The following is a 66,614-nucleotide window of genomic DNA, read 5'->3' as shown; positions in this document are numbered from 1 at the left end:
GGGACACCAAGGGCGAGGTGACACCGCGGTGACACCCAAGGGGACCCTGTGGTGCCACTGAGCTGACACCACGGTGACACCCAAGGGGACACCATGGGGACACCGAGGTGACACCGTGGTGACACCAAAGGGGACACCATGGGGACACCACAGTGACACCCAAGGGGACACCATGGTGACACTGAGCTGACACCGCGGTGACACCCAAGGGGACACCATGGGGACACCAAGGTGACACCACAGTGACACCCAAGGGGACACCATGGGGACACCGAGGTGACACCGCAGTGACACCCAAGGGGACCCTGTGGTGACATTGAGCTGACACTGTGGTGACACCACGGGGGAGATGACACTGAGGAGACACCATGGGGACACCACGGGGACACAGGGGGTGAGGTGACACCGCGGTGACACCCAAGGGGACGCTGTGGTGACACCAAGGGGACGCTGCGGTGCCGCCGCGGGGTGGGTGACCCCGGGGGGCGGTGTGGGTGCCAGGGGGGGTCAGCACGCACCCATGGCCCGCACGGTGTGGTCCTTGGTGTACTTGACGCGCTGGTGCGCCTCCACGCAGGTCTCGCACAGCGGCTCCGAGCACTCCACGCAGTAGCTGCTGGCGGCAGCGTTGTCCTCGCAGCTCGTGCAGCACTGCGGGAGGGACCCCTAATGAGCTAATGAGCCGCTAATGAACCCCTAATGAACCCTAATACACCGCTAATGAACCGCTAATGAACCCCTAATAAACCGCTAATGAATGGCTAATAAACCGCTAATGAACCCCTAATACACCGCTAATGAACCCCTAATGAACCCCTAATGAACTGCTAATGAACCGCTAATGAATCCCTAATGAACTGCTAATGAACCGCTAATGAACCGCTAATGAACACCTAATGAACCGCTAATGAACCCCTAATGAACCGCTAATGAACCCCTAATGAAGCCCTAATGAACCGCTAATACACCTCTAATGAAAACCTAATAAACCGCTAATAAACCCCTAATAAAACCGCTAATGAATGGCTAATACACCCCTAATGAACCCCTAATGAACCGCTAATGAACCCCTAATAAACCGCTAATAAACCGCTAATGAACCCCTAATGAACCGCTAATGAACCGCTAATGAACCCCTAATAAACCGCTAATAAAGTTAATGAAGCACTAACTGAGCTAATAAAGCACTAATGAAGAGCTAACAAAGCACTAATGGAGCTAATAAAGCACTAACAGAACCAATAAAGCACAAATGAAGCACTAATGGAGCTAATAAAGCACTAATGAAGAACTAATGAAGCACTAACGGAGCTAATAAAGCACTAACAGAACCAATGAAGCACAAATGAAGCACTAATGCAACTAATATAATACCAATGAACCACTAATGAAGAACTAATAAAGCTAATAAAGCACTAATGAACCATTAATGCAACTAACAATGCACTAATTAGGTACTAACAGAACAAATAAACCAGTAAAGAAACACTAAGAACTAATAAAGCACTAATGAAGCACTAATGCAGCTAATACTACACTAATTAAGCACTAAGAGAACAAATAAACCACTAATGAAGCACTAATAAGCTAATAATGCACTAATGAAGCACTAATAGAGCTAATAAAGCACTAATAGAACTAATAAAGCACTAATAAAGCAGCAATGGAGCTAATAGAGCACTAATGAAGAACTAAGGGAACCAACAAAGCACTAATGAAAGCACTAATAGAAGTAATAAAGCACTAATGAAGCACGGAGCTAACAAAGCTCTAATAAAGCCCTAATGAAGCTAATAAACCACTAATTAAGCACTAATAGAGCTAATAAACCACTAATGAAGCACTAATGAAACTGATGAAGCAGTGATTGGGCTAATGACACAGCGACAGAGCTACTGAACCATTAATAGAGTTAATGAAGCAGACATAGAGCTAATGAAGCACTAATGAAACACTAATGGAGCTAATGACGTAGCGATGGAGCCAACGATGCAGTGATGGAGCTAATGAAGCCCTGATGGAGCTAATGAAGCCCTGATGGAGCTAATGACATAGCGATGGAGCTAATTAAACACTAATGGAGATAATGACGCAATGATGGAGCTAATGAAGCCGCGATGGAGCTAATGACGCACTGATGAACCACTAACGGAGCTAATAAAGCACTAATGAAGCACTAATGGAGCTAATAAAGCACTAATGGAGCTAATGACACAGCGATGGAGCTAAAGACACAGCAATGGAGCTAATGAAACACTGATAGAACTAATAAAACACTAATGGAGCTAATGACATGGGGATGGAGCTAATGACATGACAACGGACATAATAAACCGGTAGCGGAGCTAATGAAGCAGTAATGAAGCTAATAAAGTCCTAATAAAGCACTAATAAAGCAGTGATGGAGCTAAGGAAGTGGCGATGCAGCTAATGAAGCTCTAATGGTGCTAATGAAACACTAATGGAGCTAATGAAGCACCAATGGCGCTAATGAAACACTAATGCAAATAGTGAACCACTAATGGAGATAATGACACAGCAACGGAGCTAATGAAGCGCTAATAAAGTCCTAATAAAGCACTAATAAAGCAGCGATGGAGCTAAGTAAGTGGCGATACAGCTAATGAAGCACTAATGGTAGTAATGAAACACCAATGCTGATAGTGAAACACTAATGGAGATAACGACGCGCTAATACAGTCCTAATAAAGCACTAATACCGCAGCGATGGAGCTAACGAAGCGGCGATGCAGCTAATGAAGCACTAATGGTGCTAATAAAACACTAACGGAGCTAATGAAACACTAATGGAGATAATGACGCAGCAACGGAGCTAACAAAGCCCTAATGAAGCCCTAATAAAGCCCTAATAGAGCCCTAATAGAGCCCTAATAGAGCCCCAATAGAGCCCTAATAGAGCCCTAATAAAGGTCTAATTAAGCCCTAACGAAACCCTAATGAAATCCTAATGAAGCCCAAATAAAGCCCTAATAAAGCCCTAATGAAGCCCAAATGAAGCCCAAATGAAGCCCAAATGAAGCCCAAATGAAGCCCTAATAAAGCTCTAATAAAGCCGTAATGAATCCCAAATAAAGCCCTGATAAAGCCCTAATAAAGCCCTAATAAAGCTCTAATAAAACCCTAATAAAGCCCTAAAAAAGCCCTAATAAAGCCCTAATAAAGCCCTAATAAAGCTCTAATAAAACCTTAATAAAGCCCTAATGAAGCCCTAATAAAGTCCCCCCAAAGCCGTGCTGGCGCTCGGGAAGCGGCGGCGGAGCAGCCGGCAGGTACCTGGCTGGAGGCCTGGCCGCCGGGCGCCGCCTCGGCCCCGCTGTCCCTCCAGAAGTAGTTCTCCACCACGTCCTGCAGGGGGCACTGGCTCTGGCAGATGGGGCACTCCACCGCTGCGGGGACAGGCGCCCGTCAGCGCCGCGCGGGGGGCTCCAGCCGGGACATGGGGGGACACCCCCCCACCCAGAAGCACCCATAGAGGTGGGGGGGTGAGGAGGGGGCCACTGGGTGGGAGTGGGAGTGCTGGGGGGGGGACTGGGAATGCTGTGGGGGGACTGGGAATGCTGTGGGGCAGAACTGGGAGCACTGGGAGGGCCTGGGAATGCCGTGGGGCAGAACTGGGAGCACTAAGGAGGGGCTGAGAGCACTAAGGGGGCACTGGGAGCACTAAGGGGGCACTGGGAGCACCAAAGGGGGGACTGGGAATGCTGTGGGGCAGAACTGGGAGCACTGGGAGGGACTGGGAATGCCATGGGGCAGAACTGGGAGCACTAAGGAGGGGCTGAGAGCACTAAGGGGGCACTGGGAGCACTAAGGGGGCACTGGGAGCACCAAAGGGGGGACTGGGAGCACCAAAGGGGGGACTGGGAATGCTGTGGGGCAGAACTGGGAGCACTGGGAGGGGCTGGGAATGCTGTGGGGCAGAACTGGGAGCAGTGGGGAGACGCTGGAAGCACTAAAGGGGGAACTGGAAGTACTAAGGGGGGGATTGGGAGCACTGGGGAGGGACTGGGAATGCCGTGGGGCAGAACTGGGGGCACTGGGGGGGATTAGAAATGCTGTGGGGCAGAATGGGGAGCACTGGGGAGGGGCTGGAAGTACTAAGGGGGGAACTGGGAGCTTTGGGAATAGGGGCTGGGAAGCGCCCTTGGAACAGGAGCTGGGGTGAGGAGCGATGGAGCTGCCTCAAGGAGAGCCGGGAAACCTGGAGAGGGGCTTGGGACAAGGGATGAGGGGATGGGATGAGGAGAAACAGCTCCCACTGGGAAGAGCTGGATGGGACCTGAGCAAGAGCTTCGAGCGGTGGGACCCGATGCCCGTTCCCGCCCTGGCTCCATGGCCCCATTCCCAAACCCATGGCCCCATTCCCTGCTCCATGTCTCCATGGCCCCATTCCCAACTCCATGGCCCCATTCCCAGCTCCATAACTCTATGACCCCATTCCCAACTCCAAGGCCCCATAGCCCCATTCCCGGCTCCATAATCCCATTCCCAGCTCCATGACACCATTTCCAGCTCCACGACCCTATGGCCCATTCCCAGCTCCATGGCCCCATTCCCAATCCATAACCCCATTCCCAGCCCCGTAACTCTATGACTCCATTCCCGACTCCAAGGCCCCATGACCCCATTTAGAGCTCCATAACTCCACGGCCCCATTCCCAGCTCCATGGCCCCATTCCCAGCCCCATTCCCAGCTCCATGACCCCATTCCCGGCCCCATTCCCACCTCCACGGCCCCATTCCCAGCTCCATGGCCCCATTCCCAGCCCCATTCCCAGCTCCATGACCCCATTCCCGGCCCCATTCCCACCTCCACGGCCCCATTCCCAGCTCCATGGCCCCATTCCCAGCCCCATTCCCAGCCCCATGGCCCCATTCCCGACCCCATGACCCCATTCCCAGCCCCATTCCCGGCTCCATGACCCCATTCCCAGCCCCATTCCCAGCTCCATGACCCCATTCCCGGCCCCATTCCCACCTCCATGGCCCCATTCCCGACCCCATGACCCCATTCCCAGCCCCATTCTCGGCTCCATGGCCCCATTCCAGGCCCCATTCCCGGCTCCATAGCCCCATTCCCCGCTCCATGACCCCATTCCCGGCCCCATTCCCAGCTCCACGACCCCATTCCCAGCCCCATTCCTACCTCCATGGCCCCATTCCCAGCTCCATGACCCCATTCCCGGCCCCATTCCCAGCTCCACGACCCCATTCCCAGCCCCATTCCTACCTCCATGGCCCCTTTCCCAGCTCCATGACCCCATTCCCAGCCCCATTCCCAGCTCCATGCCCCCATTCCCAGCCCCATTCCTACCTCCATGTCTCCATTCCCGGCCCCATTCCCGGCTCCACGGCCCCATTCCCAGCCCCATGCCCCCATTCCCGTCCCCCCGGGCCCCGCTCCCGCCCTCACCGGTGCCTCCGGGCGCGGCGCGCAGGCAGCCCCGGCACAGCGAGTGCAGGCAGGGCAGCAGCCGCGGCTCCCGCTCCGCCCGCAGCCGCTCCCGGCAGCCGCCGCAGCGCTCCAGCAGGTCCGAGGCGTCCGGCCGGGCCCCGCCGCCGCTCTCCACGGCCGCAGCCGACATGGCGGCCGCTGCCCCCCGCCACACAGACCCCGGGAGGCGCGGGGGACACGCCCCTCCGCAGCGCTCAGCCAATCAGCGCGCGGTGTGAGGGGAGGAGGGCGGGCATTAGGGGTGGTTGACAGGATGCGCAGCCAATGGGAGGTGAAGGGCTCTGTCTTCGCCTTCCCACCACCTCAGCCCTCTAAAGGAGAACGGACCAATCAGCTCGCTCAGTGGGCGGAGCTATGTTTACTGAGCCAATAGACATCGGGAGCGCGCAGAGTGACAGCACAGCGATCCAATCCGCTTCTTCCTCCTCCGCCCAGGCTGAGGACGCTGAACGACGCCTTGAACCCCAAAGGGCGGGCAGGCGCTGGACCAATCAACGTAAGGGGGAGGTGGTGCCACCCAATCAGCATCGGGGAGGCGGTGCTGAGGCTCTGATTGACACCTCCGCCAGCCAATCACCCCGCGCCCAGCCCGGCACCGTGGGACCAAAACGGGTCCATTCATGGGGGTTCCTCCCATCGAAGCCTGAGGAGCTCCAGGGATGAGACCCTCCGGCATTCCCGGCTCCCCCCATCCCAACACCGCACATGGGGCCCATGAGGGGTCCTTGCTCCAACCCAGCCTCATCCTGGACCCCCATGTTCCTCCTGGTCACCTCCAAATGGGTCCGAGAGGGCTCAGGAAGCACCTTGGGCCACCCAATGGGGACATCAATTGGGAATTCCAGCGTTCCATTTGGGATCCTGGGGCCAATGAAGAGGACAACAAGGGTGATGCCCACCCCCATGTCCCCCCAGGCACCATGAAGGCCCCACACATGGATGTCCCCAAGAGCAAAGTGATGCCACCACCATGAGGTTGGACCTCTTGGTGTCCACCAGGACTCATGGAGGGTCCATGACATGGGCACAGGCTGCTCCAACCCTTCTGGGGTGGCCTCTGGGTGGTCGTTTGGTCCCATTGGCACCACAAAGACCTGGGGCTCCCATGGGCTGCCTGTGGTGGCCGCAGGTCCATGGTTGGTCCCCACTGCTCAGCAGATGGGTCATTTTTAGGGCCCAAAATGACAAGAACAGCACAAAAAGAGATCTTCAAGCCCACGTGTTGGTTGTCCTCACCCCTTGTGCCACCATCTCTCTTTAACCACCCCAAACCCACATCCCTGGGAGGGGACACGAGGGTTGAACCCCTTCACCCCCCATCCATCCATCCATCCAGAACATCAACTCCACAGCCGGGGGAGGGCAAAGTCCTCTTGGATGCCCCCGATCCCACCCCATCCCCATGGATCATCCTCACGCTGTGTGAGCAGGGCCGGCACCCGCAGCCTCGGCACCCGCTGGTGGCCCTGGGGCTGCTGGTGGCCCTGCTGGTGGCCCCAGTGGTGGTGGCCCCAATGGTGTTGGTTGCCCCAATGGTGCTAGTGGTGGCCCCAATGGTGCTGGTGGCCCTTGGGGTGGCCCCAGTGGTGGTGGTGGCCCCAATGCTGTTGGTGGCCCCAATGGTGTTGGTGGCCCCAATGGTGCTGGTGGCCCCAGTGCTGTTGGTGGCCCCAATGGAGCTGGTGGCCCCAATGCTGTTGGTGGCCCCAATGGTGTCGGTGGCCCCAAAGCTGTTGGCGGCCCCAATGGAGCTGGTGGCCCCAATGGTGCTGGTGGCCCCAATGGAGCTGGTGGCCCCAACGGTGCTGGTGGCCCCAATGGAGCTGGTGGCCCCAGTGGTGGTGCTGGTGGCCCCGGCGGTGGCCCCGGCGGTGGCCCGGGGTGGGTGGCAGCAGCGTGGCGCTCCAGGAGGGTGCGGTGGGAGAAGCCCTTGGTGCAGAGGTGGCACTGGAAGCGCTCGGGGCGGTGGGTGCGCATGTGGACGTTGAGGGAGCTCTTCTGGGTGAAGCGCTTGCAGCAGACGCCACACTGGAAGGCGCGGACGCCCGTGTGGGTCACCATGTGCTTCAGCAGGTAGTCCCGCAGCGAGAAGGAGCGCCAGCAGATGGAGCACTGGTGGGGCTTCTCGCCTGTGGGGGGACACCACAGTCAGACTGGTCCATATGGGGCAACGGGGACCAGTATGGGGCAACATGGAGCAGTGTGGGTCAATATGGAGCAGTATGGGTCAACATGCAGCAATATGGGTCAACAGAGACCAATATGGGTCAACATGGACCAGTACAGGTCAATGTGGACCCGTATGGGTCAATATGAACCACTAGGGGTCAACAGGGACCAATATGGGTCAACAGGGACCAGTACAGGTCAATGTGGACCAGTATGGGTCAACATGGAGCAGTATGGGTCAACATGGAGCAATATGGGTCAACATGGACCAGTATAGGGTAACATGGACCAGTATAGGGCAACATGGACCAGTATGGGTCAACATGGAGCAGTATGGGTCAACATGCAGCAATATGGGTCAACAGGGACCAATATGGGTCAACATGGACCAGTACAGGCCAATGTGGACCCGTATGGGTCTATATGAACCAGTATGGGTCAACATGGACCAGTAAAGGGTAACATGGACCAGTATAGGGCAACATGGACCAGTATGGGTCAACATGGAGCAGTATGAGTCAACAGGGACCAGTACAGGTCAATGTGGACGAGTATGGGTCTACATGGACCAGTAGAGGTCTCCATGGACCAGAGGTGGAGGAACATGGTTTGAGCTGAACAACATGGGTTGAGATGAGCAACAAGGGTCAACGCAGGACCACAACCACCTGTACCACCACCCCCCTGCCCCATGTCCCCCCGTGTCCCCCCGTGTCCCCTCACCCGAGTGGATGAACATGTGCTTGGTGTAGTTCTTGCGGGAGCTGAAGGTCTTCTGGCAGTGCCCGCACTGGTAGGAGGCCTCGGGGCAGCGCGAGGGGCCGGGCTGGGGGGGCTCGGGGGCCGCGCTCCCTCCTCGCGGCCCCTCCGTGCCCCCTTCCTGGGTTGGTGGCACCAGCGGCGCCGGGAAGCCAAAGCCGGCTCCTGTGGGGGCCTCCAGGCCACCATCGTCCCCCGGCCACGGCGGCAGGAAGGTGTCGGTGAAGACTTCACCGGTGCTGAAGAACGGCGGCTCCTCGGCGGGGAAGGGCGCTGGGGCGAAGCCTTCTTCATGGGTGCCCCCCGTGTCCTCCTCCTCTTCCTCCTCCACGTTCTCCTCCTCCTCCTCCTCCTTGACGGGCAGCTGGAGCCGCAGCGGTTGCCGCTGTTTGCGGCTGTGGCAACTCGGTGCCGGCTCCAGCGGCCCCACCGGCGGCTCCGGCCCCGGCGGCGCCTTGTGCCCGGCGGGCAGCACCTTGGGCGCGCGGCTCTGGGAGATGATTTGGGTGCACTCGTCGATGACGGTCTTGATCTGCAGGATGGAGGCGGCCGTGAGGATCTGCAGCGCCTCCGACTGCGCCACCACCAGGCACCCGCTGTACATGAACTCCACCAGCTGCCGCACGGCGCCGCTGGGCACCACGGGCGGCACCTCGATGGCCGAGTGGCCCAGGAGCAGCTTGTCGTGGAAGAAGGGGCTGCCGGCGGCCAGGACGCAGCGGTGGGCGCGCAGCGTGGCCTCGCGGATCCGCACCGTCACGTCGCAGAAGGCGCCGCCCAAGCGCTGCCCGTTGAGGGTCTCCAGCAGCGAGCGGCTGAAGTTCTGCAGGTGGATGTAGTGCACGGCCTCGGCCATGGCGGGGCGGGGGGCGGCGGCGGCGGCAACGGCAGCGGAGGCGTCAACGGGGGGGTCGACGCAACGTCAATGGTGTCAATGGCGAGGTCAATGCAATATCAATGGTGTCAACGGCAACGTCAATGGTGTCAATGGCAACAGATCGATGCAACGTCAATGGTGTCAATGTCAACGTCAATAGCGAGGTCAATGCAATATCAATGGTGTCAACGGCAACGTCAATGGTGTCAATGGCAACGTCAACAGTGTCAATGTCAATGGTGGGGTCGATGCAACGTCAATGGCGTCAATGGCAACAGGTCAATGCAATATCAATGGTGTCAACAGCAACGTCAACGGTGTCAATGTCAACAGGTCACTGCAACGTCAATGGTGCTAATGTCAATGTCAATGTTGAGGTCAATGCAATATCAATGGTGTCAACGTCAACAGGTCAATGCAACATCAACAGTGTCAACAGCAACATCAACGTCAACGGCGAGGTCAATGCAATGTCAATGATGTCAACAGTGATGTCAATGGTGTCAACAGTGATGTCAATGATGTCAACAGTGATGTCAATGGCATCGATATCAACAGCGGGGTCAATGCAATGTCAATGGCAACGGCAATGATGTCAACAGCGATGTCAACATCAATAGTGAGGTCAATGCAACCTCAATGATGTCAACAGCAAGGCCAATGATGTCAACACCGACGTCAATGTCCACAGTGGGGTCAATGCAACATCAATGGCAACGTCAATGGCATCAACAGTGATGTCAATGGCGTCAAGGTCAATGGCAGGGTCAATCCAACGTCAATGATGTCAATAGCAACGTCAACGTCAATGGTGAGGTCAATGCAACGTCAAGGTCGTCAAGAGCAACATCAATGTCCACAGTGAGGTCAATGCAACCTCAATGACATCAACAGTGATGTCAATGGCATCAATGTCAACGGCAGGATCGATGCAACATCAACGGTGTCAACAGCAACGTCAACGTCAACAAGTCAATGCAACGTCAATGATGTCAACAGCTACGCCAGTGATGTCAGCAGCGACGTCAATGTCAATGGCAAGATCAATGCAACTTCAACGATGTCAACAGCGACGTCAGTGTCCGCAGTGGGGTCGATGCAACGTCAACGGTGTCAACGTAAACAGGTCAACGCAACGTCAATGACACCAACAGCAACGCCAACGGTGTCAACGTCAACTGCGAGGTCAATGCGACATCAACGGCAACGCCAATGATGGCAACGGCGACGTCAGTGTCCGCAGTGGGGTCAATGCAACGTCGATGACATCAACAGTGATGTCAATGGCATCAATGGCAACGGCGAGGTCAATGCAACGCCGATGACATCAACAGTGATGTCAACAGCATCAATGGCAATGGCGTGGTCAATGCAACGGCGATGACATCAACAGCAACGTCAATGACGTCACGGTGGCGTCAACGCGAGGTCAATGATGTCAGCGGCAGCGGCAATGACGTCGGTGTCGACAGCGCGGTCAAGGCAACCTCGATGATGTCAACGGCGACAGCAGTGATGTCAGCGGTGACGTCACCGGCGACGTCAACGCGAGGCCCGCGCTAAGCTCAACGGCCGGTAACGTCACCGACGGCGGCAATGACGTCAGCAGCGTCGCCAACGGCGGCACCACCGAGCCCTGACCTCCGACCGACGGGGACCTGCGGGAGGAGCGGCGGCGTTGGGTGACGTCACGGCGAGGTGACGTCACGGCGGTGACGTGGCCTCCCTCCCCAGCCCCCCCCCCCCGCGTTTCCCGCGCTCACCTCCGCGCGCGCGGGACGGCTGCGGGCGCTGACACGCGGGAGAACCGGCGCCGCTTCCGGTAGGCGCCGCACGACGTCACTTCCGGGAGTCACTTCCCCGGTCCGGAGCGGAAGTGGGCGGTGACCATAGAGAGAAAGGGACGGTCCTCCCGAACCATAGAGACGGGCCAGAGCGGCCCCACCCCTTCCGGGTGACGTCAGGAGCTGGGGGGGGGCCTATAGAGCCCCTATAGAGCCCATAGGGAGCCCCACAGGGCAGGGCTTCCCCATAGGGACCCCACTATGGCTGCAGACCCCTATAGAACCCCTATAGAGAGCCCCATATGGTTGCAGACCCCTATAGGTTCTCACCTATGGCTACAGACCCCTATACAACCCCTATAGAAATCCCCCTATGGCTGCAGACCCCTATAAAACCCCTATAGAGACCTCCATATGGTTGCATACCCCTATAGGGACCCCGCTATGGCTACAGACCCCTATAAAACCTCCCATAGGGACCCCCATACGGCTGCAGACCCCTATAGAACCCCCATAGGGACCCCCCTATGGCTGCATTCCCCTATAGAACCCCCATAGGGACCCCCCTATGGCTGCAGACCCCTATGGAACCCCCATAGGGACCCCCCTATAGATGCCATAGGGTTGGGGTCCCCCATAGACCCCCATCAGTCCATGTTGAACTGCATTGTGCCCTCCCAGTGCCCCCCCAGTACCCCCATACTGGTTTTGGGGGGGTCTATACTGGTTGGGGGGGCTCACACAATTTCAGGGGGGTCTATAGGGCACCAACACCTTTATTGCAGCACAAAGGGGGGGTCCCCACTTTCGGGGCCCCCCCTCCAGCAGCAACGGGGGGGGGGACACGACCCCACATCAAGGTGCTGGGGGGGGGGTCGCCGGTGGTGTCCGGGGGGGGCTCGGGGGGGGCCCCCCCAATCCCAGCAGCTCCCGCAGCGCCGGGGGCAGGTCCTGGGGGGAGATTGGGGGGGTCAGAGGGGGGGGCCCCGGTTTTGGGGGGGCCCAGGGGAGGGCACTGGGGGGGGGGTCTGATTTGGGGGGGTCAAGGAGGGGGGTCGATGGGGGGGTCTCTCGGGGTGTCAATGGGGTTCAATGGGGGTGTCAATGGGGGGGTCCCCATCTCAGGGTATCAATGGGGTTCAATGGGGGGGTCAATGGGGGGGTCCCCGTTTTGGGGTGTCGATACGGGGTCAATGGGGTGGCCAATGGGGGTGTCAATAGGGGGGTCCCCATTTTGGGGTGTCAATGGTGGGTTCCCCGTTTCGGGGTGTCAATGGGGGTGTCAGTGGGGGGGTCCCCATTTTGGGGTATCAATGTGGTTCAATGGGGGGTGTCAATGGGGGGTGTCAATGGCGGGGTCCCCGTTTTGGGGTATCAATGTGGTTCAATGGGGGGTGTCAATGGGGGGGGTCCCCATTTCAGGGTGTCAATGGGGGGTGTCAATGGGGAGGTCCCCGTTTTGGGGTGTCAATGGGGGTGTCAGTGGGGGGGTCCCCATTTCAGGGTGTCAATGCAGGGGGTCAATGGGGAGGTCCCTGTTTCGGGGTGTCAATGGGGGAGGTCAATGGGGAGGTCCCCATTTCAGGGTGTCAATGGGAGTGTCAATGGTGAGGTCCCTATTTCAGGGTGTCAATGGGGGGTGTCAATGGCGGGGTCCCCATTTCGGAGTGTCAATGGGGGTGTCAGTGGGGGGGTCCCCATTTCAGGGTGTCAATACAGGGGGTCAATGGGGGGGTCAATGGGGAGGTCCCCGTTTCGGGGTGTCAATAGGGGTGTCAATGGGGGTGTCAATGGTGGGGTCCCCATTCAGGGTGCTCACAGGCGCTGCCTTCAGCTGCAGCAGGAACCCCTCGGCCCGGCTCAGCACCAGCTCCGGGTCCAGCCGCGGGCCCTGGGGGGGGGGGGACACAGGGACAGAGTCACCATGGGGGGGGGGCCCCACATCCCCACATCCCCGTGTCCCCATCCCCACCTCCTCCCTCTCGCCGTCCCCATCCCTGTCCCTGCCGGTGTCCCCGGGGTGGGGGGGGACGTCCGCATCCTCATCCTCCTCATCCTCCTCATCCTCCTCGCTGTCCCCGCTGTCCCCGGTGCTGTTCCCGGTGTTCCCGGTGCTGTTCCCGGTGTTCCCGGTGCCGTGCCCCGTGTCCACGCTCAGCTCCAGGAGGGCACAGACCAGCAGCAGCAGGAAGTTGGGGCCGGGCAGCCCCGTCCACAGCACCTGGGGAAGGGACACGGGGACAACGGTGGGACCCCCCCATGTCCCATGTCCCCATATCCTGTATTCCCATACCCCCATATCCCTATATTCCATATCCCCATATCCCCTATTCCCATACCCCCATGTCCCATATCCCCATATCCCTATATCCCTATATCACATATCCCTATGTTCCATATCCCCATATCCCCTATTCCCATATGCCTATATCCCATATCCCCATATCTCATATCCTCATATCCCTATATTCCATATCCCCATAACCGCTATTCCCATATCGCATATCCCCATATCCCTATATTCCATATCCCCATAACCCCTATTCCCATACCCCCATGTCCCATATCCCATATCCCATATCCCCGTATCCCATATTCCCATACCCCCATATCCTCATATCCCATATGCCCATATCGCATATTCCCATACTTCCAAATGCCCACACCCCATATGCTCATATTTCATATCCCCACATCCCCACATCCCCATGTCCCATATCCCGACATCCCCATGTCCTATATCCCCATATCCCCATATCCCACATCCCCACATCCCATATCTCACATCCCCATATCCCATATCTCTGTACCTCCTATTCCCATATCCCATATCTCTGTATCCCATATCCCCTATTCCCATATCTCCATATCCCCATACCCCATATCCTCATATCTCATATGCCCACATCCCCATGTCCCATATCCCCATATCCCAACATCCCCATGTCCTATATCCCCACATCCCCATATCCCACACCCCACAACTCACATCCCCGTACCCCATGTCCCATACCCCATATCCCAACATTCCCATATCCCACATCCCCATATCCCACATCCCCACATCCCATATCTCACATCCCCATATCCCCATGTCCCATATCCCATATCCCAACATCCCCATGTCCTATATCCCCACATCCCCATATCTCACATCCCCACATCCCATAACTCACATCTCCATATCCCCATGTCCCATATCCCCTATCCCACATCCCCATATCTCATATCTCGACATCCCCATGTCCTGTATGCCCACATCCCCATATCCCACATCCCCGTACCCCATGTCCCATACCCCATATCCCGACATTCCCATATCCCACATCCCCATATCCCACATCATCCCACATCCCCACATCCCCGTATCCCACACCCCACATCCCGTATCTCACATCCCCGTACCCCATGTCCCATATCCCCATATCCCGACATTCCCATATCCCACATCCCCACATCCCACATCCCCACATCCCATAACCCACATCCCCACATCCCCACATCCCATATCCCACATCCCCGTACCCCATGTCCCATACCCCATATCCCGACATTCCCATATCCCACATCCCCATATCCCACATCCCCACATCCCATATCTCACATCCCATATCCCACATCCCCACATCCCATATCCCACATCCCCGTACCCCATGTCCCATATCCCCATATCCCGACATTCCCATATCCCACATCCCCATATCCCACACCCCACATCCCATATCCCACATCCCTGTACCCCATGTCCCATACCCCATATCCCGACATTCCCATATCCCACATCCCCATATCCCACATCCCCACATCCCATATCTCACATCCCACATCCCACATCCCCACATCCCATAACCCACATCCCCACATCCCACATCCCCACATCCCATATCCCACATCGCCGTACCCCATGTCCCATATCCCCATATCCCACATCCCCATATCCCACATCCCCACATCCCATATCTCACATCCCATATCCCACATCCCCACATCCCATAACCCCCATCCCCGTACCCCATGTCCCATATCCCATATCCCGACATTCCCGTACCCCACCTCCCCGCACCCCCCGGTACCTCCCACAGCCTGAGGGTCCCCTCGAGCCCCAGCAGGGGCTGGAAGCGGAGCTGGAGCCACCGGGAGCAGCACCTCAGGGTGCCCCCGGCCTCTGCGCTCCCCGCGGCAACGGCGAGGGGGAAGCTCGTGTTAGGGGTGCACCCCACTTTGGGGTGTACCCCCATTTTGGGGTGTCCCCTCATTTTGGGGTCCCATTTTGGGGTGTCCCCTCATTTTGGGGTCCCATTTTGGGGTCCCATTTTGGGGTCCCATTTTGGGGGGTCCCCCTCATTTTGGGGTCCCATTTTGGGGTCCCATTTTGGGGTGTCCCCTCATTTTGGGGTCCCATTTTGGGGTCCCATTTTGGGGGGTCCCCCTCATTTTGGGGTCCCATTTTGGGGTCCCATTTTGGGGTGCCCCCCATTTTGGGGTGCCCCCATTTTGGGGTGTCCCCCTCATTTTGGGGTCCCATTTTGGGGTCCCATTTTGGGGTGTCCCCTCATTTTGGGGTCTCATTTTAGGGGTGCCCCCCCATTTTGGGGTCCCATTTTAGCAGTGTCCCCCCCATTTTGGGGTCCTGCTTTTGGGGTGCCCCCCCCATTTTGAGGTCCCATTGTTGGGGTGTGCCCCCATTTTGGAGTCCCATTTAGAAATGCCCCCCCATTTTGGGGTCCCATTTTAGGGGTGTCCCCCCATTTTGGGGTCCCATTTTAGGGTGTCCCCCCATTTTGGGGTCCCGTCTTAGGGGTGTCCCCCCCATTTTGGGGTCCAGTTTTAGGGGTGTCCCTCATTTTGGGATCCCACTTTAGGGTGCACCGTCATTTTGGGGGTCCCATTTTAGGGTACCCCCCCATTTTGAGGTCCCATTGTTGGGGTGTGCCCCCATTTTGGAGTCCCACTTTATGGATATCCCCCCCATTTTGGGGTCCCATTTTAGGGGTCTCCCCCCATTTTGGGGTCCCGTTTTAAAGTTCCCCCCCATTTCGGGGTCCCGTTTTAGGGGTGTCCCCCCCATTTTGGGGTCCAGTTTTAGGGGTGTCCCCCCATTTTGGGGTCCCATTTTAGCAGTGTCCCCCCCATTTTGGGGTCCCGTTTTAGGGGTGCCCCCCCCATTTTGAGGTCCCACTTTAGGGGTGCCCCTCCCATTTTGGGGTCCCATTTTGGGGTGCCCCGATCTCGGGGTACGCACCCATGCGCTCGCCCAGCCGCGGCTCCAGCACTCCCAGTAACTGCCCCACTTCTCCCAGTTGCTGCTTCAGCCTCTCCTGGGTCGGCCCAAAACTACTCCCCTGGGGGGGGGGGGACCCCCAAAAAGGGGGCGGGGTTAAAACCAGGGCCCCCCCAAACCCCCCCAAATCCACCCTATGGGGACCCCAAACCCTCTTTATGACAATTTTGGGGTCCCCCCATTCCTCCCTTCCCTACTTTGGGGTCCCCCCATTTTGGACCCCCACCACATTTGGGGTGTCCCCCTCCCACTTGGGGTCCCGCCTCACTTTTTGTGTGTGTCCCCCCATTTTTAGGGTCCCCCCCTTTGCCCCCCTCTTTGTGCCCCCCCCCTTTTGAGGTCCCCCTCCCATTTGGGGCCCCCCTCCCATTTGGAGTTCCCCCCACTTTTGGGGTGTCCCCCCACTTTTGCCCCCCCCCCACTGCTGGGGCCCCCCAGCTTTTAGGGTCCCCGCTATCTGGGGTCTCCCTTTGCACTTTTAGGGTCCCCTCCCCATTTTTGTTTCTCCCTTTTAGGGTCCCCCCAATATTTGGGGTCCCCCCCCACTTTCGGGGCCCCCCCCTCACCACCAGCTCCATGATGCTGCTGAACCCCCAAAAGGCTTCAACCTCGTCGGGGGTCACACACAGGAGGGGGGGCAGCAGCTCGCTCATGCCCCGCACGTACCCTGGGGGGGGGGGGGAGCCCCGACATGGGGGGGGGGGGGCTCAGCAGAGACCCCCCAAAACACCGCCCCAGGACCCTCCCAGACCCCCTCAGGGACCCCAAGACCCATGAGGGACCCCTCAAATCCCCCCTATGGGCCCCCACGACCTCCTCAAGGATCCCCAAATCCCCCTTAGGACCCCCAAAAACCTCTTCAAGGACCCCAAGACCCATCAGGGATCCCCCCTAAGACCCCCCAAGATCCCCTCAGGGACCCCAGGACTCCTCACGACCCCTAAATCCCCCCTGGGACCCCCCAAGAACCCCCAAATCCCCCCCCAGGACCCCCAAAGACCCCTTCAATGACCCCAAGACCCATCAGGGACCCCCTAAATCCCCCCTATGACTCCCCCAGGGACCCCAAACCCCTGCCTAGACCCCCCCCCAGTACCCTCCAAGACCCTCTCAGGCATCTTAGGACCCCCCAAGACCCATCAGGGACCCCAGGACCCCCTAAACCCCCCCCGAGACCCCCGTTAAGGACCCCCCCATACCCAGGTCGAAGTGGTACATGCAGTACGTCATGAGCACGTCATGCAACAGCGCCCTCTGCTGGCTGGAGGCGTCCCTATGGCACCGGGCAAGGTCCCGCTCTTGGGGGGGGGGGGCACATGTGGGGCAATAAAGTAGCTATGGGGCAGGTTTGGGGGCAATAAACTACTTATCAGGCAGGTTAGAGAATAATAGAGTGGTTGTGGGGCAGGTTGGGAGACAATAGAGTGGTTGTGGGTCACATTGGGGGACAATAAAATACTTATGGGGCAGGTTTGGGGGCAATAGAATGGTTGTAGGGCAAGTGGGGGGGCAATGGAGTGGTTGTGGGGCAGCTTTGCGGGCAACAGAATGGTTGTGGGGCAGGTTAGAGAGGAACACAGTGGTTGTGAGGCAGGTTGGGGGGCAATAGAGTGGTTGTGGGGCAGGTTTGGGGGTAACAGAGTGGTTGTGGGGCAGCTTTGCGGGCAACAGAATGGTTGTGGGGCAGGTTAGAGAGGAACACAGTGGTTGTGAGGCAGGTTGGGGGGCAATAGAGTGGTTGTGGGGCAGGTTTGGGGGTAACAGAGTGGTTGGGGGGCAGCTTTGCTGGCAACACAATGGTTGTGGGGCAGGTTAGAGGGTAATAGAGTAGTTGTGGGGCAGGTTGGGGATCAATAGAGTGGTTGTGGGGCAGGTTGGGGGGCAATAGAGTAGTTATGGGGTAGGTTTGGGGGTAATAGAGTGGTTCTGTGGTACGTTTGGCGGCAATAGACTAGTTATGGGGTACGTTAAAGAACAATAAAGTGGTTGTGGGGCAGGGTGGCAGCCTATGGTGCAGGTTGGGGGGCTGCATAAGGCACCTTTAGCAGCAATACAATGGTTGTGGGGGAGAGTGGGGCGTAACGGAATGACTGTAGGGCAGGTTTTGGGGGCTGCGGGGCAGGTTTGGGGTCTCTATGGGGCGCTATGGGTCAGTGTGCGGCTCCATGGGGCTCACCCAGGCGATGCCGGTAGCGCCGCAGCAGCCGGTTCCGCTGCAGTTGCCCCGGGCTCAGGGAGCGCCACTGGAGCTTCATGCGGAAATAGGAGTCCCTGGGGCCCCCCCGTTACCATGGGGAGCCCCCCCAAAACCCCCCAGCACCCCCCAAACCCCCTCCAGACCCCCCAGAAACCCCCCCAACCCGTTGTGCCCCCCCCTCACCTCCGCTCCCGGGGGTCCTCGTTGTCCCCCCCCAGCAGCAGCCGCCAGCCCTGGGGGCGAACCTCGGGGCTGAGCCCCTGGGGAAGGAGGGGGGGGTGACAAGAAAGGGGGCGTGGCCACATTACTCCCCGCCCACTTGGTCCAGCAAGCACCGCCCTTCTGCAGGCCACACCCCTTCGTGGCCACGCCCACCGCTGCTTCCAACCCCATAGCTCCGCCCCACACCATACTGCAGCCCCTATAGCATCTCCCACTCCCCATAGCTCCTCCCACAAGCCCCACCCCTTAGCTCTGCTCCCTCCCCATAGCTCCGCCCCACACCATAACCCCTCCCATAAGCCCCGCCCCTCCCACAAGCTCCGCCCCCCGTAGCTCCACCCCCTATGAGTGCAGCCCCATAGCCCCGCCCATTCCACCTTGGCTCCACCCCACCCACAAGCCCCTCCCACTCCAAAAGGCATCCCCACTCCCCAAGGCCCTGCCCCGCCCACAAGCCCCACCCACTCCCCATGACCCCGCATTCCCCTTGGCCCCACCCACTCCCTTTGGCCCCGCCCCTCCCACAAGCCACTACCACGCCCTTTGGCCCCGCCCCTCCCACAAGACCCACCCACCCTCAAGGCCCCACCCCTCCCAGAAGCCCCCACCGATGACCCCGCCCCCCACAAGCCACTCCCACTCCCCATGGCCCCGCCCCTTCCACAAGCCCTGCCCACTCCCCCTTGGCCCCGCCCCTCACCCCGCGGAAGATCCGCCCCCGCAGCTGTTCAGGATCCAGGCTCCGCCCCCACTCCTCCTGCGTGAGGGGGGGGCCCCGCGCAGGGCAGGGGCGGGGCCCCAGCCTCACCTGGTGGGGAGAGGGGGCGGAGCCACTCAGGCCACGCCCCCTCGGCCTCGGCCACGCCCCCACGGCCTCAGGCCACGCCCTCTCCCTTCCAGCCCCGCCCACTCACACAGGCGATGACCTCGAAGGGCGGCTCAGGCTCCGCCTCCTCCTCGCCTCGGGGGGGGGGGGCCCCCCCCCCGCAGCCGGCTCAGCCCCCCCATGGTGGCGGCATAGGGACCCTGCAGCAGGCGCTGGGGGGGGGAAATGGGGGGTCAGGGACTGGGAACCCAATAGGGACCCCCCCACCCCATGACTCCCCGAAAAGGTCCCCCCCCCAACTATGAGCCCCCTCCCAATTCAAGGTCCCCCCCTTAACCGCCTAGCCTCGACCCCGACATGGACCCCCCCCATATGACCACCCCACATTGGACCCCCCCCATAGGACACCCCCTCAGGGATCCCCCCATCACACCAAGGATCCCCCTACTCCTTTATCCCCCCCTGAAACCCCCTCCAATCAAGAACCCCCCACAGGGACCCCCCCCAACCAAAGTTCCCCCTTAGGATCCCCCCAGGGTCCCCCCATATCAAGACCCCCACCACAGGACACCCCCCCCCAAAGAACTCCCCCTAGGGGACTCCCCCACAGCCTGACCCCCCCCTCCCAGGGATCCCCCATTGAACCCCCCCATGGAACACCCCCCCATGACCCTCCCCACCAGCTCTGGGGGGGGGGGCCACACTCACGGTGACAAGGCCGGGGGAGGGGCCTGGCCCCGCCTCCTCGGGGGGAGTCACCAGGAACAGGCGGGGGTCATGTGGGTGCCTGGGGGGGGGGCAGCATTTTGGGGGTCACGGGGGGGGGGTCTGGGATGAAGGGGGTGGGTTTTGGGGGTGCTTCCCCCCCCCAACACTCACGGCTTCAGGCGGGGTCCCAGCAGCCGCAGCAGCTTCCGGGGCCCCCCCCGCGGGAAGTGCAGGGGTGGGGGGCAGGGGCAGGGCCCCCCCTTCGGCAGCAGCACCAGGAATGGGGGGCGCAGCCCGGGGGGGCCCCAGCGCAGCCCCCACAGCTCCCCCAGCGCCAGGCGGAACCCGCACACCCAGCCTGGGGGGGGCACCAGTTCAAACCAGTAACAGCCCAGTTCAAACCAGGGCCCCCCCAGTTCAGCCCAATTCATCCCAGTGCACCCCCAGTTCAGCCCAGGGCCCCCCCAGTTCCTCCTGGTGCCCCCCAGTTAATACTATTGGCTCCCCAGTTTATTCCAGTGCCCCACCAGCTCATCCCAATAACCCCCCAGTTCATCCCAGTTCATCCCAATAACCCCCCAGTTCATCCCAGTTACCCCCCAGTTCACCCCAACTCATCCCCCCCCCCACCATGGAGCCTTCCCAGTTCATCCCAGTCCCTCCCAGTACCCCCCCCATTACCGGGGGCCCGGGGGCGGGGCCGGGGGGGGCTCAGAACGGCCCAATCAGGTTCGTAGCCGGGGTCCGGTGGCTCCGCCCCTTCCTGGGGGGGGGGCAATGGGGTTACGGAGGGGGCCACAAGGGGTCAATGGGGGCACATTGGGCTCAACGGGGGCACATTGGGGTCGGGGGGGGGGTCTCACCGTGTCCTCGGGGGCCTCCCCCGGCCCCTCGAGGGGTTCCCAGTGCAGCACGAGCCCATCAGCCTGCCCCAGCCAGGATAAACCAGTAAGAACCAGTATGAACCAGTAAGAACCAATACGAACCAGCACAGACCTGTACCACCCCCAGGCACCTGCAGTATCTGTGCACACCCCTCCCACTATATTCCAGTTCCCTCCAAGCTTATGCTAGGGCACCCCAATTCCCTCCCAGTGCCCCCCATTTCCTCCCAGTCCCGCCAATTCACTCCCAGCCTATCCCAGTGCGCCCAATTCCCTCCCAGTCTATGCCACAGCCCCCCAATTCCCTCTCAGTGCCCCCCCATTCTCTCCCAATCTATGCCAGTGCCCCCCAATTCCCTCCCAGTGTCCCCCATTCCCTCCCAGTGCCCCCCAATTCCCTCCCAGTGCCCCCCATTCCCTCCCAATCTATCCCAGTGCCCCCCAATTCCCTCCCAGTCCCCCCAGTTCCCTCCCAGTGCCCCCCAATTCCCCCCCAGTGCCCCCCAATTCCCTCCCAGCCTATCCCAGTGCCACCCATTCCCCCCCAATGCCCCCCATTCTCTCTCATTGCCCCCCCATTCTCTCCCAGCCTATCTCACTGCCCACCCATTCCCTCCCACTGTCCCCCATTGCCCCCCAATTCCCTCCCAGTGCCCCCCATTCCCCCCCAGTGCCCCCTCATACCCTCCCAGCCTATCGCACTGCCCCCCATTCCCTCCTACTGCCCCCCAATTCCCTCCCAGCGCCCCCCCACTCCCTCCCAGTCTGTCCCATTCCCCCCAATTCCCTCTCATTGCCCCCCCATTCCCCCCCCCCCCGTTGCCCGCACGGCCCCACCCCCTCGAGCACGCGCAGCCGCCCCCTCACGAGCCCGTCGCGGTGGGGGGGGCAGGGGCGGAGCCTCGGGTGGATCGAGACCCCCGGGACCTCCAGCAGCACCTATGGGGGGGACACCTCTACGTCACGCTTACGTCACGCTTACGTCCACGGTCACGTCACGGTCACGTCACACGGAAGGGGAGGCCCCCCCCCGGGTCTCACTCTCTCGCCCGCTGCCTCCATCCTCACGCCTGACGCTTCCGCTTCCAGCGATGACCCAGCCCCTTCCTGCCACGGCCCCGCCTCTTCGGGGTGTGACCACGCCCCCTCCCGCACCTAGCCACGCCCCCCACCCACTTACAGCCAATAGAATCAATCCCTCCCTGTGTAGCCACGCCCACAAGGGCTCTGACCACGCCCTTAGAGGCGTGTCCACACCCTTGGCCCCGCCCCCTCCGCACTTCCGCGCTCCTCATTGCACTAAGGCCTGTAGCCACGCTCCCTCCCCTCAAACCACGCCCCTTCCCTCTCCCCACCAATCACCTCTCTCCAAACCCCTCCCTCGCTCTCTAGCCCCGCCCCTCCTTGTCACCACGCCCCCTCCCGTCACCACGCCCCCTCTCCGCACCAATCCCCTCTCTCCACTCCCCCCCTCCCTCCACTTCCGCTCCCGCCCCTTCCGCCGCCGCCATCTTGGCGGGGCGGCCCCGGGGCGCTCCGCAGCCGCCGCCTCCGGTCGCTCCGTTCCCCCCCCCCTCCCGGTTCCCCTCCCCCATCCCCCCGCTCCCCTCCCCCCTCCCCCCCCCATGTGGGCCGCGGCGATGGGGGAGGGGCAGCGGGAGCGCTGGGCCGCGCTGGTGGCGGCGGCCGAGGGGTACCGGGGGGCCACGGGCGCGGAGGTGGTGCTGCTCACGGCCTGGCCCGGGCCCGGGCCCGCCGGGCCCCGCTCGTACGCGCACCACGGGCCGGGCCCGCTCGGGGCAGCGGCGCGGCGCTTCCTGCCCGACATCGCGGCCGCGCACCGGGCCCTGGCCGCGGCCCCGCCCCCTCCCGCCGCGACCCCGCCCCCTCCTTCGCTGGCCCCGCCCCCTCCCGCCGCCACCGCCCCGCCCACAGCGCCCCTCCCCCCACACCCCCCCCGCCCCCCCCCCCCCCCGAGCGGGCGGAGAGAGGGGGGAGGGGAGGGGGGGGGAGGGGCGCGCCCAGTGATGCCACCGGTGAGTGGGGGAGGGGCGGGGGGGGTAGGGGGGGAGGGGTGGTGGGGTCAATGGGGGGGAGGGGGGTGGTGGGGGGGAGGAGCTTAATGGGGGTCAGTGGGGGTGGAGGAGGGGGGTGGTGGGGTCAATGGGGGGCATTGGGGTAGTGGGGGGAGGGGCGAGAGTGGGGGAGGGGATATTGGGGTCAGTGGGGGTGGGGGAGGGGTATTGGGATCAATGGGGGCAATGGGGGGAGGGGTGAGAGTGAGAGAGGGGTGTAAGGGTCGATGGGGGTGGGGGAGGGGGGTATTGGGGTCAATGGGGGGCAGTGGGGGGAGGGGAGGTATTGGGGGAGGGGCTTAATGGGGTCAATGGGGGTGGGGGAAGGGATATTTGGGTCAATGGAGTGGGGGAGGGGGGTGTTGGGGTCAATGGGGGATAGTGGGGGGAGTGGTGAGACGGGGGAGGGGTTATTGGGGTCAATGGGGGTGGGAGAGGGGAGAATTTGGCATCGGTGGGGGTGGGGGAGGGGTACTGGGGTCAATGGGGAGCAGTGGGGGGGAGGGGTAAGAGTGGGGGAGGGGTGTAAGGGTCAATGAGGGGTGGGGGAGGGGAGAACTTGGGGTTATGTGGGGTTGTGTGGGGGAAGGGTGAGAGTAGCGGGTGGGGGAGGGGGATATTGGGGTCAATGGAGGGTTATTGGGGTAGTGGGGGGAGGGGTGGGGGGAGTGGGCTCTTGATGTCAGTGGGGTGGGGGAGGGGAGAAGATGCTATAGGGGTTGGGTGGGGGGTGACAGGGCGGGGGAGGGGGCTATGGGGGATGTTGGGGGAGGGGTGTCAATGGGGGACACAGGGGGGGGGGATGGGCCCCCCTCTGATCCCGCCCCTCCTCCCCCCCCAGGGCTGTTCCTGATGGACGAGGACCCGGAGGAGGAGCCGGAGCCGGAGTCTGACCCCGAGAGCCCCGACGGTGGGGGGGGGGCCATGGGGGGCAGAGGGGGGACATGTGGGGCAGGGACGTGGCGGGGATGGGACTTAGGGGGCAACGTGGGGGGCAGGGGGGTGTGGGCAATATGGGCTTGGGCTATGGGCTATGGGCTAAGAAGGGAGTACTTAGGGGGCAGTGTGGGGCAGGATGATGGGGGTACTTGGGGGGCAAAGGGGAGGGACTTGATATGTGGGGTGCAGATATGGGGGTCAAAAGAGAGAATATATAGGGCAGGAATATGTCGGGGCAGAGCAGGGGAATGTGGGGCAGGGACATAAGGGGCAAAGAGAGGGTATATAGAGCAGGGTCATGAGGGGTAGAGAGGGGAACATATGGGGCAGGGACGTGGGGGGCAGAGAGGAGAATGTGTGGGGCTGGGACATGGGGGGCAGAGTGGAGACATATGGGGCACGGTTATGGGGGCAGAGAGAGGATATATGGGGCAGAGAGAGGGAACATACGGGGTGGGGACATGGGGGGCAGAGGGAGGTAACATATGGGGCAGGTACATGGGGTCAGAGAGGAGCCCTATGGGGCAGGGTTATGGGAGGTAAAGGGGGGACATGTGGGGCAGGGCCATGGGGTGCATCTGACGCTGTGTTCCTCCCGGCCAGCAGAGGGCAGCCCCGCAGAGGAGGTGCCGCCGCCGCCGCCCCCCCCCGGGCCCCCGCTCTACGCCCGCTCCCTGCCCGTCTCGGTGCCCTCCTGGGCCCTGCGGCCCCCCCCGGGGCCCCGCCCCCCCCCCGCCGAGGGACCCGCTCACAAGGTGGGGATCTATGGGGCTGGGGGGGCTATAGGCGGCCACTATGGGGCAGAGCAGAGCTATAGGGGGCTGCTACAGGGTGGGGGGGGCTATAGGAGGCTGCTATGGGGCTGGGGGGAGCTATAGGGGGTTGCAATGGAGCAGAGGAGGGTTATAGGGGGCTGTTATGGGGCAGAGGAGGGTTGTAGGGAGCTGCTGTGGGGCAGAGGAGGGCTATAGGGAGCTGCTATGGGGCAGAGAAGGGCAATACAGATCTGCTATGGGGCTGGGGGGGGGCTATAGGGACCTGGTATGGGGCTGGGGAGGGGGCTATAGGGGGCTGCTATGGGGGTGGGGGGGCTGTACGGGGTTGCTATGGGGCAGAGGACGGCTACAGTAGACTGCTATGGGGCTGTAGAGCGCCATAGCATGGTTATTATGGGACTGATACCTATTAGGGGCTGCTGTGGGGCTATATAGTTCTATGGGGTGTGGCTGTGGGGCTGGGGGGGGTCACGACATACTGCTGTACAGCTGAGGGACCTATAGGGGTGCATCTATGGGGCTGGGGGGGTGCCTATAGGTCAGATCTATCTCTGCCCCCCCCCATAGGCATCACCGGACCTGGAGCGCATCGCGGCCTCCATGCGGGCGCTGGCGCTGCGGGGGGGGGGGCGACGGCACCGAGATGTTTGGGGACCTGCCCCGCCCCCCATTGCTGGCCGGGGACCCCCAATGACCCCCCCCCCATCTATGGGGCGCCCCCAACTCTATGGGTCTGCCCCCAAAATGGGGGGGGGGGGCTTTATAGACTCACCCATAAGTGCTGCCCCCCCCCCCCATGGGGGTGGGGAAGGGGCAAAGGGACCCTCCCCCCACCCCCCAACTGCTCTGGGGGGGCCCCACACTACAGCCCCTCCCCCCACAAGTGTCTTATTGAGGGGGGGGATGGGCGGGTTCACCCCCCCCCCCCGTTTGCACAAGGATTTGAGGGGTTTCCCCCCCCGAAATTGGGGGTCCCCATAGAGGGGAGGGGCCCCTTTAAGGGGGCGTGGCCTCCCGCGGTGACTGACAGCTCCGAGGCTCCGCCCCCCTTTTATACCAGAGCTGGGGAGACCCCGCCCCCTTTATTTTTGTCCAAAGATGATTGGGCGGCGCCCGGCGAGGCCCCGCCCCCCGCAGCCAATAAAGAGACTCGTTGTGTTTTATGAGCCGCGCGCTCTGATTGGTGGAGGGGGCGGGACCGCTTCTTAAAGCGGCTTAAAAGGGCAACAGCCCCATGTGGGGCCCACATTGGGGAAGGGGGGCTGAATTTTGGGGTCCGACCATAATAAATTGGGGGGGGTCATGAAGCCAAACACACAAACACCTTTATTGGGGGGGGGGGAAGGTTTGGGGTCCCCCCAATGGGGTTTGGGGGGGATTGATGGTGGGGTTGGGGGGTTCAGAGTGGGATAAGGGGGTGCTGGGGGGGTTTGGGGGGGTTTTGGGGGGGTTTTGGGGTCCCCCCCTATGCCTGCATCACGGGCCGGGACTTCTTTGCTTCCAGACAGATCCCGGAGCCGGCGAATCCGGTTCCACCCTGGAGAGGGGGGGGGGAGAAGGGAAAAGGGGGTGAGGGGGGACCCCAAAACTGGACCAACCCCCCCCGAAACCCCACTTTAACCCCCCCCCCCGGCCCCACTGACCCGCTGCAGCACGATGATGTCCGCCTCGGTCAGGGGGTCTCCTGTCACCGGGTCCTTCATCTCCTTCCGGATGAGCCGCTCCACACAGTCCAGCGTCACCACGGCCCCTCTGCCCCACACATGGGGGTCAGGGGCACTTGGGGGGCACCGGGAGGGGTTGCAGGGGGGCCAAAGGGGCTGTTAAGGGTCAGTTTGGGGTCCCAGGGGTTGCTTATGGGTGCCAGGGGGTCACTTATGGGTCACTTCTAGGTCCCAATGGTTACTTAGGGGTCAGCTATGGGTCCCACAGCATTAGTTGTTGGTCCCATAGGATCACATGGGGGTCACTTATGGCTCCCAGGGGGTCACTTAGGGGTCCCAAGTAGCACTAAGGGGTCCCATGGGGTCAGTTTGGGGTCCTGGAATTGTCCCAGGGGGTCACTTATGGGTCCCAGGGGTCACTTAGTGGTCCCAGAGGGTCATTGTGGGTCCCAAGGTGTCAATAAAGGGTTCCAGGGGTCACTGTGGGTCAGTTAGGGGTCCCACAGGGTCACTTGGGGGTTCCAGGGATCACTTAGGGGTCACTTATGGGTCCCAGGGGTCAGCTATGGGTCACTATGTGTCAGTTCTGGGTCCTAGGGGTCACTTAGGGGTCACTTATGGGTCCCAGGGGTCAGCTACATGTCTCTGGGTCTCTATGGTCTCTATGGTGTCTATGGGTCCTTATGAGTCTCTATGTGCCCCTATGGGTCCCTATGGGTCTCTGTGCAACTCTCTCTATGCTGTCTATGGGTCCCTATGGCCTCTATGGGTCTCAATGTCTGCATGATGTCTGGGTGTCTCTACGGTCTCTATGGGTCTCTACGCATCTCTATGGGTCTCTATGTGTTCCTACGGTCTTCATGTGTCTCTATGGGTCTCTATGAGTCCCTATGGCCGCTATGGGTCTTCTGTGTCTCTACAGTCTCTATGGGTCTCTATGTGCCCCTATGGTCTTCATGTGTCTCTATGGGTCCCTATGTGCCTCTATGGGTTTCTATGAGTCCCTATGGCTACTATGGGTCTCTGTGCGTGTACAGTCTCTATATGTCCCTATGATCTGTATATGTCTATCTGTGAGTCTCTATGGGGCTCTATGGGTCCCTATGGGTTTCTATGAGTCTCTATGGGTCTCTATGTATCCCTATGGATCCCTATGGGTCTCTATGTGTCCCTGTGTGTCCCTGTGTGTCCCTATGGGTCCCTATGTGTCCCTATGCATCTCTATGGGTCCCTATGGGTCTCTATGTGTCCCTATGGGTTTTTATGGGTCCCTATGTGTCCCTATGGGTCTCTATACGCCTCTTTATGAGTCTCTATAGGTCCCTATGTGTCCCTATGTGTCCCTATGTGTCTCTATGGGTCTCTATGTGTCCCTATGGGTCTCTATGTGTCCCTATGTGTCCCTATGTGTCTCTATGGGTCTCTATGTGTCTCTATGGGTCTCTATGTGTCCCTATGTGTCTCTATGTGTCTCTATGTGTCCCTATGTGTCTCTATGGGTCCCTATGTGTCCCTATGTGTCTCTATGTGTCCCTATGTGTCCCTATGTGTCTCTATGTGTCCCTATGCGTCTCTATACGCCTCTTTATGGGTCTCTATGTGTCCCTATGGGTCTCTATACACCTCTTCATGAGTTTCTATAGGTCTCTATGTGTCCCTGTGTGTCCCTATGGCTCTCTATACGCCTCTTTATGAGTCTCTATAGGTCTCTATGGGTCCCTATGTGTCCCTATGGGTCCCTATGGGTCCGTACGTGCCCCCCCGTGCCCCCCGGGCGGCAGAGCACTCACGAGGGCCGGAGCACGGCGCAGGGGGTGGCGTTGCCCAGCGCGTCCCTCGTCACGGCGCACACGTAGCGCGTCCCCTCGGCCCGCGCCAGCAGCTGCCGCCGCCGCAGCCCCGGCTCCGCCGCCACGAACCGCACCGGCACCAGGTCCCGCAGCCGCAGGCGCCGCCCGCTCATGGGGCAGCGCGCGCCCCCCTCCTGCCCCACAGAGACAGGTCATGGGGGGGGCGGACACACAACTGCCCCCCTCCTGCCCCATAGAGATAGGTTATGGGGGGGCGGACACACAACTGCCCCCCTCCTGCCCCATAGAGATAGGTTATGGGGGGGCGGACACACAACTGCCCCCTCCTGCCCCACAGAGACAGGTCATGGGGGGGCGGACACACAACTGCCCCCTCCTGCCCCACAGAGACAGGTCATGGGGGGGCGGACACACAACTGCCCCCTCCTGCCCCACAGAGACAGGTCATGGGGGGGCGGACACACAACTGCCCCCTCCTGCCCCATAGAGACAGGTTATGGGGGGGCGGACACACAACTGCCCCCTCCTGCCCCATAGAGACAGGTTATGGGGGGGGCGGACACACAACTGCCCCCTCCTGCCCCACAGAGACAGGTCGTGGGGGGGGCGGACACACAACTGCCCCCTCCTGCCCCACAGAGACAGGTTATGGGGGGGGCGGACACACAACTGCCCCCCTCCTGCCCCACAGAGACAGGTCATGGGGGGGCGGACACACAACTGCCCCCTCCTGCCCCACAGAGACAGGTCGTGGGGGGGCGGACACACAACTGCCCCCTCCTGCCCCACGGACAGCAGTTATGGGGGGGGTGAACACACATCTGCCCCCTCCTGCCCCATAGAGAGAGATTATGGGGGGGGGCATACCCACAACTGCCCCCCTCCTGCCCCACAGAGAGCAGTTACGGGGGGGGCGGACACAGAACTGCCCCCTCCTGCCCCACAGAGAGCACTTACGGGGAGGGGCGGACACACAACTGCCCCCTCCTGCCCCATAGAGAGCTGTTATGGGGTGGGTCTGCCCCATAGATAGCAGTTACAAGGTGGGTCTGCCCCATAAAGAACAGTTACAGGGTGGTTCTGACCCACAACTGTCCCTTCCTGCCCCACAGAGAGCAGTTATGGGGTGGTTCTGCCCCATAGATAACACTTACGAGGCAGATCTGCCCCATAGATAGCACTTATGAGGCAAGTCTGTCCCATAAATAATAATTATGGGCTGGGTCTGACCCACAACTGCCCCTTCCTGCCCCACAGACAGCAATTAGGGGGCAGCTCCAACCCACAGACAGTAGTTATGGGGCACCTCTGACCCATAGACAGGGGTTGGGGGTGGTTCTGCCCCTCACCTGCCCCATAGAGACAGGTCTGCTACGGGACAGAGCCGTGCTATGGGGCAGGGGGGATGCGCTATGGGGCAGGGGGGATGCGCTATGGGGCACTCACAGGCTTACGCAGCCGCTCAGCTCCAGCCTCGGGGGTCAGTGACGGGATCCAGAAGCTCGGGAGGGTCCCAGAGGGGCCGGGGGCAGGGTCTGGAAGTGGGGGGAGGGGGGCAAAGCTGTGGGGCTGCCCCATAGCGCCTGCCCCATAGCTCTGCCCCATAGCGCCCCACAGTACCTTCAGTGCTCCCGGCGGCCGCCAGGGGGCTCTGCTGCTGCTGCTCCCGCTGCTGCTGCCGCCGATAGGCCTGGGGGGGGGGATTAGGACCCCATGGGACCCCTAACTGATACTTGGGACCCCCAAGTGACCCACTGAGACCCACAAGTGACCCCCAGGACCCTGTATGACCTTGTGGGACCAATAACTAACGCCCTGGGACCCATAGCTGACCCGTAAGTGACCCCTGGGACCCGTAAGTGACCCCTGTATGACCCTATGGGACCAATAACTAACACCCTGAGACCCACAGCTGACCCCTGAGTGACCCCTTGGCACCTAAAAGTGACCCCTAAGTAACCCCCTGGGACCCCTAAGTGACCCTCTCAGACCCATAAGCGATCCCTAAGTGATCCCTGGCACCCATAACTGATGCACAGTGATCCCTGGGATCCTTTATTGGCACCCTGGGACCCATAAGTGCCCCCCCCAAGCCCCATAGCGCCCCACATACCTTCCTCTGCCGCGCCAGCTCCCCCTTGCAGTGCAGCAGGTACCGCACGATGGCCTCACGCTCATACAGGAACCCATCGGGGCTGGGGGGGCACAGGGGGGTCAATGGGGGGTCCCCCCATATTGCCCCTGGGGGGGTCAATGGGGGGTTTGGGGGTCCCTAAAGGGGGGGGGGTCCCCTCAAGGGGGGGAATTGGGGGTATTGGAGGGTCCTCAAAGGGTCTGAGAGTGTTCAGGGGGGTCCTGAATGGTTTAGGGGGGGCTTCAGGGGGGTGTTTGGGGGGTTCCAGGTGGGTTTTGGGGCTGTTTTGGGTGAGTTTGCGGCTATTTTGGGGTGTTCGAGTGATTTTTGAGTGTTCAGGGGGGCACTTTGGGGTGGTTTTGGGTGTTTACGGGGTTTTGGGGGTCATAGAGGTGTTTTGGGGTGTTTGGGGGGGTTTTGAGGCGATTTGGGGGTGTTTTCAGGGTGTTTGGAGGCGATTGAGGTGATTTTGGAGTGGTTTAGGGCTGTTTTGGGGGGGTTGAGGTGGTTTTGGGGTGCTTGGAGGGGTTTTGGGGTGTTTTCGGGAGGTTTTGGGGTGGTTTTGGGGAGTTTGAAGTGGTTTTGCATTGGTTTGGGGTGTTTAGGAGAGATCTGAGGCGGTTTGGGGGGGTTTGGGGTGTTTGGAGGTGGTTTTGGGGTGTTCGTGGGTATTTTGGGGTGCTTTGGGGTGTTTGTGGGTATTTTGGGGTGCTTTGGGGTGTTTTGGGGGTGTCTGTGGGTATTTTGGGGTGTTTTTGAGGGGTTTTGGGGGTGTTTGTGGGTATTTTGGGGTGCTTTGGGTGTGTTTGAGGGTATTTTGGGGTGCTTTGGGGTGTTTTGGGGGTGTCTGTGGGTATTTTGGGGTGTTTTTGAGGGGTTTTGGGGGTGTTTGTGGGTATTTTGGGGTGTTTTGGGGGTGTTTGTTGGTATTTTGGGGTGCTTTGGGGGTGTTAGTGCGTATTTTGGGGTGCTTTGGGGTGTTTGTGGGTATTTTGGGGTGTTTTTGAGGTTTTTGGGGGTGTTTGTGGGTATTTTGGGATGTTTTTCGGGGGTTTTGGGGGTGTTTGTGGGTATTTTGGGGTGCTTTGGGGGTGTTTGTGGGTTTTTTGGCGTGCTTTGGGGTGTTTTGGGGGTGTCTGTGGGTATTTTGGGGTGTTTTTGAGGGGTTTTGGGGGTGTTTGTGGGTATTTTGGGGTGCTTTGGGGGTGTTTGGGGGTATTTTGAGGTGTTTTGGGGGTGTTTGTGGGTATTTTGGGGTGCTTTGGGAGTGTTTGGGGGTATTTTGGGGTGTTTTGGGGGTGTTTGTGGGTATTTTGGGGTGCTTTGGGGGTGTTTGTGGGTGCTTGTGGGTATTTTGTGGTGCTTTGGGGTGTTTGGGGTGTGTTTGTGGGTATTTTGGGGTGTTCTGGGGGTGATTTCGGGGTGTTTGGGTGCCTCACGTGACGACAGGGTCCCGGCAGGGCTGCAGCGAGAGGCAGCAGCAGTCGAAGTCCTTCACGGCGTCACGGCCGATGCGGACGCGTTGGGTTCCGTAGCCAGAGGCCGCTGCGGGGGGACAGGGACACCCCAAGTCACCCCATTGCCCCCCATATCACCCCCCATCGCCCCCCATATCACCCCCGTGTCCCCCCCGGGTCTCACCCGTGTCCTTCTTCTTCTCATGGTACGTGTACACGGCCCCGGCCGTGCAGTTCTTCCCGTGCCGGGTCATGGCGGCCTGAGGAGGGAGCGAACGGTCCCGAGCGGGCACGAAAGGTCCCGAAGCGGCCTGCAGGGGGAGCCCGAAAGCGTTCGGGGAGGTCCCGAAAGCTCCCGAAAGGAGTTCGGAGGGTCCCGAAGGGTTCCGAACAGGGCTCGGGGGGTCCCGAGGGGTCCCGAATGGGCTCGGAAGGTCACGAAGGAGTTCGGAAGGTCCCGAAGGCTCCCGAAGGGGTTAGGAAGGTCCCGAAGGGGTTCGGAAGGTCCCGAAGGCTCCCGAATAGGGCTCGGGGGGTTCCAAATGGGTTCGGGGAGGTCCCGAGGGGTCCCAAAAGGGGTTCGGGGGGTCCCGACGGGTCCCGAATGGAGTTCGGAGCGTCCCGAAGGGGGTTTGGAGGGTCCCGAACGGTCCCGAATAGGACTCGGGAGGTCCCGAGGGGTCCCGAATGGGATTGGAGGGTCCCGAATGGAGTTCGGAGGGTCCCGAAGGGTGCCGAATAGGGCTCGGGGGGTCCCGAGGGGTCCCGAATGGGCTCGGAAGGTCCCGAAGGGGGTTCGGAGGGTCCCAAGGGGTCCCGAATAGAGCTCAGGGGGTCCCGAGGGGTCCCGAATGGGCTCGGGGGGTCCCGAGGGGTCCCGAAGGGGTTCAGAAAGGTACCGAAGGATTCCGAATGGTCCTAAATAGGGCTCAGGGATCCCGAGGGCTCCCGAATTGGTTGGGAAGGTCCCGAGGGGTTCCGAATAGGGTTCGAGGGGTCCCGAATAGAGCTCGGGGGGTCCCGAGGGGTTCCGAATGGGTTCGGAGGGTCCCGAAGGGTCCCGAAAGGTACCGAAGGATCCCGTAGGGGGTCGGAGAGTCCCGAAAGGTCCCGAATGGGCTCGGAAGATCCCGAAGGGTCCCGAAGGGGTTCGAGGAGTCCCAAAACGTACCGAAGGATCCTGAGTAGTCCCAAATGGGGCTCGGGGGGTCCCGAGGGGTCCCGAATAGAGCTCGGGGGGTCCCGAGGGGTCCCGAATAGAGCTCGGGGAGTCCCGAGGGGTCACGAATAAGGCTCGGGGGGTCCCGAGAGGTCACGAATGGGATCGGAGGGTCCCGAAGGGTCCCGAAAGCTCCCGAAGGGGTTCAAAGGATCCCGAGGGGGTTCGGAGGGTCCCGAATAGGGCTCGGAAGGTCCCGAAGGGGTTCGAGGGGTCGCGAAAGGTACCGAAGGATCCCGAGGGGGTTCGGAGGGTCCCGAGCGGTCCCGAATAGGGCTCGGAAGGTCCCGAAAGCTCCCGAAGGGGTTCGGGAGGTCCCGAAAGAGGTTCGGAGGGCCCAAAGAGGTTCGGGGGGGTCCCGAAGGGGTTCGGGGGGCCCCGGGCCCGGCAGCTCCGTCACCCGCCGCACCGGAAGCCGAAGTGCCGCTAACGGAACTGGGTTCCCGCCGGAAGTGCAACACTGAAAAGGGACACACCCCCCCCCCCGGCCGGACGTTCCCCTGAGGCGTCGCCGGGTGCAGCAGCAAAAAGGGTCCGGGTGGGCCACGGTGTTTGTTCCCCCCCACGTTGGGCCTCCAGCACATCCCACTTCGCCCCGTTGCCCCTCGAGGCCGGCCCAGCGCCTGCGGCTGCCCCTCCTGCTTCTTGTCCAATGCCCCCCAGCTCCCCATTGCTGCCCCCCAGGTGCCTCCAGTTCCCCCCAGCACCTTCCAGTTCCTTCCAGCTCCCTCCCATTACCCCCCATTATCCCTCAGCTCCCCCCCACATGCCCACGGGGGGAGGGGGGGGCAGCTTGGGGAGAGCCCACAAGGCCCCGCCCCTTTAGGGCGCTGGCCCCGCCCACCGCCGCTTAGCCCCGCCCACCCCACGCCTCAATTTGGCCACGCCCTTCTCCAGACCCCGCCCACCGCCTTGACCACGCCCCTTTCCCACTGGCAGCCGCTGTCTGGCCCCGCCCTCTTCACGCTCCCGCTGCGCCATTGGCCCCGCCCATTTCCCCATCACAGCCGCCGCCTGGCCACGCCCCCGCCTCTTGGCCACGCCCCTTCCATTCTTCTTCGCCCTCCCGCCACCGCCTGTCCCCGCCCACTCCAGCGCTCCCTCCGCCTCATTGGCCCCTCCCCTTTCCCCTCTCCTCCTCATTGGCTCCGCCCACTCGCGCGCTCCCGCCACCGCCTTGGCCCCGCCCTTTCCCATACACGCACACACACCGCCTGGCCCCGCCCACTCCCGTGCTCCCTCCGCCTCATTGGCCCCGCCCCTTTCCCCCATTGACTCCGCCCACTCCCGCTCTCCCTCCACCTCATTGGCCCCTCCCCTTTCCCCTCTCCTCCTCATTGGCTCCTCCCACTCCCTCTCCCCCTCCACCCAATTGGCCCCTCCCCCTTCCCCTCCAACAGCCACCGCTTGGCCCCGCCCCTTCCCTCTCCCGCCACCTCCTTGGCCCCGCCCCTTTCCTCCCATTGGCTCCTCCCACTCCCGCGCTCCCGCCGCCTCTTTAGCCCCGCCCCTTTCCCCACCCTCCCTCCCCTCCTCCGCGGTGCATTGTGGGCGGAAGCGGCGCGCGGCCCCATCCAACATGGCCGCCCCGTGAGCGCTGCCCCCCCTCCCGCCGCTCCCCCCCCCCCGCGGCCGCTCCCCCCGCCGCCCCCCCCCCCCCCCGGTCCGGTACAACCGGTACAACCGGTACCGCCGCCCCCCCTCCCCTCCCCCTTTCCTCTCCCCGGTACAACCGGTACCCGCGGGGCCGCCCCCATGGACAGGAACTACCCCACCGCCGGGTTCGGGGACCCGCTGGGGGCCGGGCCCGGTTGGAGCTACGAGCGCTCGGCCAAGGCCAGGTGAGGGAGCGGGGAGCGGGGCGGTGGGGAGCGGGTGATGGGGAGCGGGGGGGCTCGGAGCGCCGGGGACATGGGGACCGGTGCAGCGGGGCTTGGGGTGCACCGGGGTCTCCATGGGCTGGGTGCCGAGGGGCTGGGTGCTCCATGTATAGGGTGCAGGGAGCCCGTTGTACCGGGGGTTGGGGGACCGGGGTGCTGGGGACCCGGTGCTCCGGGTGCGGGAGGACCGGGGGGCTGAGGGCTCCGTGCAGGCGGGTGATGGGGACCCAGTGCACAGGGTTTGGGGTGCATCGGGGTCTCCATGTACCGGGTGCTGGGTGTTCCATGTACCGGGGTACTGGGGTGCTGGGTGCTCCATGTACCGGGTGCTGGGTGCTCCATGTACCGGGTGCTGGGGTGCTGGGTGCTCCATGTACTGGGTGCTGGGTGTAGCAGGACTCAGGGTGCCGGATACTGGGGTGCAGGGAGCCCATTGCACCGAGGGTTGAGGGACCAGGGTGCTGGGGACCCGGTGCACCGGGGTCTCCATGCACGGGGTGCTGGGTACTGGGGTGCTGGGTGCTCCATGTACAGGGGTGCTGGGGTACAGGGAGCCCATTGCATTGAGGGACCAGGGTGCTGGGGACCGGTGCACTGGGTGCCAGGAGGCTCGGGGTTCACAGCACCAGGGTGCTGGGGACCCATTACAACAGGGCTTGGGGTGCACCGGGGTCTCCGTGCACGGGGTGCTGGGTCCTCCATGTATAGGGTGCTGGGAGCCCGTTGCATTGAGGGTTGGGGGACTGGGGTGCTGGGGACCCGGTGCACCGGGTGCAGGAGGCTTGGGGCTCCATGCACGGGGTGCTGGGTGCTCCATGTACCGGGGTGCAGGGAGCCCGTTGCACCCACGGTTGGGGGATTGGGGTGCTGGGGACCGGTGCACCGGGTACCGGGGGGCTCAGGGCTCACAGCACCAGGGTGATGGGGACCTGTTACAACAGGGCTTGGGGTGCACCGGGGTCTCCATGTACTGGGTGCTGGGGTGCTGGGCACTCCGTGTACCGGGTGCTGGGGTGCTGGGGCCTCCATGTACTGTGTGCTGGGTGTAGCAGGACTCAGGGTGCTGGGAGCCCATTGCACTGAGGGTTGAGGGACCAGGGTGCTGGGGACCCGGTGCACCGGAGTCTCCAAGCATGGGGTGCTGGGTACTGGGGTGCTGGGGTACAGGGAGCCCATTGCATTGAGGGACCGGTGCACCGGGTACCGGGAGGCTCGGGGTTCATAGCACCAGGGTGCTGGGGACCCATTACAACAGGGCTTGGGGTGCACCGGGGTCTCCGTGCACGGGGTGCTGGGTGCTCCATGTATAGGGTGCTGGGAGCCCGTTGCATTGAGGGTTGGGGGACTGGGGTGCTGGGGACCCGGTGCACCGGGTGCAGGAGGCTTGGGGCTCCATGCACGGGGTGCTGGGTGCTCCATGTACCGGGGTGCAGGGAGCCCGTTGCACCGAGGGTTGGGGGGCTGGGGTGCTGGGGTTCCGTTACAACAGGGCTTGGGGTGCAGGGAGCCCGTTGCACCCACGGTTGGGGGATTGGGGTGCTGGGGACCGGCGCACCGGGTACCGGGGTCTCTGGGCTCACAGCACCAGGGTGATGGGGACCTGTTACAACAGGGCTTGGGGTGCACCAGGGTCTCCATGTACAGGGTGCTGGGGTGCTGAGTGCTCCATGTACTGGGTGCTGGGGTGCTGGGCACTCCGTGTACCGGGTGCTGGGTGTAGCAGGACTCAGGGTGCTGGGAGCCCATTGCACTGAGGGTTGAGGGACCAGGGTGCTGGGGACCCAGTGCACCGGAGTCTCCAAGCATGGGGTGCTGGGTACTGGGGTGCTGGGGTACAGGGAGCCCATTGCATTGAGGGACCGGTGCACCGGGTACCGGGAGGCTCGGGGCTCACAGCACCAGGGTGATGGGGACCCATTACAACAGGGCTTGGGGTGCACTGGGGTGTCTCCATGTACCGGGTGCTGGGGTGCTGGGTGCTCCATGTACCGGGTGCTGGGGTGCAGGAAGCCCTTTGCACCAAGGGTTGGGGGACTGGGGTGCTGAGGACCCTGTGCACCGGGGCTTGGGGTGCTGGGGTCCCATTACAACAGGGCTTGGGGTGCTGGGTGCACTGAGGGTTGTGGGCCTGGGGTGCCCGGTACCGGTGCACTGAGTACCGGGGGGCTCAGGGCTCACAGCACCAGGGTGCTGGGGACCTGCTGCAACAGGGCTTGGGGTGCACCGGGGTCTCCATGTACCGGGTGCTGGGTGCTCCATGTACCGGGTGCTGGGTGCCCCATGTACTGGGTGCTGGGTGTAGCAGGGCTCAGGGTGCCAGGTACTGGGGTGCTGGGAGCCCATTGCACTGAGGGTGGGGGGACCGGGGTGCTGGGTACCAGTGCACCAGGGCTTGGGGTGCTGCGGTCCCGTTATAGCAGGGCTTGGGGTGCAGGTTACGGGGTGCACCAGGGTCTCCATGCACTGGGTGCTGGGTGCTCCATGTACCGGGTGAGGTACAACCATTGAGGGTGGGGGTACCGGGGTGCTGAGTACCAGTGCACCAGGGCTTGGGGTGCTGGGGTCTCATTATAGCAGGGCTTGGGGTGCAGGGGACCCGGTGCACCAGGGTCTCCATGCACTGGGTGCTGGGGTGCTGGGTGCTTCATGTACCAGGTGCTGGGGTGCAGGGAGCCCGTTGCATTGAGGGTTGGGGGACCGGTGCACCGGGGCTTGGGGTGCTGGGGTCCCATTACAACAGGGCTTGGGGTGCTGGGGTCCCATTACTACAGGGCTTGGGGTGCTGGGTGCACCGAGGGTTGGGGGACTGGGGTGCTGGGGACCGGTGCACCCTGTACTGGGGGGTCAGGGCTCACAGCACCAGGGTGCTGGGGACCTGCTGCAACAGGGCTTGGGGTGCACCAGAGTGTCCACGCATGGGGTGCTGGGGTGCTGGGTGCTCCATGTACTGGGTGCTGGGTGTAGCAGGACTCAGGATGCCGGGTACTGGGGTGCTGGGAGTCCATTGTACCGAGGGTTGGGATACCGGGGTGCTGGGTACCAGTGCACCGGGAGCTGAGGGCTCCGTGCATCAGGGTGCTGGGGTCCCATTGCACTGGGTGCTGGGGTGTCTGTGGGAAGGGAATGGGGTGCAGCAGGACTTGGGGTGCTGCTGTCCCACTGCAGTGGGTGCAGGACGTTTGGACGCAGGAGTGTTGGGTGCTGGGGTCCCATTGCAATGGGTGCAGGAGCATTGGGGTGCGGGGGTCCCATTGCAGTGGGTGCAGGAGGGTTGGGGTGCTGGGGTCCCATTGCAATGGGTGCAGGAGTGTTGGGGTGCTGGGGTCCCATTGCAGTGGGTGCAGGAGAGTTGGGTGCTGGGGTCCCATTGCAGTGGGTGCAGGAGGGTTGGGTGCTGGGGTCCCATTGCAGTGGGTGCAGGAGGGTTGGGGTGCAGGAGGATTGGGGTGCTGGGGTCCCATTGCAGGGGGTGCAGGAGCATTGGGGTGCTGGGGTCCCATTGCAATGGGTGCAGGAGGGTTGGGTGCTGGCGTCCCATTGCAGTGGGTACAGGAGGGTTGGGGTCCCATTGCAGTGGGTGCAGGAGGGTTGGGGTCCCATCGCGGTGGGTGCAGGAGGGTTGGGGTGCTGGGATCCCATTGCAGTGGGTGCAGGAGGGTTGGGGTCCCATCGCGGTGGGTGCAGGAGGGTTGGGGTGCTGGGGTCCCATTGCAATGGGTGCAGGAGGGTTGGGGTGCAGGAGGGTTGGGTGCTGGGGTCCCATTGCAATGGGTGCAGGAGGGTTGGGGTGCTGGGGTCCCATTGCAATGGGTGCAGGAGCGTTGGGGTGCAGGAGGGTTGGGTGCTGGGGTCCCATTGCAATGGGTGCAGGAGGGTTGGGGTGCAGGAGGGTTGGGTGCTGGGGTCCCATTGCAATGGGTGCAGGAGGGTTGGGGTGCTGGGGTCCCATTGCAGCGGGTGCAGGAGGGTTGGGGTGCTGGGGTCCCATTGCAATGGGTGCAGGAGGGTTGGGGTGCTGGGGTCCCATTGCAGCGGGTGCAGGAGGGTTGGGTGCTGGGGTCCCATTGCAATGGGTGCAGGAGGGTTGGGGTGCTGGGGTCCCATTTCAATAGGTGCAGGAGGGTTGGGGTGCTGGGATCCCATTGCAATGGGTGCAGGAGGGTTGGGGTGCAGGAGGGTTGGGTGCTGGGGTCCCATTGCAATGGGTGCAGGAGGGTTGGGGTGCAGGAGGGTTGGGTGCTGGGGTCCCATTGCAATGGGTGCAGGAGGGTTGGGGTGCAGGAGGGTTGGGTGCTGGGGTCCCATTGCAATGGGTGCAGGAGGGTTGGGGTGCAGGAGGGTTGGGTGCTGGGGTCCCATTGCAATGGGTGCAGGAGGGTTGGGGTGCAGGAGGGTTGGGTGCTGGGGTCCCATCGCGGTGGGTGCAGGAGGGTTGGGGTGCAGGAGGGTTGGGTGCTGAGCAGCTCCCACCTGTGGGGCCGGTTGCCCTGGGGGGGGGGTCCCGGTGCCGGTGTCTCACCCTGTGCCCCCCCAGCCTGGTGTACGGGGGGTCGCGGGCGCCGCACGCGGAGCCGGAGCTGCTGCCGCGGCAGCCGTACGGAGCCCCCCACCCGCTGCAGGGCTACGGCCCCAACCACCACCCCACAGGTACTGACCCCCCCCCCGTGACACCCCCCCCGTGACACCCCCCCGTGACCCCCCCGTGACACCCCCCCGTGACACACCCCCATGACACCCCCCCGTGACACCCCCCGTGACCCCCCCTGACACCCCCCATGACACCCCCTGTGACACCCCCCCGTGAACCCCCCGTGACACCCCCCGTGACACCCCCCCGTGACCCCCCCGTGACACCCCCCCCTGACACCCCCCTGACACCCCCCATGACACCCCCCCGTGACACCCCCCCCGTGACCCCCCCCGTGACACCCCCCCTGACACCCCCCATGACACCCCCCCGTGACACCCCCCGTGACCCCCCCGTGACACCCCCCCTGTGACCCCCCCGTGACACCCCCCGTGACACCCCCCTGACACCCCCCCCCGTGACCCCCCCGTGACCCCCCCGTGACACCCCCCCGTGACACCCCCTTGTCCCCTGTCAGTACCTGCCCATGGTGTCCCCGTGTCCCTGTCTCCCAGTGTCCCCAGGGCTGTTCAAGCTGGGGTGCACCCCACCATGTCCGATAGCCTTGTATCCCTTATGCTTGTATCCCATGTCGCTATATCCATATGTCCTGTATGCCATGACCCTACGTACACATGTTCCATGTTCTCTATCATTATATGTTCATACGCTAACATTCCATAGTGTATATCCCTATATGCCAATGCTGTTTCATACCTAGTTCCTTGTGTCCCGCTGTCCCAGGGCTGCACCACGCTGCATCCCGATATTCCATGTCCCTATATCCCATGTCCTGTGTCACCATATCCCCATAACCCACATCTTGTTATTATGTGCCATGTTCTATGTGCCTGTATCCCAATATCCAATATTTCCTATTCACATAGCCGTTATCCCATAGTCCATGCTCATCTCTTCTATGTGATACCGCATATCTCATATACACCTTGTTCTGTATCCTGTATCTTCCATATCTTATATTCCATATTTTATGTGTGCTATTCCCCATATTCCATATATTCTACATCCTGGATGTTATGTTTTATATATTGCATATTCCATGCCTCTGTCTTATTCTTGTATCCCTATATCCCATGGCCTCATGTAGCCGTATTGCGTGTCTCGTATTCCTATATCCCCATATTCTTCCATACCCATACCCCATGTCCCGTATTACATAGCCCATATCCTTGTATCTCATTCCCATACGCTATATCCCGATGTTCTCATGTCTTTATATTTCTGTATCCCGCACCCGTATCCATGTGTTTGCTGTCTCAGGGCTGCCGGGGCTGTTCGAGCCGGGGCTGCACCCCACTGCATCCCCATATTCCATGTCCCTATATCCCATCTCCTGTGCTCCCATATCCCCATACCCCATATCCCATCCCCATATCCCTGTATCCATATATCCCATACCCACATCCCTGTCTCTGCTGCCGCAGGGCTGCCGGGGCTGTTGGAGCTGGGGCTGCACCACGCTGCATCCCCCTATTCCATGTCCCTATATCCCATATCCTGTGCCCCCATATCCCATATCCCATCCCCATATCCCTGTATCCCACACCCGTATCCATGTGTTTGCTGCCACAGGGCTGCCGGGGCTGTTGGAGCCGGGGCTGCACCCCGCTGCATCCCCCTATTCCATGTCCCTATATCCCATCTCCTGTGCCCCCATATCCCCATACCCCATATCCCATCCCCATATCCCATTCCCATATCCCTGTATCCGTATATCCCGCACCCGTATCCATGTGTTTGCTGCCGCAGGGCTGCCAGGGCTGTTTGAGCCGGGGCTGCACCCTGCTGCATCCCCATATTCCATGTCCCTATATCCCATATCTGTGCCCCCATATCCCATCCCCATATCCCTGTATCCATATATCCCACACCCACATCCCTGTCTCCGCTGTCCCAGGGCTGCCGGGGCTGCACCCCGCTGCATCCCCATATTCCATGTCCCTATATCCCTTCTCCTGTGTCCCCATACCCCCATACCCCATATCCCCCTACCCCATATCCCCATACCCCATCCCTGTATCCCTGTATCCATGTATCCCGTACCCACATCCGTGTCTCCGCTGTCGCAGGGCTGCCGGGGCTGTTGGAGCCGGGGCTGCACCCCGCTGCATCCCCCTATTCCATGTCCCTATATCCCATCTCCTGTGCCCCCATACCCCATATCCCATCCCCATATCCCTGTATCCATATATCTCGCACCCGTATCCATGTGTTTGCTGCCGCAGGGCTGCCGGGGCTGTTCGAGCCGGGGCTGCACCCTGCTGCATCCCCCTATTCCATGTCCCTATATCTCATATCCCATGCCCCCATATCCCCATACCCCATATACCCATACCCCATGTCCCATATCCCATCCCCATATCCCTGTATCCGTATATCCCCCACCCACATCCCTGTCTCCGCTGTCCCAGGGCTGCCGGGGCTGCACCCCACTGCATTCCCATATTCCATGTCCCTATATCCCATCTCCTGTGCCCCATATCCCATCCCCATATCCCCGTACCTCCTATCCCCATACCCCATACCCCATCCCTGTATCCCTGTGTCCGTGTATCCCGCACCCACATCCGTGTCTCCGCTGTCCCAGGGCTGCCGGGGCTGTTCGAGCCGGGGCTGCACCACGCCGGGGCAGCGGCTCCCGACGCCTCCGTCATGAACCTCATCTCGGCGCTGGAGCCGCGGCCGCAGCCGGGCCCGTCCGCATCGTCCCTCCTGTCCCAGTTCCGCAGCCCCTCCTGGCAGACCGGTGCGGGGGGGCCCTATCCTGCCTCGGGGGGGGGTTCTGGGGGGGCCTTATCCCGCCTTTGGGGGGGTTTATCCTGTGTTTGGGGGGGCTTAGGGGTCCCAGACATGGGGGGGGGGTGTCTCTTCTGGGGCTGGGACGTCTTATTCTACCTGAGAAGGGTCTTATCCTGCCCTGGGGGAGGGTCTGGGGGGGTCCCATCCTGCCCTGGGGGAGGGTCTGGGGGGGTCCCATCCTGCCCTTGGGGAGGGTCTGGGGGGGTCTCATCTACCCCAGTGTCCCCACCATGTCCCCAAGGGCTTCCCATGTACCGCAGGGCCCTTCTCCTTGTCCCATATGCCCCAGTGTCCCCCTGGGGCCCCCCATATACCCCAGTGTCCCCCAAGTGTCCCCCCATGTCCTCCGAGACCCCCCATATACCCCAGTGTCCCCCCATGTCCCCCAGGGACCCCATACACCCAAGTGTCCCCCCATGTCCCTTGGGGCTCCCCATATACCCCAGTGTCCCCCAGGACCCTTGTCCTTGCCCCATATCTCCTGGTGCCTCCCGTATACCCCAAGTGCCCCCCAGGGTCCCCCCTATGTCCCCCACTGCCCCATATACCCCCAGGGTCCCCCAAGTGTCCCCCCATGTCCCTCAGGGTCCCTATATACCCCTAGGACCCTTCTCTTTGACCCATATCCCCCGGTGCCCCCCATACACCCCAGTATCCCTGAAGTGTCCCCCAGGGTTCCCCCTATATCCCCCAGTGCCCCCTATATCCAAATGTCCCCCCATGTCCCCCAGGGCCCTTCTCCTTGCCCCATATCCCCCGATGCTCCCATATACTCCAGTGTCTTTCCATGTTCCCTGGGGCCCCCCATATTCCCCGGTGCCCCCCTGTCCCCCCGGGTCTCCCCAATGCCCCAGCGCCCCCATGTCCTCTGGTGCCCCCATATCCCCCAGTGCCCCCATGTCCCCCCGGGTCCCCCCAATCCCCTGGTGCCCCCATGTGCCCCAGTGTCCCCATGTCCCCCTGGGTCCCCCCAGTCCCCCCGGGTCCCCCCAATCCCCCAGTGCCCCCATGTCCTCTGGTGCCCCCATGTGCCCCAGTGCCCCCATGTCCCCCTGGGTCCCCCCAGTCCCCCCGGGTCCCCCCAATCCCCCAGTGCCCCCATGTCCTCTGGTGCCCCCATGTGCCCCAGTGCCCCCATGTCCCCCTGGGTCCCCATGTCCCCCCGGGTCCCCCCAATCCCCCATGTCCCCTGGTGCCCCCATGTGCCCCAGTGCCCCCATGTCCCCCCGGGTCCCCCCAATCCCCCATCACCCCCATATCCCCCCGGGCTCCCCAATCCCCCATCACCCCCATGTCCCCCCAGGTCCCCTCAATCCCCCATCACCCCCATGTCCCCCCAGGCCCCCCAATCCCCCATCACCCCCATATCCCCCCGGGCTCCCCAATCCCCCATCACCCCCATGTCCCCCCAGGTCCCCCCAATTCCCCATCACCCCAATATCCCCCCGGGCCCCCCAATCCCTCATCACCCCCATATCCCCCGAGGTCCACCCAATCCCCCATCACCCCCATATCCCTCAGTGCGCCCATATCCCCCCGGGCCCCCCCAATCCCCCATCACCCCCATATCCCCCCGAGCCCCCCAATCCCCCATCACCCCCATATCCCCCCGGGCTCCCCAATCCCCCATCACCCCCATGTCCCCCCAGGTCCCCCCAATCCCCCATCACCCCAATATCCCCCCGGGCCCCCCAATCCCTCATCACCCCCATATCCCCCGAGGTCCACCCAATCCCCCATCACCCCCATATCCCTCAGTGCGCCCATATCCCCCCGGGCCCCCCAATCCCCCATCACCCCCATATCCCCCCAGGCCCCCTAATCCCCCATCACCCCCATATCCCCCCGGGCCCCCCAATCCCTCATCACCCCCATATCCCCCCGGGCCCCCCAATCCCCCATCACCCCCATACACCCCACCCCATCTCTAACCCCCCCATTTCCCCCCCCCCCAGCCATGCACACTCCAGCCCCGGCCGAGCTCTTCATCTCGGGGGCGCTGCCGGGCTCCGGCACGTTCCCGGCCTCGTCGGCTCTCGGCGCTTACCAGCACCCGGCGCCGTTCAGCGGGAGGAGCTTCCCGGTGAGCTCCGCTCTCAGCCTGCCCGAGCCCGCCTTCAGCCCCGGCTCCAACGGGCTCCTGTCCCCGCACGACCCGTTGCTGCACATCAAACCGGCGCAGGCTCCGGTGCCGCCGGCGCTGGGCTTCGAGCGCCTGGGCAGCGCCGTGCTGGGCTCGGGTTTACCGGCGCAGAGCCCCGCGTACCGCGGCGCCCCGGCTTCCTCCCAGTTCAACCTGCTCTCGGCGCCGCTCGCCGAGCAGCCGGGGCAGCTCTACAACACGTCGGTGTTCAGCGGCGGAGGCGGCGGAGGCGCCGATCGCGCCGTGTCGCGACAGGACAGCGTCATCAAGCACTACCAGCGCCCCGCCGGCGCTCAGCCCCAGCTCCCGGCGCACGGGCTCCAGCACTACCTGAGCTGCGGCGGCACCTACCAGCAGATGCCACCGCATCGCGCCGCGCTGTCGTGCAGCCCTTTAGGGGAGCAGAGCCCCGCCAGCTCCGAGGGCTCCCAACAGGCACCCAAGGGTGCTGCGGCGGCGCCGCGGCCGGAGCCGGCGCAGAGCTACCGGCCCATCATCCAGTCGCCGGCCTATTCCAGCGGTAACGGCAACGGCAACGGGGGCAGCGGCGCCGGGAGCAGCAGCAACGGCGGCGGCACCAAGTCCAAGAGCTACTCGGCGTCGCGGCAGACCCCGCGCTCCACCGCCACCCCCAAGTGCCAAAGCAGCTACAGCACCAGCACCCCCAAGCCCAGCTCCGTCATCTCCAGCCATTCCCCGGCTTATTCCCCGGGGCAGCCCCAGAACCTCTTGGCTATGGGGCCGTCGGGGGGGTACGGCGGCAACCCGCCGGCGCCGCAGCCCAGCACCACCTTCACCAGCGGCCAAGGGGGAGATTTGGGGGGCAAAGCCCCCACTTATCCAGCCGGGGGTCAAAGCGGGGCTCCCGCAGGCCAAGGGGCTCAAGGGCTCCCGACGTGCGTCGGCCAAGGGCAGACCTTCTCTCCGGAGCAGCTCCAGGCGCTGCCCTATGGGGTGCAAGCGGAGGTGACCTCCTTGTCCTACAGCACCGGGCACTCTCCCGCTGTTCCCGCTCCGCTTCCCTACAGCCCCGCTCCCAGCATCCGGCCCCTGCAGTCACCCCCGGCCACCCGGCCCCAGAGCGGGACGTCACCGGGACAATCCCAGAAATACCTTGGATCTGTCCTGTCTCCGTCCTTCATGGCGCCGGGTTACGGAGGAGGAACGGGCCCCGCGGCGCTGGAGCGGCCGCCGGCCTTCGGGAAGGCTGGGAAAGGAGACCCGGAGCTGCTGGGCGCCGACCGGAGCGAGGATGAGGACTTCCTCATCCAGCACCTCCTGCAGGCCCCCAGCCCACCCCGTGGCGAGGCCTTGGGGGGCTGCGAGGAGCGAGGGGCCGCCCCCAAGAACTTGGGGGGCTACGGAGGGCTGGGGAAGGCGGAGGAGAGGTACCAGCTGCAGAGCGTCATCCGGCCCAATTCCAACCTGGAAGCGCCGGCGGCGCTGGAGCTGGCTTTGCTCAAGGAGAAGAAGAAACCGGAGCGAGGGAAGGATTATCGGGGTGCCGGAGCGGGGGGCGAGGGCTTGGCGGCCACCTCCGTGGTCCACTACGGCCACCAACCGCCCGCCTTGGACTCCTATGGCCAGGAGCTGAAGAAGCCCGGGGAGCACATGGCCGGGGGCAAGGACATGGGGCAACCTCACGGCTACTTGGCCAAGACCCCCGAGCACGGGCGCTTGGTGGCCGAAGGTCCCCCTATGGAGCCCCACGGGCTCCTTTTGGACCCTCCTCCTGAACTGGGACCCGTCCCAGTGGGACCGGTGACGGGCGCCGGGTCCCTCTTACCCTCCGTCCTCACCCACACCCAGAGCCAGCTCCATCCCCGCGCCAAGGCCCGGCCCCAGCTCGACGTCCACCTCCTGGAGCAGCAGCGGATGCCACCACCGCCACCACCACCGCCACCACCTCCAGCCCCACCGGCCCCCCCAGCCCCACCGGCGCCCCCGGCTGCGCCATCCCCACAGATGCTCTTGGAAGCCCATCACCTCCACCAGGCCCACGTGCGCTCCCAAGGCTTGGACCCTCAAGCTCCACCACCGCTGCCCCCGGAGCCCATGGAGGTGCTCCCGGCTCCTCAAGAGATCCAAGACTTCTTAGAGCCCCCGTTGGGGTTAGAACCTCATTTAGGACAAACCGGGGGGGTCCAAGGGCCTCCCGGCCACCTCTTGGACCCCGATGGTGGAGCCCCATCGGTGGCTCCGCCGGCGCTGGAGGCCAAGGACCAGTTTGCAGAAGGGGGGAGCCCGGCGGGGGGCAAGAACCGCTTCGTCCCATTGACCTCCATCTGCTTCCCGGACGCTCTCCTGCAGGATGAGGACCGCGGCTTCTTCCCCGGCATGGAGGACATGTTCGGGCCGCCACCGGAGGACTTCCCCAAGAGCACCGAGGACGACGAAGAGGAAGGAACGGGCGGCTTGGAGCCGCGTCCCGAAGCCTTGAAGGCTCCTCCTTACGACATGGGTCAACCTTACCCCACGTTCTGCCCCGGCGAGGGGCCGCCGAGCGAAGCCCCCCCGTTGGGTTTGGAGCCTCCGAAGCACGAGTTGCCCTCCACGGTCAACGCGGAGCCTTTGGGTTTGATCCAAAGCACCGGCGGAGGCGACGGCCCCAAACCTTCTTTGCCAACCCCTCTTTTTTGCTCCTCCAAACCCAAGAAGCTCCTCAAGACGTCGTCCTTCCACCTCCTGCGCAAGCGCGACCCCTTCCCGCCCCCCAAAAAGACCTACGCGCAGGAGTACGAGTTCCAGGACGACGAGGACAAGGCCGACGTCCCCGCGGACATTCGCCTCAACAGCCGCCGCCTCCCGGACCTGCTGCCCGACCTCATCTCCAGCTGCCGCGCGCGGCCCCCCCTCAGCCCCATGGGGGACCCCATGGGCTTCACCTCCACCTCGGGCGGCGCCCACCCCGGCGCCCACCCGGCGCCCAAGAAACGCGGCCGCAAACCCACCAAACCCAAACGCGAGGGACCCCCCCGCCCGCGGGGCCGGCCCCGCATCCGGCCCCTGCCCGAGCCCCCCCCCCCGCCGCTGCCCCCCGGCCTCCTGCTCCCCCCCGATGCTGCCAAAAGGCCTCGAGGTCGCGGCCGGGGCCGGGGCAGGAAGGGAGGGGAGGAGGCAGGAGATGGGAATGGGATGGAGGCGCTCAAACCGCTCAAGGTGAGGGGGAGGGGGGGTCTAAAGGGGGTTTGGGGGGGGGTAAAGGGGGGGTTTGGGCTTGTTGGGGGGTTCCCTGTGGTCTGTTGCACCCCAATGACCTCCAAAAGGCTTCAGTGATGGAGATGGTGATGGTTTGGAGACCATCAAGGTGAGAACTTGGGGGTTTTGGGGTCTTTGGAGGTGAAGGTTGATGGATAAGGAGGGGTCCAAAGGGGGTTTGGGGGGAGTAAGGGGGAGTTTGGGCTTGTTGGGGGGTTCCCTGTGGTCTGTTGCACCCCGATGATGTCTAAAAGGCCCCAGTGCTGGGGATGGTGATGGGCTGGGGAAGCTTCAAGGTCTTCAAGGTGAGGGGCTATGGGGGATCTAGGGGGGGTTTGGGGGTGAAGAGTGATGGATAAGGAGGGTTTGGGCTTCTTGTGGGGTTCCTTGTGGTCTGTTGTACCCCAATGACCTCCAAAAGGCTTCATTGATGGAGATGGTGATGGTTTGGAGACCATCAAGGTGAGAACTTGGGGGTTTTGGGGTCTTTGGAGGTGAACGTTGATGGATAAGGGGGGGTCTAAAGGGGGTTTGGGGGGGTTAAAGGGGGGGTTTGGGCTTGTTGGGGGGTTCCTTGTGGTCTGTTGCACCCCAATGACCTCCAAAAGGCTTCAGTGATGGAGATGGTGATGGTTTGGAGACCATCAAGGTGAGAACTTGGGGGTTTTGGGGTCTTTAGAGGTGAAGGTTGATGGATAAGGAGGGTTTGGGCTTGTTGAGGGGTTCCTTATGGTCTGTTGCACCCCAATGACCCCCAAAGACCCCCAGTGTTGGGGATGGGGATGGTTTGGAGACCATCAAGGTGAGGCTTTGGGGGCACTGGAAGCTCTTGGGGGTCCCTGCCCCCCCCCCACTTGCCCCCTTCCCTGTCCCTGCAGATCAAGCTGGCGATGCCCAAGGGCTCGGAAGCCCCGTTGCCCCCCGAAGGAGCCATCGGTGTCCCCCCCATTCCCGCTATTCCCAGCTCGGGCTCCGAGCCGGTCCCTTTGGACACGTCGCAGACGCGGGAGCGCATCAAGCAGAAGATCAAGGAGGTGGAGGAGAAGCAGCCGGAGATGAAGTCGGGCTTCATGGCTTCCTTCTTGGACTTCCTCAAGTCAGGCAAGCGCCAGACGTGTCCCCCCAGCGCCACCAGCCCCACCAAGAGCCACCGCGGGCCCAGCACCACCAACCCCTTCGCCGTGGGACCTCCCATCCTACCGGGGAGCTTGGAAGGGCCGGAAGGAGAAGGCTTGGTCATGGCTTGTCCCAGCCCTTGCAAGAGGCTGGATGAGGAGCTCAAGAGGAACCTGGAGACGCTCCCGTCCTTCTCCTCGGACGAGGAGGACTCGGTCAGCAAGAACCAGGACCTGCAGAAGAGCATCTCCTCGGCCATCTCGGCCCTCTACGACCCCAGCGACCGCAAGGACCCCGACCCGGCCGGGGGCTGCTCCTCGGCCCCGCCATCGCCGCGGCACCAAGGTCACTGCCGGCGGGTGCCAGTGGGGCGCGGGGGGGGCACGGGGGGCTGCTGGGAGCCGTAGGGACCCATGGGACACATGGGGGGCAACTGGGAGCCATAGGGACCCATGGGACACACAGGGACCTCCTGGGAGCCATAGGGACCCATGGGAGCCATAGGGACCCATGGGACACACGGGGGTCTACTGGGAGTCATAGGGACCCAGGGGAGCCACAGGGACCCATGGGACACATGGGGGTCTACTGGGAGCCATAGGGACCACTGGGACACATAGGGACCCATGGGACATACAGGAGTCTACTGGGAGCCATAGGGACCCGTGGGACACACGGGGGGCTACTGGGAGCCATAGGGACCCATGGGAGACATAGGGACCCATGGGGCACATGGGGGGCTAGTGGGAGCCATAGGGACCCATGGGACACATGGGAGTCTACTGGGAGCCATAGGGACCCATGGGACACATGGGGACCTCCTGGGAGCCATAGAGACCCATGGGAACATGGGAGTCTACTGGGAGCCATAGGGACCCATGGGACACATGGGGGTCTACTGGGAGCCATAGGGAGCCATAGGGACCCATGGGGCACACGGGGGGCTATTGGGTGCCATAGGGACCCATTTGAGCCATAGGGACCCATGGGGCACATGGGGGGCTAGTGGGAGTCATAGGGAACCATGGGACACACAGGGACCTCCTGGGAGCCATAGGGACCCATGGGAGCCGTAGGGACCCATGGGACACACGGGGGTGTACTGGGAGCCATAGGGACCACTGGGACACATGGGGGTCTACTGGGAGCCATAGGGACCCATGGGACACACGGGGTTCTACTGGGAGCCATAAGGACCCATGGGGCACATGGGGACCTCCTGGGAGCCGTAGGGACCCATGGGACACACAGGGACCTCCTGGGAGCCATAGGGACCCATGGGACACACAGGGACCTCCTGGGAGCCATAGGGACCCATGGGACACACAGGGACCTCCTGGGAGCCATAGGGACCCATGGGACACACAGGGACCTCCTGGGAGCTATAGGGACCCATGGGACACATGGGGGTCTACTGGGAGCCATAGGGACCCATGGGGCACACGGGGTTCTACTGGGAGCCATAGGGACCCGTGGGAGCCATAGAGACCCGTGGGACATACAGGGACCTCCATGGGGCCCATAGCTACCTCCATAAGACCCATAGCCACCTCCATGGGCCCCATAGATACCTCAATGATCCCCATAACCATTGCTATAAGACCCATAGATATCCCCATAGGACCTATAGCCACCTTCATAGCACCCATAGATATCCCCATAGGACCTATAGCCACCTTCATAGCACCCATAGATATCCCCATAGGACCCATAGCCACCTTCATAGCACCCATACATATCCCCATAGGACCTATAGCCACCTCCATAGCACCCATAGACACCTCCATAAGACCCATAGATATCTCTATAGCACCTGTAGATACCTCCATAGGACTCCTAGCCCCCTCCATAGCACCCATAGATACTTCCATAGGACCAGTAGGCATCTCCATAAGACCCATAGATATCTCTATAGCACCCATAGATACCTACATAGGAGCCATAGATATTTCCATAGCACCCATAGATACTTCCATAGCACGCATAGATACCTCCATAGGACCCCTAGCCACCTCCATAGCACCCATAGATACCTCCATAGGACCCCTAGCCACCTCCATAGCACCCATAGATACCTCCATAGCACCCATAGCCACCTCCATGGGCCTCATAGATACCTCGATGATCCCCATAGCCACCTCCATAAGACCCATAGATACCTCCACAGCACCCATAGATACCTCCATAGCACCCATAGCCACCTCCATGGGCCTCATAGATACCTCGATGATCCCCATAGCCACCTCCATAAGACCCATAGATACCTCCACAGCACCCATAGATACCTCCATAGGACCCCTAGCCACCTCCATAAGACCCATAGATACCTCCATAGGACCCCTAGCCACCTCCACAGCACCCATAGATACCTCCATAGCACCCATAGCCATCTCCACAGCACCCATAGATACCTCCATAGCACCCATAGCCATCTCCACAGCACCCATAGCCATCTCCATAGCACCCATAGCCATCTCCATGGGCCCTGTAGATCCCTTGATGATCCCCATAGCTACTTCCATGGGCCCCATAGACCCCCAGTGACCTTCTGCTCCCCCCCTAACCCCCATTTCTCTCCCCCCCCCACAGACCTCCCCCCACCATCGGAGCCCCCCCCGAGCCCCCCAGCCCCGGAGCCCCCCCAGCCCAGCGCCACCATCACCCCACTGAGCACCCCCGGCGCCGCCAGCCCCCCCGTCCCCACCAGCACCAGTAGCACCAGCACCAGCACCACCAGTGCCACCAGTACCGCGGCGGCAGCGGCGGCGGCGTCCCCCCCGGGGGGGGGCCGTGTCCCCGGGGGGGGGCTCCCCCGAGGCGCCGCAGGACCCGCGGGCGCTGCACTTGGCGCAGAAGCAGGATGCGGCCGCCGTGTGCGGGGACACGGACGAGGAGGAGCCGGGGAGCGGCGGAGAAGGGATCTACCGGGAGCGCGACGAGTTCGTGGTGCGCGTGGAGGACGTGCCCGCGCTCAGGGTGCGTACTGGGGCGCACTGGGAATGACTGGGGGGGACTGGGAAGCACTGGGAAAGGGACTGGGAATGACTGGGAGGGACCGGGAAGCATTGGGAAAGGGACTGGGAATGACTGGGGGGGACTGGGAAGCACTGGGAAAGGGACTGGGAATGGCTGGGAGGGACTGGGAAGCACTGGGAAAGGGACTGGGAATGACTGGGAGAGACTGGGAATGACTGGGTTGGACTGGGAATGGCTGGGAGGGACTGGGAAGCACTGGGAAAGGGACTGGGAATAACTGGGGAAGGGACTGGGAATGACTGGGATGGACTGGGAATGACTGGGAGGGACTGGGATGGACTGGGAAGCACTGGGAAAGGGACTGGGAATGACTGGGAGAGACTGGGAATGACTGGGTTGGACTGGGAATGACTGGGAGGGACTGGGATGGACTGGGAAGCACTGGGAAAGGGACTGGGAATGACTGGGTTGGACTGGGAGGCACTGGGAAAGGGACTGGGAATGACTGGGAGGGACTGGGATGGACTGGGAGGCACTGGGAAAGGGACTGGGAATGACTGGGAGGGACTGGGATGGACTGGAAAGCACTGGGAAAGGGACTGGGAATGACTGGGGGGGACTGGGAAGCACTGGGAAAGGGACTGGGAATGGCTGGGAGGGACTGGGAAAGGGACTGGGAATGACTGGGAGGGACTGGGATGGACTGGGAAGCACTGGGATGGACTGGAAAGCACTGGGAAAGGGACTGGGATGGACTGGGAGAGACTGGGAATGACTGGATGGAGTGGGAGAGGAATGGAGAGAGACTGGGAATGACTGGGAGGGACTGGGAATGACTGGGATGCACTGGGAGGCATTGGGAAAGGGACTGGGAATGACTGGGAGGGACTGGGAAGCACTGGGAAGGAGACTGGGATGGACTGAGAAGCACTGGGAAAGGGACTGGGAAGCACTGGGAATGGCTGGGAGAGACTGGGAATGACTGGGATGGACTGGGAGAGGATGGAGAGGCACTTGGAGAGGGACCGGGAATGACTGGGAGGGAGTGGGATGGACTGGGGGGGTGGTCAGGTTGGGGGCGTGGCCTGGTTTGGGGGCGTGGCCAGATGGTTTGGGGGCGGGGCTTGGGGAGGGCCGGGTGTGATGGGGGGGGGATTGGAGCCTCGTGGCCACTTTTGGGGTGCTGGAGGGGGGGGTTTGGGGGTGTCCGTGGGGTGGGATGTCCATGGGGTGTCTATAGGGTGCTGTGGGGTGTCTATGGGGGGTCAACGATGTGTCCCCCCCCAGCTTGCCCTGCAGATGGGGTGGGAGCCGCATGGGGGGCTATGGGTGTCTATGGGGTGTGTATGGGGTGCTGTGGGGTGTCTATGGGGGGTCAGTGATGTGCCCCCCCCCAGCTTGCCCTGCAGATGGGGTGGGAGCTGCATGGGGTGCTATGGGTGCTATGGGGTGTGTATGGGGTGCTGTGGGGTGTCTATGGGGGGTCAGTGATGTGCCCCCCCCCAGCTTGCCCTGCAGAGGGGCTGGGAGCCGCATGGGGGGCTATGGGTGTCTATGGGGTGCTGTGGGGTGTCTATGGGGGGGTCAGTGATGTGCCCCCCCCAGCTGGCGCTGCAGAGGGGCTGGGAGCCGCATGGGGGGCTATGGGTGGCTATGGGGTGCTGTGGGGTGTGTATGGGGTGCTATGGGGTGTCTATGGGGTGCTGTGGGGTGTCTATGGGGGGTCAATGATGTGTCCCCCCCCAGCTTGCCCTGCAGATGGGGTGGGAGCTGCATGAGGTGCTATGGGTGCTATGGGGTGTCTATGGGGTGCTGTGGGGTGTGTTTGGGGTGCTGTGGGGTGTCTATGGGGTGTCTATGGGGTGCTGTGGGGTGTCTATGGGGGGTCAGTGATGTGCCCCCCCCAGCTTGCCCTGCAGATGGGGTGGGAGCTGCATGGGGTGCTATGGGTGCTATGGGGTGTGTATGGGGTGCTGTGGGGTGTCTATGGGGGGTCAGTGATGTGCCCCCCCCCCAGCTTGCCCTGCAGATGGGGTGGGAGCTGCATGGGGTGCTATGGGTGCTATGGGGTGTCCATGGGGTGCTGTGGGGTGTGTTTGGGGTGCTGTGGGGTGTCTATGGGTGTCTATGGGGTGTCTATGGGGTGCTGTGGGGTGTGTATGGGGGGTCAGTGATGTGCCCCCCCCCAGCTGGCGCTGCAGACGGGCCGGGAGCCCCCCCCGATCTGGCGCGTGCAGAAGGCGCTGCTGCAGAAGTTCACCCCCGAGATCAAGGACGGGCAGAGGCAGTTCTGCGCCACCAGCAACGTGAGTGGGGACCCCCCCAATAGGGGTCCCCCCAAACACAGGGACCCCCCAAAACAGGGACCCCCCCCCAAACACAGGGACCCCCCAAAACAGGGACCCCCCCAAACACAGGGACCCCCCAATAGGGATCCCCCCAAACACAGGGACCCCCAAAACAGGGACCCCCCCAATAGGGGTCCCCCCAAACACAGGGACCCCCAAAACAGGGACCACCCCCTCAAACAGAGACCCCCAATAGGGATCACCCCCAAAACAGGGATCCCATCCCCCAAAACAGGGACCCCCAAAACAGGGACCCCCCAAAACAGGACCCCCCAAAACAGGGACTCCCCCAAAATACGGATCCCCCCAAACAGGGGCCCCACCAATAGGGATCCCCCCCCAAAACAGGGACCGCCCCCTCAAACAGAGACCCCCAATAGGGATCCCCCCCAAAACAGGGACCCCCAAAACAGGGACCCCCAAAACAGGGACCGCCTAAAACAGGGACCCAAAACAGGGACCCCCCAAAACAGGGACCCCCAAAACAGGGACCCCCAAAACAGGGACCCCACCAAACACAGGGACCCCCCAAAACAGGGACCTCACCAATAGGGACCCCCCCCCCAAAAACAGGGACCACCCCCCTAAACAGGGACCCCCAAAACAGGGATCCCATCCCCCACAACAGGGACCCCCAAAACAGGGACCCCCCAAAACAGGGACCCCACCATTAGGGACCCCCTTCCCAAACACAGGGACCCCCCCCAAAACATGGACCCCCCCCAATCAGGGACCCCCCAAACACATCTCTGGGGGGGGGTCCCTTGGGGAGGTTATTTGGGGGGGCTTTGGATCACCCCGCTCCTGTCTGAAGGATCTTGGGGGTCCCATGGGGGGTCCTTGGGCTCCCAGGGTGTCACAGTGGGTGCTGGGGGGTCCTTGGGGTCCCAGGGGGTCACTGTGGGTGCTGGGGGGTCCTTGGGGTCCCAGGGGGTCAATGTGGGTGCAGGGGTGTCGGGGTGGGTGCAGCGGGGTCAGTGTGGGTGCAGGGGTGCCCCTGTGGGTGCAGGGGTGTCGGGGTGGGTGCAGGGGTGTCCCTGTGGGTGCAGGGGTGTAGGGTGGGTGCAGGGGTGTCGGGGTGGGTGCAGGGGGTCAGTGTGGGTGCAGGGGTGTCGGGGTGGGTGCAGGGCTGTTGGGGTGGGTGCAGGGGTGCCCCTGTGGGTGCAGGGGTGTCGGGGTGGGTGCAGGGGGTCCCTGTGGGTGCAGGGGTGTCGGGGTGGGTGCAGGGGGTCAGTGTGGGTGCAGGGGTGTCGGGGTGGGTGCAGGGTGCCCCTGTGGGTGCAGGGGTGTCGGGTGGGTGCAGGGGGTCAGTGTGGGTGCAGGGGTGTCGGGGTGGGTGCAGGGGGTCCCTGTGGGTGCAGGGGTGTCGGGGTGGGTGCAGGGTGCCCCTGTGGGTGCAGGGGTGTCGGGTGGGTGCAGGGGGTCAGTGTGGGTGCAGGGCTGTCCCTGTGGGTGCAGGGGTGTCCCTGTGGGTGCAGGGGATCAGTGTGGGTGCAGGGGTGCCCCTGTGGGTGCAGGGGTGTCGGGGTGGGTGCAGGGGGTCAGTGTGGGTGCAGGGGTGCCGGGGTGGGTGCAGGGGTGTCATTGGGCTCCCAGGGGTGTCAGTGTGGGTGCAGGGGTGTCGGGGTGCCGCTGACCCCCCCGGCCCCCCCCCCCGCAGTACCTGGGGTACTTTGGGGACGCGAAGCACCGGTACCAGCGGCTCTACGTGAAGTTCCTGGAGAACATCAACAAGAAGGATTACGTGAGGGTGTGCTCCCGGAAACCCTGGCACCGGCCCCCGGCAGGCAGGTGGGACACGGGCACCGGGGGGGGGGGGGGGGGGATGGGATATGGGGGGTGGGGTAAAGGGTATGGGATGTGGGGTGTGGCGTATATGGGGGATGGGGTATAGGGATGGGATATGGGGGGTGGGATGTGGGATATGGGGTATGGGGTGTGGGATATGAGGTATGGGGTGTGGGATAAAGGGTATGGGATGTGGGGTGTGGGATATGGAGTATATGTGGCATGGCATATGGGGTGTGGGATATAGGATACAGAATAAGGGGTATGGGATGTGGGGTATGGGGTATGGGATATGGAGCATGGGCTATGGGGATGGAGTGTGGGGTGTGGGCTATGGGGTGTGGGGTACGGGATATGGGATAAGGGCTATGGGGTGTGTGGAATGTGGGGTGTGGGGTATGGGGCTGGGATATGGGGTATGAATATGGGGTATGGATGGGGAATAGCGCTATGGGGTATAGATATGGGGTATAGATATGGGGCATGGATACGATACACGGACATGGGGCTATGGGGGGTGTGTCCCCTCCATGTCCCTTCAGTCCAGGGGGGCACAATTGGCTCTTCTGGGGGGGTCTCAGTTGATGTTGATGTACCCCGGGGGGGGGGGGTCTCCCCATTCCCCCTTTATCCAGGATGGATTCAGGGGGGTCCCCACCCCTTTTAACCCCCCCTTTTTTACCCCCCCCCCTCCAGGCGCCAGCCCCACCCCAAACCCAGCACCCCCAAACCTCCCCCCCCCCCCCAAAGCGGAGCCCCCCGAGAAGCCCCCCCGGGCCGAGCGCCCCCCCAAGGCCGAGCGCCCCCCCAAGAGCGAGCGCCCCCCCAAGGCCGAGAGACCCCCCAAGGCTGAGCGCCCCCCCCGCGCCGAGCCCCCCCCCCCCCGCGCCGGCCGCGGGGGCCCTCCCCAGAGCCCCCCCCGTGCCCCCCAAGGCCAAGGCCCCCAAACCCCCCAAAGTGAAGGCAGAGCCCCCCCCCCAAGAAGAGGAAAAAGTGGCTCAAGGAGGCGGCGACTTCATCAGAGTCTGAGTCCAGCCCCGACCCTCAGAGCGAGGAGGGTGAGTTGGGGGGGGGACACCCCAAAATACGGGGGGGGGACCCCGATATATGGGGGGGGGTCTGAAATGGAGAGGTCGGTGGGGAAAATGGGGGTTTTGGGGGGGAAAATGGGGGGTTATAGGGGGTGTTATGGGGGGACCCTGAGGATGTTGGGGGGGAGCCTGAAATATAGGGGGGGTGAAAAATGGGGGGGGTTGGGGCTGAAAAATGGGGGGAATTGGAGGGGTTTAAGGGGGTTTTGAGGGTTCTGAGGCTTCATTGAGGGAGTAAAGGGGGTTTGGGGGGTCCTGAGGATGCTGGGGGTGGGGGAGAAACTGGGGGAGAGCCCGAAATATGGGGGGGGGACCCTGAAATGGGGGGTTTGGGGCTGAAAATGGGGAGTTTGGGGGTTATGGGGGGGATTTTGGGGGTTCTGAGGCTTCCTTGGAGGGGACAAGGGGGAGTTTGGGGAGCCTGGGGGTGGGACCCCAAAATGTGGGGGGGTTTGGGGAGGGGCTGGGGGGTAGGAGAAGGGAATGGGGGATAATAGGGCTTCTTGGGGGGGGTAAAGGGGGTTTAGGGGGGTAGTGAGGGGTTTGGGGGGGTCCCAAAGGGGTTTCGGGCAGGGTCAGGCGGGGCTGATGCTTAAAGGGGCAATGGCCCGCCCGCGGGGGGGGCCAGCGGCGGGTCCCGGGGTCCCGTTTAAAAGGGGCGGGGCTTCCTCCTGGGGGCGGGGCTTGAGGAGAAGGGGCGTGGCCGTTTGATGGGTTTGGAGCTTTGCCGTGTGGGCGGAGCTTCCCTTGTGGGCGGGGCCTCCGCTTAAAGGGGCCGGGGTTTAGTTTAGAAAGGCGGGAATCCCATCGCCGGGGGCGGGGTTTAACCTTGTGGGCGGGGCTTCGTCTTAAAGGGGCAACACTCCCTCCTATGAGCCCCTTTGGGGCTGCTCCTTGGCAATGGGGGGGGAACCGGAGGGGCGTGGCTCCCTCTTAAAGCGGCAATGACCCTTCCCATTGACTCCCTTTGGAGGCTGCTCTTTGCCAATGGGGGGGAGTGTCCAGGGGTTGGGGAGGGGCATGAATGAATTTAAGAGAGGGGGCGTGGCTCCCTCTTAAAGGGGCAACGCTCCCTGTGTTCCCTCTTTGGGGGGGGCTGCTCCTTGGTATGGGGGGTGTGTAAAAGGGCTTGGGAAGGGGCGTGTCTTGCCCTTAAAGGGGCCGCACCCCCTTGCGCAGAGCGGGCCCCCCCCGGGCGGGTGCTGAACACGCGGGCCATGAAGGAGATGTACCGCAGCTACGTGGAGATGCTGGTGAGCACCGCGCTGGACCCCGACATGATCCAGGCGCTGGAGGACACCAACGGTGAGACCCCCCCCCCCCAAACCACCCCCCCAACCCACCCCCTACCCCGGGACCCCCCCCATAACCCTCCTCTGCTCCTCATTCAGATGAGCTCTACCTGCCCCCCATGCGCAAGATCGACGGGATCCTCAATGACCACAAGAAGAAGGTTCTCAAGAGGGTGACGCTCAACCCGTCCCTGCAGGTGGGGCTGGGGGGGGCATGGTCGTGGGGAGGCTCTGTGGGGGTGGGAGGTGTCTACGGGGCTGGGGGGATCTATGGGGCTGGGGGAATCTATGGGGTTGGGGGGCGTCTATGGGGCTGGGAGGGGGCTATGGGGCTGGGTAGAGGGGTTATGGGGCTGAAGGGGGCTCTGTGGGCCTGGGGGTATATATGGGGGGGGGGGGGTCTGTGGGGCTGGGGGGCTTTGTGAGGATGGGGGGGTCTAGGGGGCTGGGGGTGGTCTGTGGGATTGTGGGGGTCTATGGGCCTGGGGAGGCTATGGGGCTGAGGGGGGCTGCTATGGGGCACGGTGTCGGCATTGATGGGGTCCCTCTCAGTGTCCCCATTGGGTTATGACAGTGACCCCCCAGTGTCCCTATACCCCAACAATGAGGTTTCCCCCCCGTGTCCCCCTGCCATTGGGTGTCCCCATAGTGTGCCAGGGCCCCCCCCGTGTCCCCATACCCCAACGATGGGGTGTCCCCCCGCCGTGTCCCCCCGCCATTGGGTGTCCCGCGGTGACAGTACCGCCGCCGCCCTGCAGGAGGCGCTGCACACGTTCCCGCAGCTGCAGGCGGAGCCGGGGGAGGCGCTGGTGAAGCTGCGCCCGGGGGGGGGACCCCTACAACAGGAAAACCCTCAGCAAGGTCAAGCGCAGCGCGGCCAAGCCCCAGGTATGGGGTCTATGGGGGTCTATGGGGTGTCTATGGGGGTCCTGGAGGGGTTTTGGGACCCCTACAACAGGAAAACCCTCAGCAAGGTCAAGCGCAGCGCGGCCAAGCCCCAGGTATGGGGTCTATGGGGGTCTATGGGGGCATATTGGGGTCTATGTGGTGTCTATAGGGGTCTATGGGGGTCTACAGGGAGTCTATAGGGGTCCTGGAGGGGTTTTGGAACTCCTACAATAGGAAAACTCTCAGCAAGGTCAAGCAGAGCGCAGCCAAGCCCCAGGTATGGGGTCTATAGGGGTCTATGGGGGCCTATTGGGGTCTATGTGATGTCTATGGGGGTCTACAGGGAGTCTATAGGGGTCCTGGAGGGGCTTTGGAACTCCTACAATAGGAAAACTCTCAGCAAGGTCAAGCACAGCACGGCCAAGCCCCAGGTATGGGGTCTATGGGGGTCTATAAGGCATCTATAGGGGTCTGTGGGGGGTCTATAGGGGTCTTGGAGAGGTTTTGGAACCCCTACAATAGGAAAACTCTCAGCAAGGTCAAGCGCAGCCCAGCCAAGCCCCAGATATGGAGTCTATGGGGGTCTATGGGGTGTCTATGGGGGTCCTGGAGGGGTTTTGGGGTCCCTGTGGGGGGTTTGGGGGTTCTGGAAGGTCCTGGAGGTGCCTCCAATCATGAACCCCCTTGGTGAGCTCAATAGGAACATGGGTACGGGAGGGTCCTGATGGTCTCTGAGGGGTCCTGGATGAGTTTTGTGGGTCCCTGGAGGGGTCTCTGGGGGTTCCTGTGTGTTTTGGGGCTGGTGCCGAGCCCGTGTCCCCCCCGTCCCCCAGGAGTTCAAGGTGGAGGTGGACAAGTCCTTCCTGTACACCCTGTACCACTCCCTGCACCACTACAAGTACCACACGTTCCTGCGCTGCAAGGACGAGGTGAGGAGCACCCCGTGCCCCCCAATGGCACCCCATGGGCACCCATAGCCCCCCATGGTGGCGCCCATCTCCTTCATGGTGACCATCTCCATCATGGTGCCCACTTCCATCTTCTGGCCCTTCATTCCCATCCTTTCCTTCCCATCTCCTTCATGGTAATGCCCATCATAGTGGTCATCATGATGACCACGTGCAACACAATGGAGATGACCATTGTGTTGGTCAAGTATTGTGTTAGAGATGGTCACCGTGATGGTCACCTTCTTTTCCACCCCATCATGGTGCCCATGGTGCCCATTTCCATCATGGTGCCCATCCCTTCCTTCCCACCCTGTCCTGGTGTCCATCCCCTCCATGGTGCTGTCCGTGGTGCTGTCCATGATGTTGACCATAAAGTTGACCATTGTGCTGCTCATGGTGCTGTCAATGGAGCTATCAATGGGTGCTGTCCATGGTTCTGTCCATGGTGTTGACCATGTCCTGCCCATGGCGCTGTCAATGGAGCTGTCAGTGGGTGCTGTCCGTGGTGCTGACCACCATGTTGACCGTGGTGCTGCCCATTGTGTTGTCTATGGTGCTGACCATGGTGTTGACCATGGTGGTGTCAATGGAGCTGTCCATGGGTGCTGATCATGGTGCTGTCCATGATGCTGTCCATTGAGCTGTCAGTGGGTGCTGCCCATGGCGTTGACCATGATGTTGGCCATTGTGTTGGCCATGGTGCTGCCCATAGTGTTGACCATAACGTTGTCCATGGTGCTGTCAGTGGGCGCTGTCCATGGTGCTGCCCATAGTGTTGACCATGATGTTGTCCATGGTGCTGTCAATGGGTGCTGTCAATGGGTGCTGCCCATGGTGTTGACCATGATGTTGACCATGATGTTGACCATTGCATTGACCATCGTGTTGTCCATGGTGCTGCCCATAGTTTTGACCATGATGTTGTCCATGGTGCTGTCTATGGGTGCTGTCTATGGGTGCTGTCCGTGGTGCTGCCCATGGTGTTGACCATGATGTAGAGCATTGTGTTGACCATTATGTTGTCCATAGCGCTGTCCATGGTGCTGCCCATGGCATTGTCCATGGTGCTGTCAATTGGTGCCACCCATGGAGCTGTCCATGGTGCTGTCGCTCACGGTGCCGTGTCTCTCGTGCCCCACAGACGACGGCGATCGAGGGCCGGGCGGAGGACCTGGGCCAGGAGGAGGTGGTGCAGCTGTGCATGGGCAACCAGGCCTGGCTCGAGCGCCTCTTCCACTCCTTCAGCGAGCTGCTGGCGCAGGCGCGCGCCTCCTGCGCCTGAGGACCCCCCCCGGGACATGGACACGACCCTGGGGACCCCCCCATGGCGATGGGACACCCCACTGGGGACAAGCAAGCAACCCGTGGGGCCACCCCGTGATGGGGACACCCCACTGGGGACATGGACACGACCATGGGTGCAACCGACCCATGGGGCCACCCAACTGGGATGGAAAGACTCAACCGGGGGGCGCCCAAGCGGGGACACCCCCATGAGGGGGACACCCCATTGGGGGCAAGCAAGCAACCTATGGAGACACCCCATGATGGGGACATGGACACAACCCTGGGGTCACCCCCCCATGGATGGGGACACCCAACCCATGGGGACACCCAACTGGGATGGGGAACCCCCTTTTGGGACCCCCCCCCATGATGGGGACCTCCCCATGAGACACCCCCCAGGATGGGGACACCAAGGACACCCCCCAAGGGACAGGGACCCCCCCAGAATGGGGGGGACCCGCCAGTACCAGGCCCCCCCAACTCCAGTAGAGACCCCCCCTTTAATTGGGACCCCCCCTTGGTGCCACCTCCATCCCACAGGGCCCCCCCAGCATCAACAACAGGGTGTCCCCCCCCCCAGGACTTGTCATTTTGGGGTGTCCCCCCTCACAATGGGTGTCCCCCCCTCACAATGGGTTGTCCCCCCCCAACTTGGGGTGCCCCCCCCTTATTTATATATATATGTATAAATGTCTATTTAGGAGCCGCCCCCCCGCCCCCCCTTGCGGACCCCTTTGTTTGGGGGGGGGGCACCCACCCCCAGCACCCACTTTAGGGGGTCCCCCCCTCCTCCCCCTTCCTCCCCCCAAATCTGGGTGATTTAAGGGGGAGCCCCCCCCTTGAGATCCCCTTTTTGCGCCCCCACCCCCCCCCCTTGGGACCAGCCTGGCCTGTATATACATATTGGGGGGGGAGTTAAATAAAGGGGGGGGTCCCCACATTAACCATCACCCCCCCCCAGCTATTTATTGCCAATTGCCCCCCCCATTGGCTGGATTTGGGGGGGGGGGGATTAAAGGTCCCCCCCCTTTTATGGGGGGGTTGATGTGGGGGTGCCCCGGGGGGGGCTGTATATAGTGTATAGGCTCAAAGTCTCTATGTATCATATTGTATGGCCCGATTCCCCTCCCCCCCGGGGCACATTTGACCCCCCCTGGGGTAGATTTGCCCCCCCCCCCGGGGTTATACCCCCCCGGGGCAATTCCCACCCCCCCCCCCGGTATCCCCCCCCCATGGGGCAATTTCCCATGCCCCCCACCCCCCCCATTTCCCACCCATCCGGGCTGGATTCTGTCCTTCCCCCCCCACCCCGGGGTTTATTGCCCCCCCCCCCGGGTTATTGCCCCCCCCCCGGGGTTATTCCCCCCCCCATTATTTTTTTTCATTCCTTTTCTTTTTTAATTATTATTATAATTATTATTGTATCTATTGGGGCCCCCCCGACCCCCCCCAAGCCCGGTCCCCAGGCGGGGGGGGGGTGTTGGGGGGTGTTTTTGGGGGCCCCCCCCGTGCCCCCCCCCCCTTTTCTACGGTGTTTTCGTGTCGTGGGTGTTGCCGAGACCTTTTTATCGTTGAAGAGGCTCCGAGTGGTTTGGGGGGGGGGGAAATGGGGTAATTTGGGGGGGGGGGGTCACAGGGTTTGGGGGGGTCTCATGGGATTGGGGGGGGTCGTGGCATTGGGGAGTCTCATGGGATTGGGGATGCTCAGGTTTGGGGGGGGGTCACAGGGCTTGGGGGGTCGTGGGATATGGGGGGGTGTTGGGTGACTTGGGGGGCTGGGGGGCCTCATGGGATTGGGGGGATCACAGCGCTTGGGGGGGGTCACAGGGCTTGGGGAGTCCCATGGGATTGGGGGGTCATCGAATTGGGGGGGTCTTCGATGACTTGAGGGGGGTCCCAGGACTTGGGAGGTTCACACTTAGGGGGGTCTCATGGGCTATAGGGGGGCAACAGGACTTGGGGGGAGCTTATGGGATTCGGGGGGGCGCCGCCGAACGGGAAGGGAACCCCCAAAGTGCAGGAGGGGTGATAAAGGATTTGGGGGGGGTCTGAGTCCTCAAACGGGTGAAGGGGGTGCCCCATATGGGGCTTGGAGGAGTCCTGGATTTGGGGTACCCCGGAGTGGGGGGGTGTCACAGGTCCCGGTTTATGGGGTGCCCCCACACCTGGTCCCAGCAAGACCAGAAGGAGCCTTTTGGGGGGGTCCCGGTGCCACCGCCCCCCCCGGACCCCAAAACCCCCCAAATTCCCCCAAAACCAGCCGCCCCCCCCCCCCGTGCTCCATCGCGGCGCACTCCTCAGAGGGGGCGGTGCCAGGCGCTAATATATGCAGCGCCACGCCCCCCGCGCGCCTTATAAGGCGAGGAAGGGGGCGTGGTTAGTGAAAGGGAGGCGTGGCTTCCCCGCCTAGGCGTCGCTTAGCAACGCGTGGGCGCGGGGCACGCCGGGAAGTGTAGTCCCGGGCCTCCCCCTCGGCAGGCGGCGCTCCTGCTCCCGGCGTGCCCCGCGCCCGCCACGCCCCGCCCCCGCGGCGCAGCGGTAAGATGGCGGCGGGGCCCGGCCCGGGCTGAGGGGAGGGGGGGGGGCGGGAATGGGAATGGGAATAGGGATAAGGATGGGAATAGCGCTGGGAATAGCGATGGGAATAGGGGCGGGGACGGGAGGGGGGGCGAGTTGGGGCGGGAACGGGGGGGGTCGGGGCTGAAGAAGGGGGTTTGGGGCGGGAATAGAGGGGATTTGGGATGTTCTGAGGTAAATTGGGGCGGGAAGGAGGGATTTGGGGTGGGAATGAGGGAATTTGGGGCAAAAGAAAGGATTTGGGGCGGGAACAGGGGGATTTGGAGCGGGAATAGGGAGTTCGGGGGTGGGAACGGGAAGGTTTGGGGTAAAAGGAGGGAGTTTGGGGTGTTCTGAGGGGATTTGGGTCGAAAAAGCGGGGTTTGGGGCGGGAATAGAGAGATTGGGGGTGTTCTGAGGGGATTGGGGCGGGAATGGGGGGATTCGGGGTGTTCTGAGGGGATTGGGGCGGGAATGGGGGGATTCGGGGTGTTCTGAGGGGATTGGGGCGGGAATGGGGGGATTCGGGGTGTTCTGAGGGGATTGGGGCGGGAATGGGGGGATTTGGGGTGTTCTGAGGGGATTTGGGGCAGGAATGGGGGGATTCGGGGTGTTCTGAGGGGATTTGGGGCGGGAATGGGGGATTTGGGGCGGGAATGGGGGGATTTGGGGTGTTCTGAGGGGATTGGGGCGGGAATGGGGGGATTTGGGGAGGGAATAGGGGGAAGAAGAGGTTTTGGGGTGGGAATGGAGAGGTTTGGGATGTTCTGAAGGGATTTGGGGCGGGAATGGGGGGATTCGGGGTGTTCTGAGGGGATTAGGAGTGGGAATGGGGGAATTCGGGGTGCAAGAAGAGGCTTGGGATTGGGAATAGAAAGATTTGGGATGTGGGGATGGGATTTGGGAGGTTTTGGGGGGATTTGGGCTGGGAATGGGGGATTTGGGATGAGAACAGAGAGATTTGGGCTGTTCCGAGGGGATTTGGGGCAGGAACGGAGGGAAATGGGCTGGTTTGGGGCTGGGAATGGGGGGATTTGGGGCAAAAAGAAGGGATTTGGGGTAGGAATGGGGGAATTTGGGGCACAATGAAGAGTTTTGGGGCAAAAAGAAGGAATTTGGGGTAGAAATGGAGTAATTTGGGGTACAATGAAGGGATTTGGGGCAAAAAGGAGAGATTTGGGGTAGGAATGAGGGGATTTGGGGCACAATGAAGGGATTTAGGGCAAAAAGAAGATATTTGGGGTAGGAATGGGGGGATTTGGGGCACGATGAAGGGATTTGGGGTGGGAATGGGGGGATTTGGGGCATAAGGAAGGATTTGGGGCAAAAAGAAGGGATTTGGGGCAGGAATGAGAGGATTTGTGGTGGGAATAGGGGGATTTGGGGCAAAAAGAAGGGATTTGGGATGCAGTGGGATGGTTTGGGGCACAATGAAGGGATTTGGGATGGGAATGGGGGGATTTGGGGCAAAAAGAAGGGATTTGGGGCAGGAATGAGGGAATTTGGGGCACAAAGAAGGGATTTGGGAGGCAATACGGGGATTTGGGGCACAATGGAGGGATTTGGGGTGGGAATGGGGGGATTGGGGCTATGAAAAGGGGCATTGGGGGGTCCTCATCCCCAAAGGGGGGGTCCCCATCTCCGGGCTCCCCCCATTGCCCTGTGCCCCCCCCAGGCCGTGCCGTGCCCATGGAGGAGGAGGAGAAGCCGCGGCCCCCGGGGGGGCGGGAGGAGCCACCGGAGGAGGGGGGGGGACCCGGGGGGGCCCCCCCAGAGCCCGAGGGGCCGCTGCGGCCCGGCCAGGCCCTGGTGGTACGGGGGGGGGGGGGGGCTGGGACCCCCATGATGGGGGTTTGGGGGGGGGTTTGGGGTGCTGTGACCCCCCTTTGTGGGGTTTTGGGGGTCAGGGACCCCCTTTATGGGGCCTGGGGGGGGGTTGAGGGGGTTTGGGGGGGGTTTGAGGGGTTGGGACCCCCGTGATGGGGTTGGGGGGGGGGGTTTTGGGGTGGTTTCGGGGTGCTGAGACCCCCCTTGATACAGTTGGGGTGGGCTCTGACTCCTCTTGATGGGGTTTGGGGGCTCAGAGACACCTCCCCGATGGGGTTTGGGGTGGTTTTGGGGTGCTGGGACCCCCGACATAGTTTGGGGGGGGGGTCGGGTGGTTTTGGGGTGCTTAGACCCCCCTGATGCAGTTTGGGGGTGTTTTGGGGTGGTTTTGGGCTGTTTTGGGGTGTTTTGGGCAGGTTTGGGCTGTTTTGGGGTGTTTTGGGGCAGGTTTTGGGGGTTTCGGGCTGGTTTTGGGGTGCTGTGACAGTGTTTTCGGGGTGTCCCCCCCCCGCAGAAGGCTCTGCAGCGAGTGGTGAGCGGCGCCCTCCAAGGCTGGGCCCTGGCTGAAGGTA

General features: G+C 62.4%; 8 protein-coding genes across 14 annotated transcripts in view; 3 read left to right on the top strand and 5 right to left on the bottom strand.

Annotated features, from left to right (window-relative positions):
* Nucleotides 1–5,635, bottom strand: part of TRIM28 (tripartite motif containing 28) — a 17,619-nt gene extending 11,984 nt beyond the window's left edge. For 2 of the 3 annotated variants that reach the window (XM_030510872.1, XM_030510873.1), the window contains exons 1-3: nt 5,432–5,619; nt 3,295–3,407; nt 519–651 (exon numbers count right to left, since the gene is read on the bottom strand). In XM_030510872.1, coding sequence (XP_030366732.1) covers nt 519–651; nt 3,295–3,407; nt 5,432–5,603 — 418 coding nt within the window. In that variant the 5' untranslated portion in view covers nt 5,604–5,619. Of the gene's footprint in view, nt 1–518; nt 652–3,294; nt 3,408–5,431 lie in introns of all 3 variants that reach the window. The other variant, XM_030510871.1, reaches the window with a different exon arrangement.
* A 1,042-nt stretch (nt 5,636–6,677) lies between these two features.
* On the bottom strand, nt 6,678–11,315 carry ZBTB45 (zinc finger and BTB domain containing 45). The gene is made up of 3 exons (XM_030510888.1): nt 11,042–11,315; nt 8,366–10,936; nt 6,678–7,602 (listed from the first exon to the last, which is right to left on the bottom strand). Exons 2-3 carry the CDS (start codon nt 9,255–9,257, stop codon nt 6,887–6,889), a joined length of 1,608 nt encoding a protein of 535 aa, XP_030366748.1. The 5' UTR covers nt 9,258–10,936; nt 11,042–11,315; the 3' UTR covers nt 6,678–6,886.
* Nucleotides 11,316–11,807: 492 nt separating this feature from the next.
* LOC115618931 (TBC1 domain family member 17-like) lies at nt 11,808–22,282 on the bottom strand. Of its 2 annotated transcripts, none has more exons than XM_030510890.1 (14): nt 22,222–22,282; nt 22,018–22,119; nt 21,160–21,222; nt 21,035–21,059; nt 19,463–19,512; nt 18,724–18,800; nt 18,520–18,614; nt 17,543–17,641; nt 16,910–17,010; nt 16,305–16,404; nt 15,136–15,227; nt 13,035–13,283; nt 12,882–12,953; nt 11,808–12,013 (listed from the first exon to the last, which is right to left on the bottom strand). In XM_030510890.1, exons 1-14 carry the CDS (start codon nt 22,240–22,242, stop codon nt 11,918–11,920), a joined length of 1,242 nt encoding a protein of 413 aa, XP_030366750.1. In that variant the 5' UTR covers nt 22,243–22,282; the 3' UTR covers nt 11,808–11,917. The 2 variants fall into 2 exon arrangements, with proteins under 2 accessions (XP_030366750.1, XP_030366751.1); XM_030510891.1 differs by having other exon boundaries at nt 16,317–16,404.
* A 396-nt stretch (nt 22,283–22,678) lies between these two features.
* LOC115618935 (formin-like protein 20) lies at nt 22,679–26,136 on the top strand. The gene is made up of 4 exons (XM_030510899.1): nt 22,679–23,216; nt 24,097–24,165; nt 24,801–24,949; nt 25,538–26,136. Exons 2-4 carry the CDS (start codon nt 24,108–24,110, stop codon nt 25,949–25,951), a joined length of 621 nt encoding a protein of 206 aa, XP_030366759.1. The 5' UTR covers nt 22,679–23,216; nt 24,097–24,107; the 3' UTR covers nt 25,952–26,136.
* Nucleotides 26,137–26,270: 134 nt separating this feature from the next.
* On the bottom strand, nt 26,271–33,695 carry NOSIP (nitric oxide synthase interacting protein). Of its 4 annotated transcripts, none has more exons than XM_030510896.1 (9): nt 33,483–33,695; nt 32,221–32,347; nt 32,019–32,124; nt 30,559–30,640; nt 30,066–30,135; nt 29,892–29,980; nt 28,425–28,618; nt 26,614–26,722; nt 26,271–26,507 (listed from the first exon to the last, which is right to left on the bottom strand). In XM_030510896.1, exons 2-9 carry the CDS (start codon nt 32,288–32,290, stop codon nt 26,436–26,438), a joined length of 792 nt encoding a protein of 263 aa, XP_030366756.1. In that variant the 5' UTR covers nt 32,291–32,347; nt 33,483–33,695; the 3' UTR covers nt 26,271–26,435. The 4 variants fall into 4 exon arrangements, with proteins under 4 accessions (XP_030366756.1, XP_030366757.1, XP_030366755.1 ...); XM_030510897.1 differs by having other exon boundaries at nt 32,221–32,296; XM_030510895.1 differs by lacking the exon at nt 33,483–33,695 and adding an exon at nt 33,208–33,290.
* LOC115618914 (basic proline-rich protein-like) lies at nt 32,472–33,926 on the bottom strand. Its single transcript, XM_030510859.1, has 3 exons — nt 33,322–33,926; nt 33,108–33,216; nt 32,472–32,954 (listed from the first exon to the last, which is right to left on the bottom strand). Exons 1-3 carry the CDS (start codon nt 33,924–33,926, stop codon nt 32,472–32,474), a joined length of 1,197 nt encoding a protein of 398 aa, XP_030366719.1.
* An 879-nt stretch (nt 33,927–34,805) lies between these two features.
* PRR12 (proline rich 12) lies at nt 34,806–61,746 on the top strand. The gene is given in 18 exon segments (XM_030510900.1): nt 34,806–35,096; nt 39,670–39,782; nt 42,371–42,529; nt 44,538–47,884; nt 48,802–49,384; nt 51,629–51,713; nt 51,715–52,015; nt 54,205–54,321; nt 56,024–56,154; nt 56,848–56,880; nt 57,009–57,120; nt 57,122–57,209; nt 58,422–58,547; nt 58,634–58,731; nt 59,293–59,358; nt 59,360–59,422; nt 60,256–60,351; nt 61,514–61,746. Coding segments are annotated over 18 exon segments (5,745 nt in total). The 5' UTR covers nt 34,806–35,010; the 3' UTR covers nt 61,655–61,746.
* A 4,079-nt stretch (nt 61,747–65,825) lies between these two features.
* Nucleotides 65,826–66,614, top strand: part of LOC115618920 (splicing factor, arginine/serine-rich 19-like) — a gene marked incomplete at its 3' end in the record, with an annotated part of 6,915 nt that continues 6,126 nt past the window's right edge. The window contains 2 exon segments of the mRNA XM_030510866.1: nt 65,826–66,027; nt 66,557–66,611. Coding sequence (XP_030366726.1) covers nt 65,905–66,027; nt 66,557–66,611 — 178 coding nt within the window.

The sequence above is a fragment of the Strigops habroptila genome, unplaced genomic scaffold, assembly GCF_004027225.2.
Source record: "Strigops habroptila isolate Jane unplaced genomic scaffold, bStrHab1.2.pri NC_044300.1_ctg1, whole genome shotgun sequence".
Taxonomy (NCBI): Eukaryota; Metazoa; Chordata; class Aves; order Psittaciformes; family Psittacidae; genus Strigops; species Strigops habroptila.
This window is presented reverse-complemented; position numbering and strand designations above follow the sequence as displayed.

Excerpts from the sequence above, each read along its gene's own strand:
- LOC115618935 (XM_030510899.1), top strand. The coding sequence starts at position 24,108 with ATGGACGAGGACCCGGAGGAGGAGCCGGAGCCGGAGTCTGACCCCGAG. Across the intron at positions 24,166-24,800 it reads TGACCCCGAGAGCCCCGACG|AGGGCAGCCCCGCAGAGGAG; the intron begins GTGGGGGGGGGG and ends CCCGGCCAGCAG. Across the intron at positions 24,950-25,537 it reads CCGAGGGACCCGCTCACAAG|GCATCACCGGACCTGGAGCG; the intron begins GTGGGGATCTAT and ends CCCCCCCCATAG.
- LOC115618931 (XM_030510890.1), bottom strand. The coding sequence starts at position 22,242 with ATGGAGGCAGCGGGCGAGAGA. Across the intron at positions 22,120-22,221 it reads TGGAGGCAGCGGGCGAGAGA|GTGCTGCTGGAGGTCCCGGG; the intron begins GTGAGACCCGGG and ends TCCCCCCCATAG. Across the intron at positions 12,014-12,881 it reads TGCAGCTGAAGGCAGCGCCT|GACCTGCCCCCGGCGCTGCG; the intron begins GTGAGCACCCTG and ends ATCTCCCCCCAG.
- NOSIP (XM_030510896.1), bottom strand. The coding sequence starts at position 32,290 with ATGACCCGGCACGGGAAGAACTGCACGGCCGGGGCCGTGTACACGTAC. Across the intron at positions 28,619-29,891 it reads CTGAGCGGCTGCGTAAGCCT|GAGGGGGGCGCGCGCTGCCC; the intron begins GTGAGTGCCCCA and ends TCTGTGGGGCAG. Across the intron at positions 26,723-28,424 it reads TGCGCCGTGCTCCGGCCCTC|AGGGGCCGTGGTGACGCTGG; the intron begins GTGAGTGCTCTG and ends TGTGTGGGGCAG.
- LOC115618914 (XM_030510859.1), bottom strand. The coding sequence starts at position 33,926 with ATGGGGAGCTGGGGGGCATTGGACAAGAAGCAGGAGGGGCAGCCGCAG. Across the intron at positions 33,217-33,321 it reads GGACCCCCCGAGCCTTATTC|GATCCTTCGGTACGTTTTGG; the intron begins GTGACCCCTCGG and ends GGGACTACTCAG. Across the intron at positions 32,955-33,107 it reads ACCCCCTACGGGATCCTTCG|GACCATTCGGAATCCTTCGG; the intron begins GTACCTTTCGGG and ends AGCCCTATTTAG.
- ZBTB45 (XM_030510888.1), bottom strand. The coding sequence starts at position 9,257 with ATGGCCGAGGCCGTGCACTACATCCACCTGCAGAACTTCAGCCGCTCG. Across the intron at positions 7,603-8,365 it reads GCACATGTTCATCCACTCGG|GCGAGAAGCCCCACCAGTGC; the intron begins GTGAGGGGACAC and ends GTCCCCCCACAG.